Source organism: Myxine glutinosa, chromosome 2, assembly GCF_964187855.1.
Source record: "Myxine glutinosa chromosome 2, kmMyxGlut1.1, whole genome shotgun sequence".
In the NCBI taxonomy this organism is placed as follows: Eukaryota; Metazoa; Chordata; class Myxini; order Myxiniformes; family Myxinidae; genus Myxine; species Myxine glutinosa.
Genome location: NC_136262.1, coordinates 188,631,621 through 188,703,709, shown reverse-complemented (window position 1 = coordinate 188,703,709; position 72,089 = coordinate 188,631,621). Strand labels below are relative to the sequence as shown.

Below are 72,089 nucleotides of genomic sequence, written 5' to 3'. Positions count from 1 at the left end.
ATAGTGTTGAAAACCCACTTTTCGCACATGTGTTAGAGAAGGAAACCACTTTTTGCACTTGTGATAGTGTTGAAAACCCACTTTTTGCACATGTGTTAGTGAAGGAAACCACTTTTTGCACTTGGGTTAGTGTTGAAAAACCACTTTTCGCACTTGTGTTGGTGCAGGAAACCACTTTTGCACTTGTATTAGTGTGGGAAAACCACTTTTTGCACTTGTGCTAGTGTTGAAAAACCACTTTTCGGACTTGTGTTAGTGTTGAAAAACCACTTTTCGCACTTGTGTTGGTGCAGGAAACCACTTTTGCACTTGTATTAGTGTGGAAAAAACACTTTTTGCAGTTGTGATAGTGTTGAAAAACCACTTTTCGCACTTGTGTTAGTGTTGAAAAATCACTTTTCGCAGTTGTGTTAGTGTTGAAAAACCACTTTTCGCACTTGTGTTGGTGCAGGAAACCACTTTTGCACTTGTATTAGTGTGGAAAAAACCACTTTTCGCACTTGTGTTAGTGTTGAAAAACCACTTTTCGCACTTGTGTTAGTGTTTAAAAACCACTTTTCGCACTTGTGTTGGTGCAGGAAACCACTTTTCCACTTGTATTAGTGTGGAAAAACCACTTTTCGCACTTGTGTTAGTGTTGAAAAACCACTTTTCGCACTTGTGTTAGTGTTGAAAACCCACTTTTCGCACATGTTTTAGTGAAGGAAACCACTTTTCGCACTTGTGTTGGTGCAGGAAACAACTTTTGCACTTGTATTAGTGTGGAAAAAACACTTTTTGCACTTGTGATAGTGTTGAAAACCCACTTTTCACACTTGTGTTAGTGTTGAAAAACCACTTTTCGCACTTGTGTTGGTGCAGGAAACCACTTTTGCACTTGTATTAGTGTGGAAAAACCACTTTTCGCACTTGTGTTAGTGTTGAAAAACCACGTTTCGCACTTGTGTTAGTGTTGAAAAACCACTTTTCGCACTTGTGTTAGTGTTGAAAAACCACTTTTCGGACTTGTGTTGGTGCAGGAAACCACTTTTGCACTTGTATTAGTGTGGAAAAACCACTTTTCGCCCTTGTGTTAGTGTTGAAAAACCACTTTTCGCACTTGTGTTAGTGTTGAAAAACCACTTTTCGCACTTGTGTTAGTGTTGAAAAACCACTTTTGCACTTGTATTTGTGTGGAAAAAACACTTTTTGCACTTGTGATAGTGTTGAAAAACCACTTTTCGCAGTTGTGTTAGTGTTGAAAAACCACTTTTCGCGCTTGGGTTAGTGTTGAAAAACCACTTTTCGCACTTGTGTTAGTGTTGAAAAAACACTTTTGCACTTGTATTAGTGTGGAAAAACCACTTTTCGCACTTGTGATAGTGTTGAAGACCCACTTTTCGCACTTGTGTTAGTGTTGAAAAACCACTTTTCGCACTTGTGTTAGTGTTGAAAAACCACTTTTCGCACTTGTGTTCGTGCAGGAAACCACGTTTGCACTTGTATTAGTGTGGAAAAACCACTTTTCGCACTTGAGTTAGTGTTGAAAAAACACTTTTCGCACTTGTGTTAGTGTTGAAAAACCACTTTTCGCACTTGTGTTCGTGCAGGAAACCACGTTTGCACTTGTATTAGTGTGGAAAAACCACTTTTCGCACTTGAGTTAGTGTTGAAAAACCACTTTTCGCACTTATGTTAGTGTTGAAAAACCACTTTTCGCACTTGTGTTAGTGTTGAAAAACCACTTTTCGCACTTGTGTTGGTGCAGGAAACCACTTTTGCACTTGTATTAGTGTGGAAAACCACTTTTCGCACTTGTGTTAGTGTTGAAAAACCACTTTTCGCACGTGTGTTAGTGTGGAAAAACCACTTTTCGCACTTGTGTTGGTGCAGGAAACCACTTTTGCACTTTTATTAGTGTGGAAAAACCACTTTTCGCACTTGTGTTAGTGTTGAAAAGCCACTTTTCCCACTTGCATTGGTGCAGGAAACCACTTTTGCACTTGTATTAGTGTGGAAAAACCACTTTTCGCACTTGTGTTAGTGTTGAAAAACCACTTTTCGCACTTGTGTTAGTGTTGAAAAACCACTTTTCGCACTTGTGTTGGTGCAGGAAACCACTTTTGCACTTGTATTAGTGTGGAAAACACCACTTTTTGCACTTGTGTTGGTGCAGGAAACCACTTTTGCACTTGTATTAGTGTGGAAAAAACACTTTTCGCACTTGTGATAGTGCTGAAAACCCACTTTTCGCACATGTGTTAGTGAAGGAAACCACTTTTCGCACTTGTGTTGGTGCAGGAAACCATATTTGCACTTGTATTAGTGTGGAAAAAACACTTTTTGCACTTGTGATAGTGTTGAAAAACCACTTTTCGCACTTGTGTTAGTGTTGAAAAACCACTTTTCGCACTTGTGTTGGTGCAGGAAACCACTTTTGCACTTGTTTTAGTGTGGAAAAACCACTTTTCGCACTTGTGTTAGTGTTGAAAAACCACTTTTCGCACTTGTGTTAGTGTTGAAAAACCACTTTTCGCACTTGTGTTAGTGTTGAAAAACCACTTTTCGCACTTGTGTTGGTGCAGGAAACCACTTTTGCACTTGTATTGGTGTGGAAAAACCACTTTTTGCCCTTGTGTTAGTGTTGAAAACCCACTTTTCGCACTTGTGTTAGTGTTGAAAAACCACTTTTCGCACTTGTGTTGGTGCAGGAAACCACTTTTGCACTTGTATTAGTGTGGAAAAAATACTTTTTGCACTTGTGATAGTGTTGAAAAACCACTTTTCGGACTTGTGTTAGTGTTGAAAATCTAATTTTCGCACTTGTGTTGGTGCAGGAAACCACTTTTGCACTTGTATTAGTGTGGAAAAACCACTTTTCGCACTTGTGTTAGTGTTGAAAAACCACTGTTCGCACTTGTGTTGGTGCAGGAAACCAATTTTGCACTTGTATTAGTGTGGAAAAAACACTTTTTGCACTTGTGATAGTGTTGAAAAATCACTTTTCGCACTTGTGTTCGTGTTGAAAAACCACTTTTCGCACTTGTGTTAGTGTTGAAAAAACACTTTTGCACCTGTATTAGTGTGGAAAAACCACTTTTCGCACTTGTGATAGTGTTGAAAACCCACTTTTCGCACATGTGTTAGTGAAGGAAACCACTTTTCACACTTGTGATAGTGTTGAAAACCCACTTTTTGCACATGTGTTAGTGAAGGAAACCACTTTTTGCACTTGGGTTAGTGTTGAAAAACCACTTTTCGCACTTGTGTTGGTGCAGGAAACCACTTTTGCACTTGTATTAGTGTGGAAAAACCACTTTTTGCACTTGTGATAGTGTTGAAAAACCACTTTTCGCACTTGTGTTGGTGCAGGAAACCACTTTTGCACTTGTATTAGTGTGGAAAAAACACTTTTTGCACTTGTGATAGTGTTGAAAAAACACTTTTGCACTTGTATTAGTGTGGAAAAACCACTTTTCGCACTTGTGATAGTGTTGAAGACCCACTTTTCGCACTTGTGTTAGTGTTGAAAAACCACTTTTCGCACTTGTGTTAGTGTTGAAAAACCACTTTTCGCACTTGTGTTCGTGCAGGAAACCACGTTTGCACTTGTATTAGTGTGGAAAAACCACTTTTCGCACTTGAGTTAGTGTTGAAAAACCACTTTTCGCACTTGTGTTAGTGTTGAAAAACCACTTTTCGCACTTGTGTTCGTGCAGGAATCCACGTTTGCACTTGTATTGGTGTGGAAAAACCACTTTTCGCACTTGAGTTAGTGTTGAAAAACCACTTTTCGCACTTATGTTAGTGTTGAAAAACCACTTTTCGCACTTGTGTTAGTGTTTAAAAACCACTTTTCGCACTTGTGTTGGTGCAGGAAACCACTTTTGCACTTGTATTAGTGTGGAAAACCACTTTTCGCACTTGTGTTAGTGTTGAAAAACCACTTTTCGCACGTGTGTTAGTGTGGAAAAACCACTTTTCGCACTTGTGTTGGTGCAGGAAACCACTTTTGCACTTTTATTAGTGTGGAAAAAACACTTTTTGCACTTGTGATAGTGTTGAAAAACCACTTTTCGCACTTGTGTTAGTGTTGAAAAGCCACTTTTCCCACTTGCATTGGTGCAGGAAACCACTTTTGCACTTGTATTAGTGTGGAAAAACCACTTTTCGCACTTGTGTTAGTGTTGAAAAACCACTTTTCGCACTTGTGTTAGTGTTGAAAAACGACTTTTCGCACTTGTGTTGGTGCAGGAAACCACTTTTGCACTTGTATTAGTGTGGAAAACACCACTTTTTGCACTTGTGTTGGTGCAGGAAACCACTTTTGCACTTGTATTAGTGTGGAAAAAACACTTTTCGCACTTGTGATAGTGCTGAAAACCCACTTTTCGCACATGTGTTAGTGAAGGAAACCACTTTTCGCACTTGTGTTGGTGCAGGAAACCACATTTGCACTTGTATTAGTGTGGAAAAAACACTTTTTGCACTTGTGATAGTGTTGAAAAACCACTTTTCGCACTTGTGTTAGTGTTGAAAAACCACTTTTCGCACATGTTTTAGTGAAGGAAACCACTTTTCGCACTTGTGTTGGTGCAGGAAACAACTTTTGCACTTGTATTAGTGTGGAAAAACCACTTTTCGCACTTGTGTTAGTGTTGAAAAACCACTTTTCGCACTTGTGTTAGTGTTGAAAAACCACTTTTCGCACTTGTGTTAGTGTTGAAAAACCACTTTTCGCACTTGTGTTGGTGCAGGAAACCACTTTTGCACTTGTATTAGTGTGGAAAAACCACTTTTCGCCCTTGTGTTAGTGTTGAAAAACCACTTTTCGCACTTGTGTTAGTGTTGAAAAACCACTTTTCGCACTTGTGTTAGTGTTGAAAAACCACTTTTGCACTTGTATTTGTGTGGAAAAAACACTTTTTGCACTTGTGATAGTGTTGAAAAACCACTTTTCGCAGTTGTGTTAGTGTTGAAAAACCACTTTTTGCACTTGGGTTAGTGTTGAAAAACCACTTTTCGCACTTGTGTTAGTGTTGAAAAAACACTTTTGCACTTGTATTAGTGTGGAAAAACCACTTTTCGCACTTGTGATAGTGTTGAAGACCCACTTTTCGCACTTGTGTTAGTGTTGAAAAACCACTTTTGGCACTTGTGTTAGTGTTGAAAAACCACTTTTCGCACTTGTGTTCGTGCAGGAAACCACGTTTGCACTTGTATTAGTGTGGAAAAACCACTTTTCGCACTTGAGTTAGTGTTGAAAAAACACTTTTCGCACTTGTGTTAGTGTTGAAAAACCACTTTTCGCACTTGTGTTCGTGCAGGAAACCACGTTTGCACTTGTATTAGTGTGGAAAAACCACTTTTCGCACTTGAGTTAGTGTTGAAAAACCACTTTTCGCACTTATGTTAGTGTTGAAAAACCACTTTTCGCACTTGTGTTAGTGTTGAAAAACCACTTTTCGCACTTGTGTTGGTGCAGGAAACCATTTTTGCACTTGTATTAGTGTGGAAAACCACTTTTCGCACTTGTGTTAGTGTTGAAAAACCACTTTTCGCACGTGTGTTAGTGTGGAAAAACCACTTTTCGCACTTGTGTTGGTGCAGGAAACCACTTTTGCACTTTTATTAGTGTGGAAAAACCACTTTTCGCACTTGTGTTAGTGTTGAAAAGCCACTTTTCCCACTTGCATTGGTGCAGGAAACCACTTTTGCACTTGTATTAGTGTGGAAAAACCACTTTTCGCACTTGTGTTAGTGTTGAAAAACCACTTTTCGCACTTGTGTTAGTGTTGAAAAACCACTTTTCGCACTTGTGTTGGTGCAGGAAACCACTTTTGCACTTGTATGAGTGTGGAAAACACCACTTTTTACCTTCGCAAAAGCGGAAGGTTATGTTTTGATCGCTGTGTATTTATTTGTATGTCTGTGTGTGTGTGTGTGTGTGTGTATGTTATTCGCATAACTCAAAAAGTATTCAACCGAATTGCATGAAATTTGGTGGGATGATTGGGTATTATACGGGACACATTTGATTAGATTTTGGGAGCAATCGGGTCAAAGGTCAAGGTCAAGGTCACGAAAAGGTCAAAATCGTATTTTTGTTGTTCTGTTCCCTACACTCCCATGCCAAGTACAGAACAGTAGCTGCGGCGAAGGTATGCGCTCTACCGAGTGCCCGTTCTGGTTGCACTTGTGGTCAAGGTCACGAAAAGGTCAAAATCGTATTTTTGTTGTTCTGTTCCCTACACTCCCATGCCAAGTACAGAACAGTAGCTGCGGCGAAGGTATGCGCTCTACCGAGTGCCCGTTCTAGTTGCACTTGTGTTGGTGCAGGAAACCACTTTTGCACTTGTATTAGTGTGGAAAAAACACTTTTCGCACTTGTGATAGTGCTGAAAACCCACTTTTCGCACATGTGTTAGTGAAGGAAACCACTTTTCGCACTTGTGTTGGTGCAGGAAACCATATTTGCACTTGTATTAGTGTGGAAAAAACACTTTTTGCACTTGTGATAGTGTTGAAAAACCACTTTTCGCACTTGTGTTAGTGTTGAAAAACCACTTTTCGCACTTGTGTTGGTGCAGGAAACCACTTTTGCACTTGTTTTAGTGTGGAAAAACCACTTTTCGCACTTGTGTTAGTGTTGAAAAACCACTTTTCGCACTTGTGTTAGTGTTGAAAAACCACTTTTCGCACTTGTGTTAGTGTTGAAAAACCACTTTTCGCACTTGTGTTGGTGCAGGAAACCACTTTTGCACTTGTATTGGTGTGGAAAAACCACTTTTTGCCCTTGTGTTAGTGTTGAAAACCCACTTTTCGCACTTGTGTTAGTGTTGAAAAACCACTTTTCGTACTTGTGTTGGTGCAGGAAACCACTTTTGCACTTGTATTAGTGTGGAAAAAACACTTTTCGCACTTGTGTTAGTGTTGAAAAACCACTGTTCGCACTTGTGTTGGTGCAGGAAACCAATTTTGCACTTGTATTAGTGTGGAAAAAAACACTTTTTGCACTTGTGATAGTGTTGAAAAATCACTTTTCGCACTTGTGTTCGTGTTGAAAAACCACTTTTCGCACTTGTGTTAGTGTTGAAAAAACACTTTTGCACTTGTATTAGTGTGGAAAAACCACTTTTCGCACTTGTGATAGTGTTGAAAACCCACTTTTCGCACATGTGTTAGTGAAGGAAACCACTTTTCACACTTGTGATAGTGTTGAAACCCACTTTTTGCACATGTGTTAGTGAAGGAAACCACTTTTTGCACTTGGGTTAGTGTTGAAAAACCACTTTTTGCACTTGTGTTGGTGCAGGAAACCACTTTTGCACTTGTATTAGTGTGGAAAAACCACTTTTTGCACTTGTGATAGTGTTGAAAAACCACTTTTCGCACTTGTGTTAGTGTTGAAAAACCACTTTTCGCACTTGTGTTGGTGCAGGAAACCACTTTGCACTTGTATTAGTGTGGAAAAAACACTTTTTGCACTTGTGATAGTGTTGAAAAACCACTTTTCGCACTTGTGTTAGTGTTGAAAAATCACTTTTCGCAGTTGTGTTAGTGTTGAAAAACCACTTTTCGCACTTGTGTTGGTGCAGGAAACCACTTTTGCACTTGTATTAGTGTGGAAAAACCACTTTTCGCACTTGTGTTAGTGTTGAAAAACCACTTTTCGCACTTGTGTTAGTGTTGAAAAACCACTTTTCGCACTTGTGTTGGTGCAGGAAACCACTTTTGCACTTGTATTAGTGTGGAAAAACCACTTTTCGCACTTGTGTTAGTGTTGAAAAACCACTTTTCGCACTTGTGTTAGTGTTGAAAAACCCACTTTTCGCACATGTTTTAGTGAAGGAAACCACTTTCGCACTTGTGTTGGTGCAGGAAACCACTTTTGCACTTGTATTAGTGTGGAAAAAACACTTTTTGCACTTGTGATAATGTTGAAACCCACTTTTCGCACTTGTGTTAGTGTTGAAAAACCACTTTTCGCACTTGTGTTGGTGCAGGAAACCACTTTTGCACTTGTATTAGTGTGGAAAAACCACTTTTCGCACTTGTGTTAGTGTTGAAAAACCACTTTTCGCACTTGTGTTAGTGTTGAAAAACCACTTTTCGCACTTGTGTTAGTGTTGAAAAACCACTTTTCGCACTTGTGTTGGTGCAGGAAACCACTTTTGCACTTGTATTGGTGTGGAAGAACCACTTTTGCACTTGTATTAGTGTGGAAAAAACACTTTTTGCACTTGTGATAGTGTTGAAAAACCACTTTTCGCACTTGTGTTAGTGTTGAAAAGCCACTTTTCGCACATGTTTTAGTGAAGGAAACCACTTTTCGCACTTGTGTTGGTGCAGGAAATCACTTTTGCACTTGTATTAGTGTGGAAAAACCACTTTTCGACAAGTGGGGTCTCTTCAATCCGCCGCAAACAAGTTGACCTCCACTCCCCCAGCGACAACAACCACTCTATGGCCCGGCGAGTTTCTTGAAACCCTTTCAGACATCCGCAGCACCATGATGTGTCCGATTTCGCCACTGAGCCCAGTCCGAGATTCTTTTGTACACGAGACTCATGGCCAGTTCAGGTTTGGCCTCAACCCACCATCATGCACAGTGTATGTGGCTGCGCTTGCATGCCTAACAATACTACTGTTCCCATCACTATCAAGCCATATTCCCATTTAGGCATCGTGCATGCTACCCTGATCCCTGAGGTTCTTTTCTTTTTCTTTTTTTTTCTTTTGTATACAGAATCGAGGCTCTTGAAAGAGCTAACATTTATCACACAAACAAATCAAACAGACAAACAAAGAAACTTTATAAAACGGGGAGCGGCAGACAAGATGGGGAGAGAAGGGGAAGCACATAAACACAACATTTGTGAGGGACATCGGGAATGTGTGGGAGGGAGAGGGCTTGGGGGGAGGCGGCGTGGGAAGGGGAGGGGGAGAAGTATAAACACAAGGACACCAAGGACTTCCAGGAAAAAAGTTGGTATTATAAAAAAGTGGATCTGGGGTGAAATTAGCGGGGGTAGAAAAGATCAAGGTTTTGGATGGGGGAAGATAAGAGATGGTGGTGAACAGCTGTTTTAAAGACCTGGAGAAAAGTGGGATTGAAGAGAGTGGGGGAGTTTGTTCCAGAGGCGGGAGAAAAGAGGAATGAAGGACTGAAGGTGAGCAGAGAGTCTTGATTTTGGCAGTTTAACCATAAGAGGGTTGCAGGCAGATCTTGTGCGACCTTTAAGAATATTTGGGGGACAGAGCCCAGAGAGAGCTGGGGGTGCTAGGCCGGAGAGGAGTCGGTAGAGGACGGAAAGACCACCAACCTGCCTGCGGTGAGTGAGTGAAAAGCCCTCGGAGGTAGCTTCATCGCGGGAGATTCCAATGATTCTGGTTGCGAGCCCTCTGATCCCTGAGGTTGCGAGCCCTCTGATCCCTGAGGCTGCGAGCCCTCTGATCCCTGAGGTTGCGAGCCCTCTGATCCCTGAGGTTGCGAGCCCTCTGATCCCTGAGGTTGCGAGCCCTCTGATCCTTGAGGTTGCGAGCCCTCTGATCCCTGAGGTGGCGAGCCCTCTGATCCCTGAGGTTGTGAGCCCTCTGACCCCTGAGGTTGCGAGCCCTCTGATCCCTGAGGTTGCGAGCCCTCTGATCCCTGAGGTTGCGAGCCCTCTGATCCCTGAGGTTGTGAGCCCTCTGATCCCTGAGGTTGCGAGCCCTCTGATCCCTGAGGTTGCGAGCCCGCTGATCCCTGAGGTTGCGAGCCCTTTGATCCCTGAGGTTGTGAGTTGTCTGATCCCTGAGGTTGCGAGCCGTCTGATACCTGAGGTTGCGAGCCCTCTGATCTCTGAGGTTGCGAGCCCTCTGATCCCTGAGGTTGCGAGCCCTCTGATCCCTGAGGTTGGGAGCCCTCTGATCCCTGAGGTTGCGAGCCCTCTGATCCCTGAGGTTGTGAGCACTCTGATCCCTGAGGTTGCGAGCCCTCTGATCCCTGAGGTTGCGAGCCCTCTGATCCCTGAGGTTGCGAGCCCTCTGATCCCTGAGGTTGCGAGCCCTCTGATCCCTGAGGTGGCAAGCCCTCTGATCCCTGAGGTTGCGAGCCCTCTGACCCCTGAGGTTGCGAGCCCTCTGATCCCTGAGGTTGCGAGCCCTCTGATCCCTGAGGTTGTGAGCCCTCTGATCCCTGAGGTTGCGAGCCCTCTGATCCCTGAGGTTGCGAGCCCTCTGATCCCTGAGGTTGCGAGCCCGCTGATCCCTGAGGTTGCGAGCCCTCTAATCCCTGAGGTTGCGAGCCGTCTGATCCCTGAGGTTGCGAGTCGTCTGATACCTGAGGTTGCGAGCCCTCTGATCTCTGAGGTTGCGAGTCCTCTGATCTCTGAGGTTGCGAGCCCTCTGATCCCTGAGGTTGGGAGCCCTCTGATCCCTGAGGTTGGGAGCCCTCTGATCCCTGAGGTTGCGAGCCCTCTGATCCCTGAGGTTGCGAGCCCGCTGATCCCTGAGGTTGCGAGCCCTCTGATCCCTGAGGTTGCGAGCCCTCTGATCCCTGAGGTTGTGAGCCCTCTGATCCCTGAGGTTGCGAGCCCTCCTCCAGTGGTGCCTAACTTTGCACCACCACCGTCACCTCACGCCTGTGTTGACACTATATCCGCATTGACCCTGACAACATCCTAGCGACGGATATTAGGGCGAATCTTGCCTTCCTCCATCGTGAGTTCTCACCTGATTTTGATCCTAAAATCATCAGTTGTAATGGCGTTGTCGGGAACATTTGTGCCACTGGCAAAATTCATACTACTCAATCCCCACAGAACAAGGGTCGTCCACCCCCCCCCCCCCCCCCCCCATATCACCTATCACGCCTAGTGGCCTGCAGGCCAAGTGTGATGAGTTGGAAGCTCTCGACCTGCTCCTTAAACCTGAAAACGTTAAACTTCAAGATGCCGATGCCTGTGTGGACTATTTAAACCCCACGTTCCTCATCAAAAAGCCCTGTGGTAGATTCCGACTTGCCACTATGTTCCAGGATGTTGGCTATTACAGCAAACCGCAACCATCATTGATGCCTTTTTTGGTGTCCACTCTCCACTCCATTGCGCGTCGGTCCTGTATCAGCGTGTCTAACTTGTATCAGGCCTTTTTCGAATGCCAGGCTCGGAGGCTGCTTTGGAGGAGCTGATGTATCGCGTTGTTGGAGATTTCCTTGAGGCTGACTCTGTTGCAGATGGCTTAGCCTGTGGTGCAGATTCACCTGAGGAGATACTAATAGTTTGGTCGGCTGTGCTTCATCTCCTGGATGGATACGACCTTTGGCCCTCAGCTACAAAGGCTGCCCTCTGCCCAAGATCCACTGCTATCGTGGAATGTGTTTGATCTTCATGCTATTTGAGTGCTGGTCGGAATCGCCAAGTCACTACTCTGGGCTCCTACCATCCACTTGCCACTGAGAGGGGCCTTAAGTCCATTGTTGGTTCCTGCAGGGTCCTTGCGCGTGTTTTGCGGAATGTTGCTGCCTTGTTTTCCCTCTTGTGCTGGTCGGCCCTCACAGGACAGTGTGTCATGGACCGACAAATTAACCACAATAAATGCTCCGTGAAGCGCACCTCGGAATAGTGTGAATGAAGGTGTTTGCACGGAGCTATGTTTGGTGCCTGAATCTCGATTTAGAAATCAAGGGCAGAGTTCGCAACTGCACCTCTTGTCAGGCGAATGCAAGGTTGTCTGCATCATTACCAATGCATCTGTGGGAATGGCCTCAGAAACCTTGGGAGCATATGCACATTGACTTTGCTGGGCCATTTTTGGGCAAAATGCTCCTGCTCATTACTGATGCCGATTCTAAGTGGATGGACGTGCAGCCGTGCACCCCATGACAACAACCTCGTCCGAGGCAACCATCAGCAAACTACGGACCTCATTTTCTACCCAAGGATTACCCTCGACTCTGGCGTCAGATAATGGTCCATCATTCACTCGTATTGAATTTCAAGAGTTTGTGAATGCCAATGGAATCATCCATCTTACCTCAGCCCCGTACCATCCTGAGGTTGGCTGAACATCCTGAGGTCGGGTCCAATGGGTTGGCTGAACGTTCCGTGCAAACATTCAAGGGGGGTAGGTCAAAGCTCAATCAGGGTAGCATCAAGCCGAGAGTGGCCCGATGCCTCTTCAAATACCAAGTAACACCCCACTCAAAAATTGGGAGGGCATCATCGGAGCTTTTGATAGGAAGAAAGTTGAGAACCCACCTTGACCTGTTACAGCCAGATGAGTCTGCAAAGGCCCGTAGGGTCCAAGCGAAGCAGAAGTACTGGCATGACAGACACTCCAAGGAGAGACTTTTTAAGGCGGAAGATCGCGTGTATGTGTGGAATTTTGGTTGGGGTAATCGCCGGCTGGGAGGGACCATTTTGGAGAAATTTAGTTGGTCTCTTATTGTGAAACTCTTGGATGGCAGGAATGTCAGAAAACATGTGGATCATGTGAGACCGTTACCCTCCGATTTAACCAGTGACATGCCTGGTCCATGAGAACCATCTGTAGGGGCTACTACACCGGAAAGGTATTCACAGCTGGAAACTCAGATTCAAATCCCATATACGTTTGTCCATTGTCTACTAATGTCCTTCTAATTCATGTAAGAGTGCACGGATGTGTACGAATGCCTTTGTCCTACAAGCACTTGTGTACAATGTATGTAATGTATGTATGAATTTGTGTACAAGCTCCTCCATGACCCTTACATCATTGTATCTGATTCTGACGCATTATATTCTGTTACAGAGCATCGGTTCTGCTGAAGCAGTTTCTTGGCACCGGTTATACTGCGTGGTTTGCCATTGCCTTCCCAGCATTAGTCGAGGCAGGAACTTGGTCATTAATCTGAGGAATTGGATCAGAGGAATTCAAGGACGGATATCACATCATCTCACCGCGATTACAGATGTTGAAATAGCTTTTCATCACATGATAAAAAATTATCAGAGTCTCCTTTTATCAAATGCAGAGTATTACATCATTTATTGATTCATTGGAATGTTTGTAAAAAGAACAATGCATCTAGGGTGTTTACAGCTGATAGTGAAAAAACAAACAAACACATGCAGCAGGACCAGTAACAGCGGTTCATTAACAGCAGTGTTTACCTTTCTTGTTACTTACAAGTTCACGTGAATTTAAGCATTTTCCTTCCATTCATCAAAAAATATGCGATCTTGATGTGAAGGCTTTGGATGGTTATACAATACTGTAAAGGTGAAAGTGGACAATTAAACATTATGAAAAAACAAAGGGTATAATAATTAAACAAATCAAGATAGTGGTAGGAAGGGGGGTTCTTGTTCATTAGAACCAATCAGAGTCACCCTGGCTCATCACACAAAAAATTAAAAACATTTCATCGTATCTACTGAAAAACATCTCTCAAAGTTTTGAGAGGGTCTGTACACAGACAGGGAAGCAAACCCAGGCAGGTAAAGGTGATGTTGTCATTCTTACTGACGCCTATTCTTGATTATTCCATTGACATGTACTTCCCTGAAAAAAAACCGAGAAACCATAGAGGTTTGATGAAAACCAAACCATTCCTTATCCTCGACATCACATTTGATCTTAAAATCGTAGGAATATAAAAAAATAACACCAGTCAAAACAAGGCATGGTATTTTTATCACTAGGGCATGCCCGTACTATATATATATCTAAAAGTATATCCCCCCCCCCTCTATTTACATGAAATGGTTTGGTCCATTCGCAAAGCCAAAGCGAACGGCTTGCGAGTACGGTGACAATCCCCCCCCCCCCCCCCTCTATTTACATGAAATGGTTTGGTCCAAAGCGAACGGCTTGCGAGTACGGTGACAATCCCCCCCCCCCCCCCCCCCTCTATTTACATGAAATGGTTTGGTCCAAAGCGAACGGCTTGCGAGTACGGTGACAATCCCCCCCCTCTATTTACATGAAATGGTTTGGTCCAAAGCTAACGGCTTGCGGAGTTTGGTAAAGAAATCGCCATCGCGTGCACAATTGCGCAGGAAAGCGAAAGAATCGCAAATTAGTTTTAATTAGTTTTAAAACATAGTTTAACGCCCGAGCGAGTTTAACGCAATCGCAAATCGCATCGCAAAGCGAAAGAATCGCAAATTAGTTTTAATTAGTTTTAAAACATAGTTTAACGCCAACATAGCGCCAACATAGTTTGCCGACGGGAAATAAATGAATACGCTCTCAAATGTGCCATCCGAGGCAGAGTCTGTTCGCCACGTTCGGCACACGTGATAGCTCGCTGCTCTCTGATTGGTTGAATCGTTTTTTGGACATAGCTCAGTAACTACTTCTGCGATTAATTTAAAACCTTGAAAAGGCACATCCTCGGGTCCCCAGCAATATACCTGGCAAGTTTCAAGTATATCGGACCGGTAGTTGTCGAGAAACAGCGGTCACAGACAAACATACATACAAACATACATACATACAAACATACACACAGAGATTAGTGGAATTATAGATAGATGGTGTGCATAAAACCCATGTGGAGGAATTGTCTTACAGACATATTTTGCTGAAGAGATCATCATCACCTTGATCTTTTCTACCCCCACTAATTTCACCCCAAATCCACTTTTTTGAAATACCAACTTCTGTCCTGGAAGTCCTTGGTGTCCTTGTGTTTTATACTTCTCCCACCCCCCCCCCTGCCCCCCCTTCCCACGCCTCCTCCCCCCAAGCCCTCTCCCTCCCACACATCTCCCTGTTCTCAAATGTTATGTTTGTGTGCTTCCCCTTCTCTCCCCATCTTGTCTTCCGCTCCCTCCTTTTATATATTTTGTTTGTCTGGTTGATTTGTTTGTGAAATAAATGTTAGCTCTATCACGAGCCTCGATTCAGTATACAAAAAAAAAAATAATAATCATCACCTGGGCTGGCAGCATGACCTAGACCTAGAGGTATATCTCACTTACCTTGGAACTGTTTAACCTGGGTTTAAATGTTCACCCAGCTATGAACATTTCCTGGTGTTTCACAGGCAGGGCATTTAAGTGTAAACAGAGATGTGCTCGTTGCATTGTAGTGCATCAATTTCTGTGGCCTACAGAAATGGATAGGAGAGGGATATTGAATGCCTTGAGGAAGAATTTAATTGGCTCTGCTGTGCTCGAGGATCAGTTGTGGCCATATTACGCTGAAATCTACGCACGGAAGAAGGCACAAATGGAGGTGGTCTGTGAGGCCTCTCCACATATCCAGGTCAGATGAGGTGTCATACAAATGTTTGTATTTGCAAACCTCATCTGAGAGTCGCTCCTCAAACTGCTCCATTGCTATTCTCCGTTTGAATGCTTTGGTTCTTTGTTTTAGTTCTGTTTTGGGTCTGGGCCGAACCCCCAATGCTACCGGATATACTTCCCTGCTCAACCAATCAGATTTGTTGTTGTTGATTGTTGAGATTTTGGAGGTGTGTGCGTCGACCCCTCTGCGAGCCTCTGCGGGCTACCGTTAGTCCGTTACCCATAAACCCCTTCTCTGCGTAGCTGCGCAGAGACGTTTACGTGTACCTTCGCAGAAGCATAACTCCGGCTTTAGTCAGTGGACGTTACACATCCCATGGTCTCCTCTACGAAGAGCAGGCAAGTTTTCACCAGCATCCTGAACAAATTACAAATTCTGCCCTAACCAGCAGAGGGCATCAGCAACGCAGCCATCCCATGGTCTCTACGAAGAGCAGGCAAGTTTTCACCAGCATCCTGAACAAATTACAAACAAGTACACATACATTCAAAGTACACCGCCCCCATGCCAAATAATTAAATATCCTACAGCGCGGCATTGCCGGGGCGCCTCCGGCGCCCGGCAATACCTCAGTGCAGCTCATTGAGGCTGCATTGGGAGGCAGAGGTGTACACTAATTGATTGATTAATTGTATAATTAAAATCAATAAAAGATTATCACAAAATATTTTCATAATCAATTGGCTAATAGCATAACTAAACCACTAGTGCTTCATCCGAAGATGCATCTTTTAGAAATTTAATTAAATAAGTCATTTATAAAAAATTAAATAATTAATTGATTACTCAATAAATAATTAATCGATTAATCAATAAATAATTAATAGATGAAATGATTAATCAATAAATCAAAAATATCCTTGATAGCCACATCACTTGGTCACTCATCTCCAAATATTAGCTTCCCAGCTCAAAAGGTGCCTGAGATATTGGCCAAATGAGAAAGAAAATAAATAAATGATTAATAATGAAAATAAATAAATAATAATCATAAAAAATTAAATTATTAATCAATTTGGTCAGAGAACACATAAACTACCACTATTTCATCAGAATCTGTAACTTAAAAAAAAAAGCATTTTTTGTCATAATCGAATAATTAAATAATTAATCGATTAATTGATTAATTAATAAATCAAAAATATCCTTTGCAGCCAAATCACCTGGTCATTGGCATGTCCAAATATCAGCTTCCTAACTCAAAAGGTGCCTGAGTTAATGGTCAGAAGAGAAAGGAAATTTGATTAATTAAATAAGTACTTAATTAATCGCTAATAATTAAATAACTCCTCAATTTATTAATTAATCAAAAAAAAAATACCATTTTTGACAAAGGACTTGCTCACTACTGTGCCGAAATTTCAGCTTCCTAGCTCAAAGGATGGCTGAGATATCGCCCGGACAAACAAACAAGAAAACAAGAAAACAAACAAGAAAGAAAACAAGAAAACAAACAAACAAACAAAACAACCAGAGTGAAAACTGAGTACTCTCTTTCAGCGTGCGTCACTGCCGAGCCCCCTTCGGTGCCCGGCAATGACGATTTGCAATGCCTGGAGATGGCATAGGAAAGGAGCGGTGTACAATTCTGCCCAAACCAGCAGAGGGCATCAGCAACGCAGCCATTCCCTCAACCCAGCCGTCTGCCCTGCAGACTTGTGCCGCACACAAATGAAGAGGAAGATGAAAACCTGCCCAACGTCACAGATTGTCTGTAATTTTCTTTTACACCAATCACGGAAAAGTTACAGAGGAACGGACAAGCCAAAATGACCGGAATAGTATCTCACAGCAGGAACTCATAAGGATCTAGTTCTACCACTGACAATCAATGGTAACATTAAGATAAAAAACTAATTCCCAAGGGGAAAAAAACCCCTCAACCTTACGTTTCATTAGGAAGCACCTCACAAGGAAATCGCAATACAAGTCATCATTCTAGTGGCACCATGGTAAACAAAACCCCACCTGGGTAGAGTTCAATTCCTGAGGTTGGTTAAGTGAAGCCAAGCAGGTGATCAAATGTTCACATGGAAAAGCTTCTTGAACAATGAATGACATTAGTGAATTACTGAAAATGTCCTGAAATTCCTTACATTCACGATTACAAGCAGGTTGTCATTACCTGTGTGTGGTAGACAAATTTTGAGATGCATCTCAATGAATGACAGGTCAGCAATAATGTGGTCATCTTTATGTCTGTTAAAGTTAATATGTCTCAAAAAGAGGGTAATGATAAGTCGGCTGTCCAATCAGCTTTTACTGGCATGCACTAAATATCGCATGTTATCCTTTACACAGAGTTGGCATTACCCTGACTATCGATTCAAGATCCAGGATGGATCTCGCATTTTTGACCTCTTAGGTGAACCACATCTCAAAAAGTCGGGTGAACCAAATATCAAAGGTGAACCACATCTCAAAAACTCGGGTGAACCACATCTCTAAAACTCGGGTGAACCACATCTCAAAAACTGGGGTGAACCACATCTCAAAAACTCAGGTGAACCACATCTCAAAAACTCGGGTGAACCACATCTCAAAAACTCGGGTGAACCACATCTCAAAAACTCGGGTGAACCACATCTCAAAAACTCGGGTGAACCACATCTCTAAAACTCGGGTGAACCACATCTCAAAAACTCGGGTGAACCACATCTCAAAAACTCGGGTGAACCACATCTCTAAAACTCGGGTGAACCATATCTCTAAAACTCGGGTGAACCACATCTCAAAAACTCGGGTGAACCACATCTCTAAAACTCGGGTGAACCACATCTCAAAAACTCGGGTGAACCACATCTCTAAAACTCGGGTGAACCACATCTCAAAAACTCGGGTGAACCACATCTCTAAAACTCGGGTGAACCACATCTCTAAAACTCGGGTAAACCGCTCCTCTGACCTGGCCTCTAAAGTTGACTAACAACTCAGTATTCTCCACAGAGTTTTCGATTATCAAACACATGGAGCATGTTCCAGTGTATAGGAGCTTAATTGTAGTATCCTGGAGTGTGCTTCCCCCTGTAGGCTGGTGTAGCTGCTTCCCATCTTGAAGTGATCCAGACCAAGCCTCTGCTTATTAATGTCATTTCTCAATAAAAGGCAGAGTCTGCCCACCATAGACAGGTACGTGGACTCTCAGTTTTCTTTTTCAATCAATTATGACTTCATTCTTCCCACCCTCTGCCTCTGTACTCCCTCCCAACCTGGCCAGATTGCAACATGCATTGTACAACAATCCAACACAACCTCCCAAACTCTAAGCTAAATGCTCATCTTTATTCTTTCATTCTGCTAATCTCGTGAATGTGGAATGAATTCCCTGTGTCTGTTGTCTCGTGTCCCTTCCTTCATTCTTTTAAGAGTGCTTTCTAGTGAGAGAAAGCATGAGGTGATGGTTCCCAACATCACCTCATGCTTTCTCTCACAATGTATACATTTAATTTTCCTGCATTCTCTATTTTATTCCTGCATTCCTGCACCTGCGTTTTTGAGACAATAAAGAATGCAGGAAAATCAAATTCATAATTCCAGACAAAATTTATTCCAGACAAACAAATTTTCCTGCATGTTTAATTCCTGCATTCCCAAACGAGGTGCAGTTTAATCCATCATCCATTTCCATGCACCGCAAAGCTTTGAAAGTGGCCGCGACTTCCTAAATCCATGAACTAGTTATCCAATCGTACAGCATCTGGATAAAACTTGTTTTACGATGTCCTTGTTCCAAACTTGAGATTTCTTGGAAATTAATAAATTGAGCATTTTGATAATTCTCAAACTTATTTTGATATTTTTCAGTATTGAATGACAAAATTTTTGGTTCAATATTGATTGTGAATATTGAATCCTATCCGGAATATATGCATACAGATGACACACAACAGAAAAGATAATCGGAAGAACCATTTCAGACAGACAAAACACGTGGTTAGCAGACAGTCAAATCACAATGACAACTAGAGAGTTCAGAGAACACCTTACCCTGCGCTGTCTTGACAAACAAGGACGAAGGTGGAGTCTACATGCAGCAAATTTGATTGGTCGTGATGATGTAAAATGCAGCAATATTTTGTCCAAGTACTGCTAAACGGAAGCGTATTGAAAGTACCAAAAGGCGATTTGTGTTCTACAGTATTCAAGGTTATAAATAAATTTAAATAAAATAAAGATTTTAAAGGTCGTAGAATTGTTTATTCCGGAAGTTTACCTCCGTTGATGGGTCGTCTTTTACACCACCTCATTTAACACTTGACATTAGTTATCCGTGCCTGTTGTTTGTGTCCTTTGTGGCATCCTTAAAAACAGTAGGTTTCCTGTTTCGAAAGATTTTCAATTTTCTTTTACTGTCAGACAGGCAGACAGTAAAAAACAAGACCAAAAGTCTAACAGCGGCGTAGCTGGGCTTGTAAAATATTATAAACCACGAACACATATGATTAGCTTTTTAAACAGTCGCTAATGCTGTTAATAAAATGAAGGAAAGAAATTTGGAGGAATCCAGACATCTGTGAGGTAAGTTTTACTCACAGAACTGAGCGAAGATCTACTGTAATCTATATGCCCCACAAGGGTTGGAGGTGTGCTCATTTACCAAGCAGCTAGCTAGCGCTTGCCAAGCCAGCCGTTCCTTAACGGTTTTAAATGGAGTGCTTGCTGGAATGCTTAAACCACTTGGCGATCTCTCCACAAGAAACTTGGTAAATGAACACACCCAAAGTTCTTGAGACCCGACCATAGATCGACTGTGATCTATATACCCCAAAGAGGAATTACCTTTCCTGCCGCTTTCGAAGTGAGCGGGTGTTTACGCCGTTATGACATCATATACGTAATGACGTAGCATGACAGCCGGACACAAAACTTCCACTACTTTAATATGTATAAGATATATATTTAACCTCCAGTAACGTTGCAGTCACGACAAAGGGATTAGTGTTACGATTAGATTTACTATAATAATCCCAATGTCCCTGCTCTCAAATGTTGTACTTGTGTGCTTCCCTCTCTCTCCCCATCTTGTCTCCCGCTCCCTTTATCTTGTTTTATGCGTCAGTTTGTCTTTTTGTGATTAATGTTAGCTCTTACACAAGCCTAGAATGTCATATACAAAAAAAAAAAAAAAATTTTTTAAACTCTAAAAAAACTTTATTATTACGAAAATTTTATTCTTTTTTAAAAACCGAGGTGATTTCCTTACTTCCGTGGTTACACTGCTTCAATCCATCAACTTTCCATTCACGACAATCGGATGAATGTGTTATGGTTATATTTACTATAATATTATTATTGCTACGAAAACGATACTACTGAAACGATATACCTCTGTATTAAGAAACCTGGGTATAATTTGTCCGAAGCGGACGGTGAGTCATAACGCCTAAGGCCTACACGTACCGTGCCCATACCGTATTGTTGGAAGAGCCGTAATGCCAATGCTTTCGATATTTGATGGTCATTTTAACAATCGGTTTGTTTGTGTTTCACACTGAATGAAAAACATAAAGGTAGAGCTTGGCAATTGTGATATATGACAGATTCGACGATATGAACAGCATATATACATCAAAATGGCGGTGCGTGGAGTCAGCCGCAGCACCGCTGTAATGACATCAGACGTAATCACATCACCCTGTCATGTGACCAGATTCTCAGCTCTGATTGGTATATGTTTGAGGGGACATACATACATACATACATACATACATACATATTTACAGACGGACAAACGCTGTTCTACACAGCTCTGCCCGATGGGCTACGCTGTAAAAATCCAACTCCTCTCTGCGCATGCGTGATCGGGACGAATAGAGAGGCAAAGTACTGCTACACTACAGATTTGTTTTCCAATTAATGTTCAATTGATAACATTCAATTGAAAGGAAGTTGTTCCTCTATCATAAACTGATGTTTATAGACAGAAGGACAGACAGACAGAAGTGAACCGATTGTTTAACCCCACTTTTTGTTTGGCATGCGCGGGGTAACGAAGCACAAATACACATACACTCACCGACAGATTATACCTCCTGCTTCATTTCACAAACATATTTCATTGAAAAAATAGATACGAACAATACATGTGTTGCATATTTCACTCATTTAACATGAGCATGGCGAGACTGCACGTGTGAAAGTGAAAGCAAGCGGTAAACTCACCCTTTTCCAAAAGGGCTCAGACTTCTACTGTGCCAGCAGGTCTGGTCAGTTTCGACGTGCACGTCGTATTCACGCACATCATTCACCTCCTTAATCCGACCCAGTATCACCTTAGCCACAAACATCAGGATCATCTGCAAAACGAGATCGGATGCGTAAATGAGTTGAAAATTACCAATGGAAATGTAGTGATCTACTGAAGCAAGAGAATCAGGTGTGTTGAGGGTGCCACCATGTGTAGCTTCAGCTTTACTCACCATGAACCAATACAGGTTAATAAGTGTGATGGCAAAGAGCAATATATTGAAGAAAAAGTAGAAAGGGATGTCAGGAACAGTTTGCAGGCTGGTAATGCAAGTGGCATAAAGGACCTTCAGAGGGAACCAGTAGAGTCGGAACACAAACCTAAAGAAACAGGGGAAAAAAAAATTAAATTGGTTATGTATCGGACATTTGTTGATGTTGCATATTTGCCAAACTTGAACGAATGATTCTTCTGGTATGCACTTTACTTAATTTAGCACTTATGTGTCCATTACAACTTTTGACGCAAAAAGAGTGTGATTCAATGACATCAGCCATTGGATCATTAATTACACAGATTGACCATTATAAATACATTGAATGATCCATAAATTGCGAAAAAATGGAGTGGATTATTTTGTATACATGGTTGAAGCTAATGGAAGAGCTAGACAAGAAGCGAAGGGGACAAAATGGAAAAGCGAGAAACACCAACAGCAGAGTAGAAGTGAGCCTGAGATCAAGGTGAGGGGAAGGTACACACAACCCACAACACAGCAAGAAGAGGAAGTGGAAAGCTGGGATGAAACAGAAAAAGAACAAATCAACCACCAATGAACAAATTAAAAGAGGAGAGGGAGAGGCCAATAGAGCGCAGAGGGTGCAAGACCCTAAAAGGAGGTGGTAGAATAGAGAGACCACCGACCTATCTGCGATGTGAAAGTAATAGACCAAGAGATTCAGCTTCATTATGGGAGACAGCAATGACTTTGAAGGTCTTGCTTTCCACAGCGTCAAGCTGGGCAAGGTGTGAAGCAGGGGCGCCAAGTAATTGGGCTAAGGTAATCAATTAATGGGGAATGGCATTAATGGATATAAGAATTGAAGACTTCCTGGCTCTATTACTTAAGTGATTTTTGCATTGGAAAAAGAAACGTCTGGACCTTCTCCGCATTCCCCTTACCCAATCTGCGTATGGACCCCTCCCCCCCCCAAAGAAAAGCCGATCTACTGCAGATGCACAAATCAAATTAGGTAATTGAGCAAATTAAGCCACCTACCATTATTATGGCAAAGAGTTACATTTAAATTCATGTTCAGTTACTCCTCACAAAAAGGAAGCTCATGCAAGGTTCTGCTTATGGATCTGCAACATGAATTTCATTAGTCAATATTCCCTCATAAGCAAAAAAAGTGGGAATTTGGAGATACTCAATCAAGACTGGGAATAAGAAAACATTTAAAAATTCTGAAAGTGCCTTCTCAGCAAGTCATACACAAGAACATATCCAGCAAACAATATCATCAAAAACATCCGAATGCAAGATGTCAGCGAAAGAGATAATCTACTCTTAGGACTCAACCAATTCCATTCAAAACAAAAACAAGTAAAGAAGAGTACATTTCAATGAAGAACATAGCACAACATTGCACAGAGTTTGTTTGTTAGTGTTCCCATGCAGGGAACCCAGGTTCAAATCCCATACACCATATGCCTGTCTATTGTCGACTAAAGTCTTTGTAATCTTACTATAATTCACCAAATGTCCGTCCGTCTGTCTGTCTGTCCATCCGTTCGAAGGTACCGCAAAAACGGCTGAGCCGATCGCAACGATATTTTGGATGGGTAATCCTGGGATCTCCTGGAGTAAAATAGGGTATATTGTTTTTCCAATTTCAGCTTTGGCCTCCAGCATTTTCAGGTTTGGACTCCCGCATAACGTTATTTTCCCGGGTGCCGCACAAATGGCTGCACCGATCGCTGCACCGATCGGACTCGGTGACTTCGGACAAAGACCTTTTACAAGGACATGGGTTGAATCCCTGCTTGAGAAAATGCCAGCCCCCTCCCTGCCATCACGTCGTCTCTCCAACTCACAATCCCACGAGATATGCAGAAAGGACGACCCAAAACCAATTATCTTCTTTTTGATTCGTACATAAACACCATTAAAAGTAAATAATGACCTCGGCCAAAGTTCAAACGACGTGGGTTTAATCTCCACATGAGAGAATTCCACATAGCTATTTGGGCAGTGTATGCACTAACAGATCGCTGTCTCCATCGATCTTGCCAAGGCCGTAACACCTATCGGCTCAAAATCCTTTTAACTGTTGACTTGGTAGTTTTTACAATTAAGGAAACATTAACAATGTTATTAAAAGTTTATTTTGTGATTAATTTGTGATTGGAGTTATGTTGTTTGGAATGAAAAAAGAGATATCGAGTTCAAGTAAATGACAACCTGCCGTAATGGTTTCTACTTTCTGAACGTGAACTTCATGGATCGCCATATGCAGATTCGCCACAGACCCACGATCGATGTTTCTATTCGTGAACGTACCCGTTTGTTTGCGAACGGGTACGTTTTTCATGGAAGTCCTTCACGAACTTGCTGTCCATGTCTGACGTGCGACTGGGGGTGTTACAGGAATGTGGAATTTATTGGTTTGATGCTTTAGCATTCGCCGTATCTGCATTGCCTGTTTGCTTCTGGCCTCCCACCCGTGCGTAGCACAGGTATCTCACTAGTTTCATGTAATATTCCAGTAATGTATATTAATGTCTTCATTCTGCCTGCATGCCATATGTATGTAGAAGGTTCTCTATGATGAGCCTTGGATCAATGTTTAAAATTTTCCCACAACTCAATTGAAAACAAATCATGAAAGCTCATTTAGCAGTTGATCATTATTGTCTTTATGTCTGCTCCTGATCTCCCAATGAAATAAAACAAGACCGATAGTCTAACAATGGCGTAGCCGGGCTTGTTTGATACTTTAGTTGAAGAGGATAGGAGGACCTGGGTGGGGATACCAGTTAGCAGTTGTTGTTTTTTTTGTTGTTTTTTGTATACAGAATCGAGGCTCGTGAAAGAGCTAACATTTATTTCACAAACAAATCAAACAGACAAACAAAATATATAAAAAGAGGGAGCGGAAGACAAGATGGGGAGAGAAGGGGAAGCACACAAACACAACATTTGAGAGCAGGGAAGATGTGTGGGAGGGAGAGGGCTCTCCCATAGCGTGGGAAGGGGGGGGGTGGGAGAAGTATAAAACACAAGGACACCAAGGACTTCCAGGACAGAAGTTGGTATTTCAAAAAAGTGGATTTGGGGTGAAATTAGCGGGGTTAGAAAAGATCAAGGTTTTGGATGGGGGAAGACAGGAGATGGTGGTGAACAGCTGATTTAAAGACCTGGAGGGTGGAGTGGGATTGAAGAGAGTGGGGGAGTTTGTTCCAGAGGCGGGAGAAAAGAGGAATGAAGGAGTGAAGGTGAGCAGAGAGTCTTGATTTTGGCAGTTTAACCATAAGAGGGTTGCAGGCAGATCTTGTGCGACCTGTAGGAATATTTGGGGGACGGAGCCCAGAGAGAGCTGGGGGGGGGGGGCAAGGCCAGAGAGGAGTCAGTAGAAGACGGAAAGACCACCAACCTGCCTGCGGTGAGTGAGTGAAAGGCCCTTGGAGTTAGCTTCATCGCGGGAGATTACAATGATTCTGAACGCTTTGGTTTCAACCGCGTGAAGACGAGCTAGGTGTGAGGCAGGAGCACCAGCCCAGAGGGGAGAGCAGTATTCCATTGAGCTGCGGATGAAAGCCTTGTATGTGGTGAGGAGCTCAGGTGTGCCAAGGAAGGACTTCGCACGACGGAGGATGCCCAGTCAGCGACTGGCTTTGGAGGCCAAATTTGAGGCCAGTTAGCAAATAATGTAAGCATTTAATTTATTTTTTTTACTTCAGGCATGGACAGCCAGTTCGTGAATGACTTGGAAGGGGTGGGGGGGGAGGTAGGGGGAAACGGCGAATGGCAAAACCATGAACCAATAAATTCCACATTCCTGTGCCACCTTCAGTCCAACGTCAGGCAATGACAATCCGTTCTCTATATTTTCATTCCAAACAGCATCATTCATCATTCCAATCACAAATTAATACTATTGAATTAATACTGTATATCAAAATATAATGTTAAATCATGATTGTATTGAGATATCAAACCAGCAAACCGTCATCATCTATTCATTTCGGGATTCGGGAAAAATGTCCATGTCGATCGCATTTCAAAATCATAATTATATTGAATTTCTGAAACCTCCTACCTACCTAAAGACACCCACTGGGACCAAAAACGTTCCACAGAAGGTTATTATATTTCCTTTTAGTAAAATATGCAACTGTAATGGTTACTAAATGCTGTCCCCCCGTCATGTGACCAGATCCTCAGCTCTGATTGGTGTACATTTGTGAGGCACACGGACAGACAAATGCTGTTCTGGATGGCATTGCCCTACGGGATGGCATTGCCCTATTATGTAAAACACACATAATACTTCAAAACCAACCTGCTTGATTTCAATTCAAACCTCACCATTCAACTCCATCCCCAACGATAATGTTTTTTTCCTGAAAATATTACCAAAACTAGTTTTGAAAGGATTGAAGTTCATTGAAACAATTTAATCCCTGGAAACATTGCCAACTAGAACGTCACTCGTAGAGTGAGTGCATAGTCTCGCCCCGCACGTTCAATCTGAACAAAAATACCATCGTTAACTGAACACGCTACAATTATGTGCCACTGCTGTTATGGCGCATGGTCACCGCATATACCCATATAATCCATGCACCCAATTATGGCACATAGTTTCTTGGCATGGGTTATGAACGTCATAAATTTAATTCTTCACTCATATCAGGTCATATATCAGATACTATATGAAGTTTCAGATTTTTTGGATAAGGATTTAAATTCAACCAATTGTGGCTGGAATACCACTTCACCAATGACATCATCGTTATCACCTTTTCCAATGACATATGCTCCACTGGGAGTTGATGACATATGCCAAGTTTCAATTATTGTTGTTGAACGGTTTCGGAGAACATTATGCCCAAATATTTTGTTATAATCCGATATGGCTGCCATACCACATGACCTATGACATCAGAGTTAGCGATAAAATATTCTTCATGGGGAGTCCCTCCTATGTTGAAAGTTTTGCATCAATCGTACAAGCGGTTGCAGATAAAAACATTTTTAAATACCACGTCCCGAGCTTTGTGATTGGTCGGAGTGATGGATGACTGATGTAATGGGACGTCGGTGATAGGACAGAGTGTGACATCAGCGGTGGAACATTCGAAAGCCAGGAGAGCAAAAAGAAGCCGTCACGCCATCGTGGTCTCTTCTGGTGCTGGCATTCGTCAAAGGCGGTCGCATTTTCTTCTGGTCCTGGCGTTAGTTGGAGGCGATCGCATTCTCTCTCTTTTGTGCTGGCTTTAGAAGAGAACGGCTGTGTTTGCCTTTTGCTCTTGTCATTGTCCTGGCTTCGCATGAGGGACGGTTGCTTCGCTCGCTCTTTCTCTTTGTCGTGGTAGCACTAGAGAATGACTGTGCTTCGTGCCGTGTTCGCTGGTGGAGCGAGTTCGGAACTTTGGTGGAACATGGACAGATCGTGCAGACCGACGGAGGCGCTCTTGCCTGCTTGCCTTTCACCAGCGACTGGCTGTGGGTGTGACTTCGCGTGTTTTACTGCGCGGCGCCTTTGACAACCACCAGGCTTTCGAGGGCCGATTGGGGACGCCAGCCTGAGTACCGGCCAATGCACCACACAAAAACATTTTATTTTATTTGTCTACCCTTGTCGTGTCTCTGTGTCCGTATGGATGGTCCCTCAGTTAGAATTTAGCTTTACCTCACCATTTATTTCGTTTTTACTATCCTGGCATTCATTTTCATTAAATCCTTTATTTTTGGCATTTCATTCTTGTATTGTGAATTTTGCTGTCTCGTATTTGTTTTTGTGGGTCAAGTCATTAAACCCGTGGTAGCTGTCCGATCAGGTAAGACTTCGAACCTTCCCTCGTGCGCGAAAAGATAATCCCGCCAAGTTTGAAATACGCCTCGGAGTTAAAGCTCGTTTCGGTCATCCGTCACCCAGGGGTCTTAACCCTGAGGACGTGACAATATATAAGTTGGCTCTGTAATAATAATAATAATAATTCATTTATTTTGTATAGCGCTTTTCCAGAAGCCCAAAGGCGCTTTGACAGAGTGGCAAACATAATGCATAACAATTGTTCGCTGGTGGAGCGAGTTCGGAACTTTGGTGGAACATGGACAGATCGTGCAGACCGACGGAGGCGCTCTTGCCTGCTTGCCTGTAAGTGTGACTGTAAGACTGTAAGAGTGACACCGATTGGTTCATCAGTCATGACGTAATTGGTAATCTGAACACCCATTGGTTGACTCAGTCAGCACTATCTCTGGCTCCGATTGGCTGGAGTGGAGTTGAAAGTGTTGACTCACCAGCACCAATACCTTGGAGGGAGGGGGGTTGGGGTTCCCCCAAAGCCAGGGCATCACTATATGCATGGACACGGGTGGGGGCAATACATGTAATCTTTCCATGTTCAAAGAGAATGAGAGAATGTACAAATTCCTTTTGACGACACAATATAGGGTCTGTGGAATGGATGAAGAAGGAAGAAATCCATGGAACAACCAGAACAAGAAGGAAGAAATCTTTGCCGAGTTCAAACTCCTCTATGCTCAACTATCATTATCAACTAACAACTCCAAAATGCTCATACACCTACACTCAGCCGCCTAAAGTCAAGGAAGAGCTTCATGAACAGTGTTGTTTCATTACAATCAACCCCATCATCGCTTTGTGGAAAGACCGGCTTGCCAGTCTCGAACAACTCCCAGCGATGGAAATTCTACCTGATGAAAGCCTTCACCTGGGAGCTAATTGCAACTGGATAATATGGAACTGCCTTAATAGACTTAGGACTGGTGTAGGTCGTTCAAAGGTGTCACCAAACAAATGGGGATATACAACCAGCCCGACAACTTGCGAATGTGGAACTGAGCCACAGACCATGCGACATCTCCTGCAATGTCGATAGCTAGAGGAACCCTGCACTGTTGCAGATCTTGCCGAATTCAACAACAAGGCGTAAAAATGTGCCCAGTTTTGGCTGTGCCATGTATAGACTGTCCGTGGACACGATAAGAAGAACAACTATCAATGCTTCAACCTGTATCCAAGGAGGCAGACGAAGCGTTGAGGGCCAGACTTTCAGACCTCGCGCATGCGTACTGTGGAAACCCGAACTGAAATTAATTAAATTGATATATGTGGGAAAATTAAATTCCCAGACCAGGAATCGAACCCAGGTCTTCTGGAAAACCATACCAGTGCTCTGCTATCTGAGCTAACTGGGCGACCTTGACTGGTCTGGGAATGTAATTTTCCCACATATATCAATTTAATTATTTAATCCTGTTCATTAATCTAATTTAAATTAGGTAGTTCCTTGATCAGACAGACAGACGGAGCGTGAACCAATTGCTTATCCCCGCTCTGCGTTACATGCGTGTGATAATAGTATGCAATTCTCCAGAGTACAATCACGTGTTGATATCGGACACTGTGATTGGTTGATCGGCAAGCAATGAGAAAGTGCCATCTGTAGATGAAGGACGATAAAAACATACAGTGCATTCAGAAAGTATTCAGACCCCTTCACTTTTTTCACATTTTGTTATGTTGCAGCCTTAAGCTGAAATCGTTTATATTCATTTTTTCCCTCATCAATCTACACTCAATACCCCATAATGACAAAGAGAAAACAGGATTTTAGAAAGTTTTGCAAATTTATTAAAAAGAAAAAAGTGAAACATCACATTGACATAAGTATTCAGACCCTTTGCTATGACACTTGAAATTTAGCTCAGGTGCCTCCCATTTCTCTTGATCATCTTTGAGATGTTTCTGCACCTTGATTGGAGTCCACCTGTGGTAAATGTCAATTGATCGGACATGATTTGGAAAGGCACACACCGGTCTATATAAGGTCTCACAGCTGACAATGCATATCAGAGCAAAAACCAAGCCATGAGGTCGAAGGAACTGCCTGCAGAGCTCAGAGACAGGATTGTGTCGAGGCACAGATCTGGAGAAGCCTACAAAAAAATCTCTGCTGCATTGACGGTTCCCAAGAGCACAGTGGCCTCCATAATTCTTAAATGGAAGAAGTTTGGAACAACCAGGACTTTTCCTAGAGCTAGCCGCCCGTCCAAACTGAGCAATCGGGGGAGAAGGGCCTTGGTGACCAAGAGAGGTGACCAAGAACCCGATGGTCACTCTGGCTGAGCTCCAGAGATCCTGTGTGGAGATGGGAGAAACGTCCAGAAGGACAACCATCACTGCAACACTCCACCGATCTGGGCTTTATGGCAGATTTTCCAGAGGGAAGCCTCTCCTCAGTGAAAGACACATGAAAGCTCACAGAATCTTGTTTCTCACAGTCTGAGAGTCCTTTAGGTGCTTTTTTGAAACTCCAAACAGGCTTTCATGGTCCCCTTTTTGAAGCAATGTTTTATGGCCGGATGTCCTTCCTGCCACCAACCCTGTTGGTCGCCTCTTGCGACACACAGGGAATTACCAGTGAGCTGGTCCTCCAGTTGTTGACCTCAGAAGGATGACAGGCTGAGTCAACCCCCCTGGTGGTAATTTAGCAATCAACCGGGATTCAAACCCAGGATCCTCGGATCCCAAGCCGGCACCCTAACCGCTAAGCCAACACCAGGCCCTTAGGGCAATTGCAAGAATGGACAAAATAACATTCAGGCCATTCCTTCCATGGACAACTGCCGATGAACTGGGCAACTTATTTTCAACCAGGTGCTTATAAATAAGACGCAACTACATCATAAGCAGATGATGATCAGTTACTGTATGAGAAACATAGCAACTTGAAACAAAAATATCTTTGGAACCTCATCTAAACTATGTATTCTAAACGACACCTTTAACAAAAGTGTGACTTGAAAAGCTCACCATGAAATGCCGAAGGAGATGCATCCAATGTTGGACAAGAGGTTGTTTATCGAGTGGTAAGTCCCTCCTCGGTACTTCATGTACACATTAAGCTTCGTAAACTCCAGTTGTATATCAGTAGCATCATGCAGGAAAAACGCCAGCAATCCCACATTGTGATATCTGCAACAAAACCCGGAAGAAACGAGAATCGGTCTGTTCGACTTTTCTACTCGGGCACTGGCAATCGTTAACGCGTGGGAATGAAAATCCAGCTTATGACTAATGCCAAGAAATGGAGAGCATAGATCTTCCAACCCAAGAGCACTGCGAGGCAGCTTTTCCAGGGATATGAGATAGCCGCAAAGATCTAAATGGGTTTCATTACTCTACCTCCGCCCCCGATGGTGCATGGAGGTTATGTTTTCACCCCTGTGTGTCTGTTTGTTTGTGTACTGGAGATCTCAACAAGTTGTGGACGGATTTGGACAAAATTTGATGGAGACATTGGGTATGTGACAAGGACAAATTGATTCGATTTTGGTGAAGATTCGAATCGGATGCGATAATTTTTTTAAGTGATTCTTCACCAATGAGGGATCGATCGTGTGAAAAGCGATCTATAACATGATATTTATAAAAGTTATGGACGAGTTATGACTAGACTTGGTGGACGAGTTGGTTAGGTGACAAGAACAAGCCGATTCGATTTTGGTTCAGGTCCGAATCCAGATCTGGCCTATCATTGGGATACAAAACATAAACTGTTCAGCCTGGCGGAGGTGTGCGCTCTACCGAGTGCCGTTCTCGACTCTTCTTTTTTGTTTTTATCTTGAGAAATGACGAAATGCATCGGAGATAAAAGATAGGCTCCTGACACTAAGACATCAAATACAAGAAAATTATTTCAATGATTTTTAATTTTTTATTGGTATGAATTCCCTTTTCATTCACCCTTGGAATGTGGGATGACAGAATGACCTGGAGGTACGCACACTCACCTGTGAGTTGTCTAGCCTGTGTTTGAATGTCGAGCCACCTATAAACTGTCATCCTGGTGTTCCACAGGCAGGGTGATTCATCAACGTGTGTGCTGTCCCTCGGTTGGACATTAAGCTGGGCGTCTCATCTGCCGACATTAGTCGGTAAATGTTAAATATCCCACGGTGTCCTTCACGAAAATTAGGCAAATATATTCACCGGTACTGTAGGCAAGTTCCAAATTCCTGCCCTAACCAACAGAGGGCATTGCATCGGCGGTATAATGCTCCGAACAATAACGCAAACCAGCAGCTACAGGCAGAATATGAAATGAATAATTCTGGCAGTCACACCCACATACACGAGGCAGAATTGTAAGTTTCATATTTTGTTGTTCATGACAGAACAGACAATACATTGTTACCTCCACCAAGCAAGGTGGATGGAGGTTGTTTTCAATCCTGTTTCATGTCGAGTCTCCTCGGGCAATGATGGCGTGCCAGACTCCACGATCCTCCATACTCGACCTGATTAATGCAGTGGTTGCAAGTCCTGTGTTCCGCCTCAGCTGGTCGACGTATGTCAAGTGACGCCCCCCCTCTCGAGGCCTGTCCATGCTCCGGTTCCCAGAGCACCAGCTTACTAACTCCTAGGTCCTTATGCCGTACGCAGTGTCCTGCCATTCGTAGCCTCCGAGTCCTGATCTTTTGAGAGACACGTGGTAGTTCTCTATAACTATGTTATTTCTGACATGATCTCTCCATGTTACATTCACGACCATCTGTAGCATGCGTGTGCAGCATCCATCGAGCCTTGCCTCCTGAAATTGAGGGTCCATGCGTCAGAGCCGTACAGGAGGATCGGTTTGACAGTTGCAACGAATAGTTTTCTCTTAAGGTCGTCTGGCATGCCTGATTGCCGCATCTTCTTGAGGTCGTCTGGCATGCCTGATTGCCGCATCTTCTTGAGGTCGTCTGGCATGCCTGATTGCCGCATCTTCTTGAGGTCATCTGGCATGCCTGATTGCCGCATCTTCTTGAGGTCATCTGGCATGCCTGATTGCCGCATCTTCTTGAGGTCGTCTGGCATGCCTGATTGCCGCATCTTCTTGAGGTCTTGACCTTCTTCTTGGTCTTGGTCACACACACACGGCAGTGTCCATATGTTTATACCTCTCCCACCCCCCCCCCCCCCCCCCTTCACATGCCTCCCCCCCAAAGCCCTCTCCCTCCCACAGATCTCTCGATGTCTCCATGTCTCTCGGTCCCTGCTCTCAAATGTTGTGTTTGTGTCCTTCCCCCTCTCTCCCCATCTTGTCTACCGCTCCCGATGTTATTTGTTTTATGTGTCTGTTTGTCTTTCTGTGTGATTAATGTTCGCTCTTTCACGAGCCTCGATCTTGTATACAAAAAAAAAAAAAAAGGTCATCTGGCATGCCTGATTGCCGCATCTTCTTGAGGTCGTCTGGCATGCCTGATTGCCGCATCTTCTTGAGGTCGTCTGGCATGCCTGATTACAGCATCTTCTTGAGGTCGTCTGGCAGTCCTGATTGCCACATCTTCTTGAGGTCATCTGGCATGCCTGATTGCCACATCTTCTTGAGGTCGTCTGGCATGCCGGATTGCCGCATCTTCTTAAGGTCGTCTGGCATGCCTGATTGCCGCATCTTCTTGAGGTCGTCTGGCATGCCTGATTGCCACATCTTCTTAAGGTCGTCTGGTATGTCTGATTGTCGCATCTTCTTGAGGTCGTCTGGCATGCCTGATTGCCGCATCTACTTGAGGTCGTCTGGCATGCCTGATTGCCACATCTTCTTGAGGTCATCTGCCATGCCTGATTGCCGCATCTTCTTGAGGTCGTCTGGCATGCCTGATTGCCGCATCTCATTGAGGTCGTCTGGCATGCCTGATTGCCGCATCTTCTTAAGGTCGTCTGGCATGCCTGATTGCCACATCTTCTTAAGGTCGTCTGGCATGCCTGATTGCCTTGCCACATCTTCTTGAGGTCGTCTGGCATGCCTGATTGCCGCATCTTCTTGAGGTCGTCTGGCATGCCTGATTGCCTTGCCACATCTTCTTGAGGTCGTCTGGCATGCCTGATTGCCGCATCTTCTTGAGGTCGTCTGGCATGCCTGATTGCCGCATCTTCTTGAGGTCGTCTGGCATGCCTGATTGCCACATCTTCTTGAGGTCGTCTGGCATGCCTGATTGCCACATCTTCTTGAGGTCGTCTGGCATGCCTGATTGCCACATCTTCTTGAGGTCGTCTGGCATGCCTGATTGCCGCATCTTCTTGAGGTTGTGAAGGGCTCACCAGGCTTGTGGATCCTTTTTGGCTCTCTCATTGTTTGTGGATATCTCAAAAATCTCAAAAGGTTTTGAAAATATCTCAAAAGGATATTGCGGATATCTCAAAAGGTTGTGGACGGATTCGGACGAAATTTGGTGGAGACGTTGGTTATGTGACAAGGACGAAATGATTAGATTTTGGTGAAGATCAGAATTCGGATCCGGCTACTAGAATGTTTTAAACTATATATAGCAAAATATCACAAAAAGTTATTGATGGTTTCGGCCGAAATCTGGTGGACAGGTCATGTGTGTGAAAAGGCCTAATTGTTTCGATTTTGTGATTTTGGTGAAGATCAGGATCCGCATGTGGATCTGAGAATTTTTGTTAAAATGATTCTTCACCATTGAGAGATGAGGCCAAAAACGATATATAGCAGGATATTTCAAAAGTTGTGGACGACCTATCACTATAACAAAATTTGGTGGATGAGTTGGTTTGGCGACAAAAACAAGCCTAATATACAGACTTGGCATTTATTATGGAATTTTTTTTTTTGTGGGGGTGAACTTAATTTTCAAGATGTCTTAGAACCAAAAGTTCATTGGAATTATGTTAAAATTATTCTAGATTTTGTTAATGTGACCTTTATAAGAAACAAAAATCACATTTGACATTTCAAAACAAATAAATTGATCCTTGAAACTGATGTAAACTGATATCGAACTCAATTCATGGACAGTACTGTGTTAAACTTCTGTACGTTTTCCAGAAGTATCTCTTTATTTTGCACATCAGCCAAAAAATTTTTTAACAAAAACAAAAGTTAAATTACGACTGGGATTACGGACAGTAAAATTACAGTTCAGTACTTCGTGTAACCCCCACGAGCATTCAAGAGAGCATGTACACGTTGAGGCATGCTGTTCACGAGATTTGCCAAGGTTTGGACAGGAATCGCTTGCCATGCAGTGACAATAGCCTGCTGCAATTCACGCACAGAGGTCGGCTGCTGGTCCAAGTGGTCGATTTGACGCGTTAATTCTGCCCACAAGTTCTCTATCGGATTCATATCCGGGGACATGGCAGGCCACTCCATATGCTCTACACCATGGTCAGCAAGAAAGTGTTGGATCATGTGAGCACGATGAGGCCGTGCATTGTCATCTTGGAAGACAAAGTTTCCTCGAAAGGCTGCACGAGCATGGAAGCAATGTTTCTTCCAGAATGGCCCTGTACTTGAACTGGTTCAGGTTTCCATTCAGAACAACCAGGTCAGTTTTGCCCCCTGCATGAAAAGCAGCCCAAACGGTCACCCCACCACCTCCAGCTTGGACTCTTGGCACTTTACAATCTTTGTTGTAGGCTTCATGCACTTGTCTGCGCACTCGGACGCGGCCATCTTGACGATAGACCAGAAATCTAGACTCGTCACTGAAGATCACGTGATTCCAGTGTCCTGGCTGCCATTGACGGTGCTCTCTGGCCCACTGCAATCGGCGCTGGTGGTGTTGTCTGGTCAGGCGTGGCTTTCTCAGGGGACGCCTGGCACGATAGCCTGCTTGAACCAGTCGTTGGTTGACTAGCCTTCTGGATACAGGCACATTTGTCAGTTGCTGCCACTCAGCCCTAAGCCGATTAGCTGACTTGGTACGGCCATTGCGGACTAACTGGTGCAGCTGGCGATCATCCCTCCTTGTGGTTCTGTGGGGACGTCCTGGCCTCGGTATTGGAGTAGGGACACCCCTCTGAGCATTTCGTTTCAGGATCTTTGACACCTGACCTTGAGTGATGCCATACTGCCGAGCAATAGCACGCTGTTTCATGCCGTAATTTCGTAAAGCCACCACTCCATGACAAACAGCATTGTCGAGTTTACGGACCATCTCCAGAGGAAGCGGCAATACCTTTTGGAGACGTGCAGCAGTTGTTTTCCACTAATACAGAACGCAACAACCCTTATATACCCGATTGTGAAGCCAATCATCAAATGCACCTGTCCGTACATTTTGCCATGCCACCTGTGATATAATCCTGTTGTTGACTTCTTGCGGCGACAGACAATCAGTGACATGGTTCTTTTAACAAATATATCAACAAAGTGTAAAAGAAACTCACCAGATTGATATACTGAGTTAAGAAAGTAAACCCAAGTCAAGAAAAAAAAAAATTCCATATTAAATGCCAAGTCTGTATTTTGGTTCAGGTCCGAATCCAAATCCGGCCTATCAGTGTGATACAAAACGAAAACTGCTCAGCCTAGCGGAGGTAAGTGGGGGCCTTCGAGTTTACAACATTAAACTAGAACGGCACTCAGTAGAGAACATACCTCCGCCTGGTTAGCCATATCACTCAATGGTGAAGAATCACTTAAAAATTTAAATAATTCTCGTTTCCGAATCCATATTCAGATCTTCACCAAAATCGAATCTGTTTGTCCTTGTCAGACACCCAGCTGGTTCACAAAGTTTCGTCCATATCCGTCCATAACTTTCTGAGATATCCTGCTCTGTATCGTTTTTGGCCCTATCTCCCAATGGTGAAGAATCACTTTTAAAATTCTCGTAGCCGGATCCGAATCCTGATCTTCACCAAAATCTAATCATTTCGTCCTTGTCACATAACCAACGTCGAAGAACGAAGGGAAGTAATGAATGAGTCATGGGATGTTCAGAAAATAAAAATGAGTAGAGGTTTCAAATTCAACTAGTTCTCAATTTCAATATCTTTTGGGTTTTTTTTGTCTACATAGTCGAGGCTCGTGGAAGAGCTAGAACACTGAACGGATCAGGACACAAAAGAAAAAAAGGAGCAGTAAAGGGAGGGGGAAAACACCAACAGCGAGATTAAAGGACAAACTTGAGGGCGACTTGGACAAATAATGGATGTGGACAAGAGTGGACAGATGTGGACGCATGGAGTGGACAAGATTGGTACTGAAGAAAACTCTCGGGAAGGAAAAATTTTAAATTTGGAAGGAGGAGAGCTTGGGTGGAATTAACGAAGTTAGAAAAAATAAATCATGGTTTTTGATGGGGGGGGGGGAGGGTTGATCTGAGATGGTGGTGAACAACTGTCTTGAAGACTTGGAGCAAAGAATGAGATTGAAGAGAATGTGGAAGTTTGTTCCACAGGTGAGAAAAGAGGAACAAATGAATTGACAAGATTTGTTTCAATGGAGAACAATGTTGTGAGAACAATACATTGTTAGGTACTGAATTTCTGCAGGAAAGTGTACCCCATGTTTCACTCAAAGTTTTTTTGGGGGGGGGACTCGTTTTGACCACCTCTCCTAAGACGCGTCTTATTTGCTCCGACAATATAACGTTTTCATTACTATTGGCAAAATGCAATTGGAGCACTAAAAAGTGTAGGTAAAGTCACCTAAAGGCGTAGGAGCAAACAATGAGGGAGAGAGTGATGAAGTGGTGGACCAGCATGACAACAGAGTCCCTGCGCCATGCGTCCATGTAGAGTGTACCAAACACCGAGTGGGCATAGAAACTGCTCTGGAGCATGTACGCCGTGTAGATGTCCCATGGCACGAGTGAGCGTGACTGCCAGCCTGCCTCGGGGGGAAAAAGGTTCACACCAAGCACGTTATCAAGCAGCCTCGATGGAACAAAGATCTTTCAAATCACATCACTGAACCTTGATAACTACTACATGGGCAACAGGAAATTAAATGCAAGCAAGATACTAAAAACTCCAGTGAACCTTTACACATCAACATAGCACTTTAAATTGTTGAGAGGTTAACCTGAAACCATCATATTACCCCACATTGTTAACCCGTGCACGTAGCGCAAGGTGGGATTATAACCCTTAAAGGAACAAGGGATACATACAGTGCCCTCCATAAGTATTGGAACAGTGAAGTCAAATTTGTTATTATTGCTATATACACAAGAAATTTGGATTTGAGATCAAAATATGAATATGAGGCAAGAGTACAGAAGCTCAGCTTTTATTTATTTTACCATATACACATATATTTTACCATTGTAGAACAATAGCACTTTTTTATGTTCAGTCCCTCCATTTTAGGTAAACATAAGTGTTGGAAAAGATTAAGTTAAAGTAAAATACAGACTTGGCATTTAATATGGAATTTTTTTTTTTTCTTGACTTGGGTTTACTTTCTGAACTCAGTACATCAATTTGGTGAGTTTCTTTTACCCTTCGGTGATGTCTTTGTTGAAAGAACCATGTCACTGATTGTCTTTCGCAGCAAGAAGTCAATAACAGGATTATATCACAGGTGGCGTGACAAAATGTAAGGACAGGTACATTTGACGATTGGCTTCACAATCGGGTATATAAGGGTTGTTGCGTTCTGTATTAGTGGAAAACAACTGCTGCACGTCTACAAAAGTTATTGCCGCTTCCTCTGGAGATGGTCCGTCAACTTGACAATGCTGTTTGTCATGGAGTGGTGGCTTTAGGAAATTCTGGCATGAAACAGCGTGCTATTGCTCGGCAGTATGGCATCACTCAAGGTCAGGTGTCAAAGATCCTGAAACGAAATGCTCAGAGGGGTGTCCCTACTCCAATACCGAGGCCAGGACGTCCACGCAGAACCACAAGGAGAGATGATCGCCAGCTGCACCGGTTAGTCTGCAATGGCCGTACCAAGTCAGCTAATCGGCTTAGGGCTGAGTGGCAGCAACTGAAAAATGTGCCTGTATCAGAAGGCTAGTCAACCAACGACTGGTTCAAGCAGGCTATCGTGCCAGGCGTCCCCTGAGAAAGCCACGCTTGACCAGACAACACAGCCAGCGCCGATTGCAGTGGGCCTGAGAGCACCGTCAATGGCAGCCAGGACACTGGAATCACGTGACCTTCAGTGACGAGTCTAGATTTCTGGTCTATCGTCAAAATGGCCGCGTCCGAGTGCACAGACAAGTGCATGAAGCCCACAACGAAGATTGTATAGTGCCAAGAGTCCAAGCTGGAGGTGGTGGGGTGACCGTTTGGGCTGCTTTTCATGCAGGGGGCAAAACTGACCTGGTTGCTCTGAATGGAAACCTGAACCAGTTCAAGTACAGGGTCATTCTGGAAGAAACATTGCTTCCATTTGCTCGTGCAGCCTTTCGAGGAAACTTTGTCTTCCAAGATGACAATGCATGGCCTCATCATGCTCGCATGATCCAACACTTTCTTGCTGACCGTGGTGTAGAGCATATGGAGTGGCCTGCCATGTCCCCGGATATGAATCCGATAGAGAACTTGTGGGCAGAATTAACGCGTCAAATCGACAACTTGGACCAGCAGCCGACCTCTGTGCGTGAATTGCAGCAGACTATTGTCACTGCATGGCAAGCGATTCCTGTCCAAACCTTGGCAAATCTCGTGTCCAAACCTTGCCTCGACGTGTACGTGCTCTCCTGAATGCTCGTGGGGGTTACACGAAGTACTGAACTGTAATTTTACTGTCCGTAATCCCAGTCATAATTTACCTTTTGTTTTTGTTGAAATTTTTTTTCGCTAATGTGCAAAATAAAGAGATACTTCTGGAAAGCGTACAGAAGTTTAACACAATACTGTCCGTGAATTGAGTTCGATATCAGTTTACATCACTTTCAAGGATCAATTTATTTGCTTCGAAATGTCAAATGTGGTTTTTGTTTCTTTTAAAGGTCACATTAACAACATCTAGAATAATTTCAACATAATTCCAATGAACTTTTGGTTCTAAGTCATCTTGAAAAGTAAGTTCACCCCCACAAAAAAAATATTCCATATTAAATGCCAAGTCTGTAATAGTACGTGTTTGGTTGCATATCTCTTGCATGCAATAACTGTATCAAGCCTGTAACACAGTGACGTCACCAAACTCTTGATATCTTACTTTGAGATGCTTTGCCAAGCCTTTACTGCAGCTATTTTCAGTTGTTGTTTGTTTGTGGAGGTTTCTGACTTTAGTCTCCTCTTCAGCAAGTGAAATGCATGCTCCATACGTCCCTAAACTTTCAATTGGTGTATCTCCGATATTTACTCTGTACTTTTAGATTAAAATGTTTGTATATTGGCAAACATTGTCGCTAAAACTGGGGAAGACCTTTTGTCGTTACCATAATTTTTCTTTTTTGTTGATAGGAAAACTTATATTTTCATCATGCTACTCTTGAATTTCAATTCATATTCGTGATTATTATAGCCAAACTAATAATAAAATTGGACTGATATCTGAAAACTACTTTCAAGATGCTCCTCAGAGGGTTAAGCAATTTTTACAATTTGTCAATTTTTAATTTATTTTAATTTTTGTATACAGAGTCAAGGCTCGTGTAAGAGCTAACACATTACACACGAGAACAGGCACAGACCCATAAAACATACAATAAATAAAGGGAGCGGGAGACAATAGGAAATAGAAATATTATTAAATAAAGAGAGAAAAAAACATACAAGCACAACAACAGTAGAGAACATGGACGTCGGTAGATCTGTGTAAGAGAGAGGGCCGGTGGAGAGGGGGGAGGGAAGTAGTACACTGTACAAAACAAATTGACACAACTAGGAATTTCAGGAAAGAAGTTGGAGAATGAAAGAGGTAGATTTGGGGTGTTTTGATGGGGGTAAAAAAGATCAAGGTTTTGGATGGGGGAAGATAAGAGATGGTGGTGAACAGCTGTTTTGAAGACCTGGAGGAAGGAGTGGGATTGAAGAGAATGAGGAAGTTGGTTCTAGAGGTGGGAGAAAAGAGGAATGAAAGAGTGAAGGTGAGCAGAGGGTCTTGAGTTTGGTGGTTTCACCAAAAGAGGTTTTTTGAAGAAACATTTGAAAAATTTCACATCAATAGGGTAAGCGGTTTCAGAAATATAATGATTTCATATTTTCATTCAATCCAATATGCCTGCCACACCATGTGACCAATGATGTTTTCATGATCATCTTTTAATCGACATGCCTAGTCAATGACAAACATAAAATTTCGAGTCAATCGATTTGGTTGTTTTGGAGAAGATGTTTTTTCAAAGATTTTAGGTTAAATCCAATATGGCTGCCAAACCATGTGACCTATGATGTCATAAATTTAATATTTCAATTTAATGAAGGTCATAGATCATGTTTATGAAATTTCAGATTTTTAGGATAAGGAATTAGATTAAAACATTTTTGGCTGGTATACCACTTCACCTATGATGTCATCATGATCATGCTTTTGTTCCCCATTGGGAGTACTTGACAATGTGCCAAATTTCAAATTTTTCCATTCAGCGGTTTCCAATAAATATATATTTTAATTATTTCCGTTTAATCCAAGATAGTTGCCATACCACGTGACCTATGACATCACAATTATCAAAAAAAAACATTCTGCATGTGTGTCACTCCTACCCTGAAAGTTTATTCTCAATTGGACATATGCTTGCTGAGAAAAACGAGGTTTAGCCCGTATGGACGGACGGACGGACGGACAACACGAAAACATTCGGGGGCGGAGCCACCATTTGGCATTTGGCACCACAACCGCCAACCACCATTCCAGCCACCTTCGGGGGCGGAGGCATAAAAAGCACAGGGCCCAGAACACTGCCTTGGGGAACTCCAGCCAGAACAGGAAGGGGAGATGAGAGAAAACCATTCAGGGCCACACGTTGACTACGACCAGAGAGGAAGTCCGCAAGCCATGCGTGGAGATTTCCATGGATACCAAAGGAGGAGAGTTTGGTGAGCAGAGCGGCGTGCCAGACCGTATCGAAGGCACGTGATATGTCAAAGGAGACAGCTCTGATTTCCTGTTTTGCATTGAGGACCCCCATCCATTGTTGAGACAGCAGAAGTAGCATGTCCAGAGTAGAATTACCTGGTCTGAATCCAAATTGATGATCAGAGATCAAGCCATTGGAGAAGAAGAAGGAGGATTTGATGTCAGAAGCAATGATCGATTCCATGACCTTGCTGATAAGTGGGAGCCGGCTGATTGGTCTGTAGTTGCAAGGATCTGTTTTAGCATCTTTTTTGTGTAAAACGGTGATGTTGGCTGATTTCCAGGATGCTGGCAGAGGACCTTGAGCAAAAGAGAGGGTGAAGAGAATAAGAGAGAGGGTGAGATAGAGCGGCAGAGCAGGATTTTAGGACCCGTGGGCTGATGCCGTCTGGTCCAGTTGCAGAATCAGCGTCGAGGTTTTGACAAAAACTTCTCCACCTTGTCAGGAGAGAAGGACACAGAATCCAGGAGCAGCTGGGTTCGACTGGGTGCGGTGGGTACAGAGAGAGATGGGTTGGGACACATTTGCATTGAGGCATTCACCTTTTCACGTGCAGTCTATCTGTCAAATATGTTAGTTTGTGATCGAGGACATACTTGATTTTAATTGAATGTCATATTTTGAACACAACACAACACAACACCAATCGGAATATGAATCACGAACATGCAGTTTGGCAGTACTTTGGCAAATTGTATGGAGTCTCATCCTGAGCGCGCATGCACGCAGTGAGATATTTTTTATTTTTTATTTTTTAGTTTGTCTTCGTCTGGCAGTCAAACAAAATCGAAAATCATTCCAAAAAGTGAATTTATTGTTTTTTAGGGATGTCGAAAAGGACACAAACAAGTCACAGAGAACTAATATATCATGTTAAATAAGGTGGTGTAAAAGACGGTGCATCAACGGTGGTAAACATCTGAAATATTTTTTCTACAACCTTTAAAATCTTTATTTTATTTCAATTGAATTATATACTTGAACAATGTGGAACACAAATCGCCTTGTTGGCATTTCCAAAATCCACCAGTCAATTACCAGTACTTGGACAAAACATTACGCCATTTTGTGCCATCTTGACCAATCAAATTTGCAGCTTGCGCTCTCAGCGTTGGGGAATATCGAGACTCTGCCAAAACTGCGGTTCATAGGAAATATAGATCCGGAAACACAAAGCAAGAGATTTTTTTCTCAAGACTGCGTGGGGTACGGTAAGTTGTTTTATGAACTTTTAGTTGTTGTTTCTCCTACATCCCTCTGAGAGCACCAGCATACCCATTAATCCACGATTTGTCATGACCATCTACATAGCCAATAATTATACCATGAACAGGTTGATACTCCATCATAGGGTACTCAATCAGAGCAGTAACTTAGAATTTGATGAAAGCACTGGCTCACCAACGGCTTTGTCTTTTTGAAAGGTATGAGGTAATTTTAAAACACCCATAAATGAATGCCAGCAGATAGAGCAGCTAGCAAGTTGTTCCCTGCAAAAGACTCCGCACACTTATTGATGCAACAACCTGACTACCAAGCACCAGCTGTCTTTCCATAAAATAAATTAAATGCAATGAACGAATAAAAACTACCATAGAAGACTGAGGGTGGGTTGTGGAAGAAGGAGTGTCCCCGCCAGAACAGCAGGTAGCTGCTGTAGAGCCAAGCAGGCGTGTAGTAAAGTAGCTTCCAAGCACTCTCAGGAAACTTCCTTGCATCGCTCGGCCGAAGCTGCAGCCATCGGGCCAGCGGCTAAATTAGACGTGGATGGGGCATTCAGTAAGTAATATTACTTGATGATCATAAGGAACCATGTATTTCATTATTACATGGCAATGTGAAAACTTGACGACTCAAAATTCCATTTATGGGGAAGTGCTTTGAAACAAAACCCCCCATCAAAAAACAACAACTTCATACATACACCTTCATACATACACCACTCGCTCATGCTACCTGATCCAGTAAACCTTCTTTCCTTTCTCTCCCCACTCCTCACACAAAATCGAACTTCCTGTCTTTCTTATGTTATCCCTCTTCCACTAAGTATTCTCAGTTCTATTTTTTTTTTAATTTGCCCCCCACACATATGCATATAATATACAGGGTGAGTCAAAAGTAGCGCCAGATTTCTGTTTATATATATATAATTATATATATATTTCTGTCAGTTGATTGACACCCCGGTGAGTAGTTTGCCATTTGTATTACAGTGTACAAGAAGGTAGAAATAAATGAATGACATGTTTATCGGACTTTGTTCCAGTCTCCTGATGGCTTCTTCAGCCTTAGCTACATTCGTTGCCGTTTTCGGACGACCGGACTTCTTTGCAGTGGCTACCGACCCTGTTACTTCAAATTTCTCGACAATCAATCGTATGTTTCTTCCCTGGGGTGGGTTAATATCGAATTCCTGTGCCAAACGGTGTGCCGCCATCGTTGGTTGTTCATTACATTTGTAGTTAATGTTTCACGGCCGCAATGCGTTGATTCATTGAAAGGTAATTCATGGTTCAATTTGGTGCAAATTCAGTAACTTTCCAAACTCTCAGCAATAACCTGCAAAACAAAAACAAAAATAAATAAATTAAGAAAATTAATAATCTGCAAGACAATTATTAACAACATGACATCCCAGAAAGAATCTGACAGCCGAAAAAACAGAAATCGTGCGCGGACGCTACTCTTGATTCACCCTGTATAACTCCTTAATCTTAAAAATGACAACCAGCTTTTTTGGAATACAAAATCAAGGCTCTTGTAAGAGCTAGAATACAGAACGGATGAGAGAGGGGAGAAACGCTGGGGAACAAAATAGACTGAGACAGACAACAAGGGATGTGGTTAAGAATGGGGCTAGGGGAATATGCAAGGGGTGGTCGAGATGGATACAAACCCATACTCTCAGTTTTTGGGGAGAGTTAGGGGATGGGGAGGTGGTAGAAAATTGGAAATTTGAGGGGTGAGTAGTTAACGGTGTTAGACAAGATAATGGTTTAGGATTGGGGATGATGTGTGATGGTGGTGAACAGCTGACTTGAAGATCTGGAGGGAAGAATGGGATTAAAGAGGATGTGGAAGTTGATTCCACAGGAAGGAAAAAGAGGAACAAATGAGTTGAGGTAAGCAGTGATCCTGGATTTAGGTAGTTTAACCAGAAAGGGGTTGTTGGTGGACCGTGTGCTCTGCAGAAACATGGGGGTGCAAAACACGGAAAGAGCAGAGGGTACAAGACCAGAAAGGAGGCGGCAGAAGACAGAAACCACCGACTTGTCTGCGATGGTGAAGGGATAGGCCCATAGACTCAGCTTCATCGCATGACATTCCAATGATCTTGAAGGCCTTGGTTTCCACGGCATCAAGTTGAGCAAGATATGAGGCAGGGGAGCCAGCCTAGAGGGGAGAGCAATACTTCATCAAGCTGTGGATGAAAGCTTTGTCAGTGGATAAGTGTTCAGGTTTGCCAAGGAAGGACTTTTTACAACGGAGGATGCCCAGTCAGCAGATTGCTTTGGAGGTCAACTTTGAAATGTGGCTTGTCCAAGAAAGAACATGGCTGAAAATGAGACACAGGTGTTTGTGTGACTGAACTCCCTCAACAGGAATGTTAGTTAATAAAGTAGATAGGAGGGTTTGCCATACTGTCCTTTTGGAGAGAGATAGTGAGAGTGTGAGATTATTCAGGATTGAAAGACATATTCCAAGTGTTTGACCAGCTTATGATTTACTCAAGGTCTGAAGAGAGGGAAGAGGCTGCAAGGATGAGTGATGTCACGGCAGAGTATGGAGTCATCAGCAAATAGATAAAGAGGATTTTCCAGAGAGTCAGAGATATTGTATATGACGGATGTGTAAATCTCTTTGTGCCTCTCCAGACTTTAACAATGTGCGTTCTGTACTCATCACTCTATAAAACCAGTTTCCACCATGTCAGACAATCTGTATGGTAAGATGGGGGGCAAAGCACTTTTGCCTTATAAAAAAACAACGAATTATATGTGTAAATCCCATAATTGATCCTACCATTTGGTTTATGGTTGATAGCTGGCACACTTGAACTACATTATTCTGGTAGCACTCAGTCAATACACAGTGAAACCCAACAAGCTAGATTAAATATTCTTCAACAACATTATCAGCCCTTCTTGCCTTCATTTGGGGATCAATGGAAGAAAATTACAATGAATATTTTATTATGTCCTCTCTGACGAGGTGTATACAGATAATAATGGAAGCACGACGAGATGGGCCTACCCTATTTATTGGCGCTGCGTACTCCTGCTGCATGAAGCACAGTCTGTATGACACAGGTTCACCAATGGCTTAGACCTCTCTCCATCCCCCAGGTTCCATCTCCTCGTCTTGACAGTGAAAATAACTTGTCCACTTTTCTTCTCCTTCCATGGTTGCGAGTAGCATTATTGGCTGAGGGGGGCATGGCAGTGCCACTGAATGAAGGCCCCCTGTAGGTTCGGGCAGGAATTTTGTAATTTGTTCAGGGTGAGGGCAATAACTGGCTGCGAGACACCAGGGTGACGGTTTGTAGTTAGGCCGAGATTCAAACCCAAACTTGTTGGCTCAGAGGCGCATGTGCATACGTCTAGACCATCCTTCCCTCCTAACTTGTCCCCTTGACCCTCCCCCCCTCCCCGAGATCTCGGGCTCTGGATTCTAAACACCCACACTGGGTTTGAATTTACAATGAGGTATCATCATCACACATTGACCATGTGGATGAAAGGTTTGTGCACACAACTCCACTTCCATGGTAGGCAATTAAATACAGTCGGACCCCGCTATTTGAGGTTCTGCTATTCACGGGGTTTCACGTATTTGTGGTTGATAAAATGCGACCTGTTTTTTTTATTCGCGGAAAAGTGTCCCGCAAATTTGCGGGGTTTTTTTTTTCTATTCGCGGCCATGTCCCGCAAATTCGCGGTTTTTTTCTATTCACGGCCATGTCCCACGAATTCGCGGTTTTTTGTGGGCTCAAAATTTTTTTCATGAGCCTCGAGCGTGACACATTAAAAAAAAAACATCTTTTACCAGCCATGCATAAAGCAGCTGGACATACGCAAAAAACATCTGCAAGCCGGGAACATGACCTGCTCCTGCATTCGCTGTCGGGTGTTTCGCGTTTTCTTGTCTTTCATGGATTATCCCATCATTCACACTGCGAATAGCTAGCTTCACGTTATATCCGGTGAACAGGTAAACACAGGTAAACCGTTCACAGGTAAACAATGTTTCGTGAGATATCCTACCAGCTGCATAACACGTCATCTCTGCGAGTTACTGTACAGAATGAAAACACTCCACAATATCTATTCGAGTAATTAGCCGTCTCCCTTTTCCCCATTGAAACAATGGCACGGCATTCATTCGCGGATTTTCATCGACATTCGCAGGTTTTGTCTCGACATTTCCGGGACTTTCATCGACCTTCGTGGATTATCGTCGATATCGTCGGGATTTGCCTCAACATTTGGGGATTTTTCCTCGCCATTTGTGGTTTGTTCCTCGCTATTCGTGGATTTTCACGATTCGGGAACCAATCCACTCCTTTTCCATTATTGAAACAATGCCCCCCTCCCCTCCCCCCAATTTCCAGTTTCGCAATTCACGGCATTTCCCTGGAACGTATCCCCCGCGAACAGTAATGATGCGTGTCCGATATCCAAATGACTCCCTGGCCTCAAATTCTTACACCTGAATTTCAGCGTCATTATGAGTATTGTACCACATCAAATAGCTTATTGTATGGAAATCAAGGGAGGCGCAAAGCACCCCTTCCTTTTTTGGGGATGGTTTCTCTGTTTGCAACTTTAACATGGGGACTGAAAATTCGTTTCTCGGCTTCCACTGATATATTGTATATAATGTAAATATATACACACTTTATACCCTTTAATATATATGTTTATACTGTTCGGACCCAAGAGCTCTTAAATCATTCAGCATTATACGTGCTCTGGTTATAACTTTTACCGCGTTCAGACACAATCGCGCAACTTGCATTTATATAGGTATATAGGTTCATTTTAGTCTGATCTTCTGACTCTCTGGGCGAGCAAGACAAGCTATGCACACTTGCCTTTGAGCTGTCGCACCTGGTTTTGAATCTCGACCCAGTTCCAAAGTCACCGAGGTATTCCATGTGCAGAGTGAGACGTCAATGTGTGTGCCATGGATGCTAAGTTGGGTGTTTGGGTGTACAGTCTGCCAGCACTGGTTGTTGGAGGACAGTAAATATCCCAAGGTGTTTTCACAATGAGTGGGTGTGTTTTCGCTGGCAACCTGAATAAATTATAAATTCCTACCATCTTCACTTGAACATCAGGCCTGACCGATCGGTTCGTGAAAGGCTCGGGCCAAAAACGTTTTCCAGCCAATCCCACAAAAATTGGGCATAATTGTGGCCATTATACAAGTACAGTACGGTGGTAGTAGTAGTAGTAGTAGTAGTAGTAGTAGTAGTAGTAGTAGTAGCAGTAGTAGTAGTAGCAGCAGTATCATCAGTAGTAGCAGTAGTAGTAGTAGTAGTAGTAGCAGCAGTAGCAGCAGTAGGAGTAGTAGTAGTAGCAGCAGTAGTAGTAGTAGTAGTAGTAGTAGTAGTAGTAGTAGCAGCAGTAGTAGTAGTAGTAGTAGTAGTAGTAGTAGTAGTAGTAGTAGTAGTAGTAGCAGCAGCAGTAGTAGTAGTAGTAGTAGTAGTAGTAGTAGTAGTAGTAGTAGTAGTAGTAGTAGTAGTAGTCTGACTCTCCATATTCAGCTTTTGAGTTTGTTGGTGTGTGTATGTGTTTGTGTTTTGTTTGACTTCTATGTACTCCTAACCCACTGGACGAGGTGTGTACGAGAAGGATTTAGGCGGTAAAAATAATTAATCAACCCGGGGGTTCAGAGTGGGGATAGGACCCCAATTCTCTCCATGTAAATGAGAATCACGTCGCATCACTCCCAGTGGGAACCGGTATAACAAGGTATAATACGCCAATTCTGTGGGAATGGGGAAACTATCCCAACCGTAAGGACTGGTTCTTCGCCAACAACAAAAACTCTGAATATACACTCACGAGCTCATAAAGTTGAGGTTGAGTCAATCAAAATAAAATTTACACAAATTATTTGTGTTCACGATTCATTATTCATATCATGAGCTATGATCAGTCCAGAGAGTTTTGCCAAAAAAGATTCTTGGCTAGTGATTCTTGGCATCGGGTTGCCAATCCGATGCAGGATGTTCCATCGAGAGTGCAGGAATTTGTAATTTGTTCATGGTGCTGGCGATAGCTCACCAACTCTCAGCGAAGGACACCGTGGGATCTTTATGGTAGGCAGAGAAATAGGGATGTGACTCCTTCTTCAGGAGCTTGTGAATTTCAGAATATGTCTTGCCTGCTTGACGAAGACAAGCAATTCGAGTTTTAAATATCCTCATCAGCATGGAACTTCTCTTTCTTTGAAGGCATTTCCAAATTGAAACACAAAAAACATGACCTACACTAACTGTACAAGTCATAAATGACAGAAATTTAGGCACTACATCTGTACTAAACAGTCAAAAAAACATAACAACACCCTAAAAATGCATTGCAGATCTTTAAAAGTATACTTATAACAGTAATTTATTTTTGTGACACAGAACAACTCAAAAGTCTTAACTTCCTTTTTTATGTGTAAAATTTTTATCTGCTGGTGGTGCGGGGCTCCACGTACTTGAATATATACTGCGCATCTCTGGCTCCAAATTTGAAAAATAAACATCTTGGCTCATTTTTTTGCCCTGGATCACTAATCCTCAAAATAATCAAATTATTTCGAACAAACTGATCAGGCATTCACAAAACAACGAAGATCCGAGACCAAAGGCCTACGCACATATATAGTGCCTATATAGAAAGTCTACACCCCCTTTCAAATTTTTCACCTTTTGTTGCCTTACAACAGTGGTTCTTAACCTTTTTAAAGGTGCCAAACCCTAACGAAACCCACCGAACACTCGCGGAAGCCCTCAAATTTGACCAAAAAAATAAGAAGAATTGCATCTTAATGCGTTTTCTGTTCTTCTTTTCGGGAGGCGATCTGGGAAATGCGTGGTTTTGTTTTGGCAAGGGCCACCCTCAAATCATTTTCGCATGCAAGCCTGCTCCTTTTCTTTGTTTTAATGTCCACCAGTTTCGAAAACGCATGCTCGCAGAGATACGTTGTAACGTTTTGGCGGCACCAAAACGTTGAGAGCGTTGTTTGCCGAAGAGTTGTTGTTGAGTCTGGCTCTGCTGAAGTTCGATGAGGTCGTCGAGGTATTGGTCGTTGACATCTGCCGTTGCAACGTCGAAAGTAAACGGCTGCCGCACCCATGCTGGGTATTGCTCTTGGTAGGGGAAGTAGCCGTCGAATGAATTTCCCAGCTCATCCAATTGCGTGGCAATCGCTTGCTTCAGCTCCCCCGGTACAGCAGTGCTTCCAACTTCAGACTCATCTTCGATCCCACTCACGCACTCGTCCAGTAGCGAAAAGTTCGCGAAGTTGTCGTTCTCTGTTCGCCGCCTCCACAACGGTAACTTCTTTCGGAAAGCGCTCAGCTTTTCTTCAGATTCGATGACATTCACTCCACCGCCCTGCATCTGGCAATTGAGATGATTGAGTGCGTCGAAGATGTCAGCCAAGTACGCCAAGGCGAGGATGAACTCTGAGTCTTGGAAGTGTGTTGCATGGCAATGCTGGTGTTCTCGCAAAAACAGGGCTAATTCTACACGCAAGGCAAAAACACGGCTCACTACCTTCCCTCGTGATAACCATCGAACGTTAGAGTGGTAGAGAAGGACTTCGAATTCAGAGCCGATTTCATTGCACAGCTCTTTGAAGATGCGATGATTCAGAGCAAGGCTTCGCACGTAATTCACAGTTTCAATGACGATTTTCAGAACATTGGCCAGTTTTGGAGGCAGGGTTCTTGATGCCAGCGCGTGTCTGTGCAGGACGCAGTGTGTGACGATGATGTGTGGTGTATCGGCCTTCACCAGCGCTCCAAAACCGGAGTTGCATCCCAGCATGGCTGGAGCTCCATCCGAGCAAACTGCAGACACCATGTTCCACGAGAGGCCGTTGCTTCTGAAGAAGTCGTCCACAAGCTTCTTCACGTCAGCTGCCTTCGTCGTTGTTGTGAGAGGCTTGCAGAACAGAAAGTCTTTTTTGATCTCGTCTCCTTTGACATAACGCACAAATAATATGAGCTGGCTCAAATTCGAAACGTCGGTGGTCTCGTCGAGTTGAAGGCTGAATTTCGTCGGGCTCGCGACTAAATCTGCAACTACCTGGGTGAGGATGACGTCGCTCATGTCGTAGATTCTGCATCTGATGGTGTCTTTTGAGAGTGGAACGACAGACAACTTGTTTTCAGCAGCTTTTCTCAGCATGACGTTGGCCATCTTCAACGCGGCCGGTTTGAAGAGTGTCTCGCCAATGGTGTGCGGTTTGCCCTGCTTTGCGATCAGGTACGCAACTTCTTACGACGCGGTGAGCATCGGTTTGTCAATTGGAACGAAGCCGAGAGTGGGAAAGGTAGCACTTGTGTCGAATCGGACTCTCTTTTTACAAAATAACAAATAACATTTCCATTCGTTCGTAACATACAAAATACAAATAACATTTGCATTCGTTCGTAACATACATAGCAAAATAATAATAATATTAATAATAAGCATAATTACACATAGATTCAAAATTGATACAAAACTTTAAAAAAAACAAAAAACAAATTGCAATGTGTTTCGGAGGACCTCCGCCGAACCCCTGAGACTGGCTCACTGAACCCCTGGGGTTTGGTCAAACCCAAGTTAAGAACCACGGCCTTACAGCATAGAATTAAAATGCATTAAATCAGACTTTTCCACCTTTATTTACGCATCGTAACCCACAACTTCCAAGTGAAAAACAAATTCTACAAATGTCAGAAAATTAATTAAAAATACAAAACTAGCATATGTTGGTTGCATAAGTGTCCACGCCCCTAATAATAGCAATTGTAAATTAGCTCAGGTGTAACCAATCACTTTCAAAATCACACACCAAGTTAGTTGGCCTCCACCTGTGTAAAATCGTCATGATTCTGATTATTTCAGAACAAAATCAGCTGTTCCTGTAGGTTTCCTCTGCTGGGTAGTGCATTTCACAGCAAAGACTCAACCATGAGCAACAATGAGCTTTCAAAAGACATCTGGGATAAAGTTGTGGAAAGGCACAGATCTTGCCACTCTACGATGGATGGGTCGGATGGATGGGATGGATGGATGGGTGGATGGGTGGATGGGTGGATGGATGGGTCGGATGGATCGGATGGGTATGAAAATATTTCAAAGGCTTTGAATATCCCTTGGAACACAGTCAAGACAATCAGTAAGAAGTGGGAGGCGTATGGTAGGTACCACCAAGACCCTGCCTAGATCAGGCCGTCCCTCCAAACTGGATGACAAAGTGAAGAGACTGATCAGAGAGGCCAACAGGAGGCCAATGGCAACTTTGAAAGAGCTACAGGCCTTTATGGCAAAGACTGGCCACTGTGTACACGTGACAACAATATTCCAAGCACTCCACAAGTCTGGCCTATACGGTAGAGTGGCAAGAAGGAAGCCATTACTCAAAAAGCTCACCTTGAGAGTCCCATTTGAGGTATGCAAAAACCATTCTGGAGATACTGAAGCCATGCGGAAAAAGGTTGTATGGGCTGACGAAACCGAGATGGAACTTTTTGGCCTAAATGCAAACCATTATGTTTGGCACAAACACAACACAGCACATCACCCAAAGAACACCATCCCTACTGTGAAGCATGGTGGTGGCAGCATCATGTTATGGGGATGTTTCTGATCAGCAGGGACTGGGGCACTTGTCAGGATAGAAGGTGAAATGGATGGAGCAAAATACAGAAAAATCCTAAAGGAAAACCTGCTACTCTCCGCAAGAAAGCTGAATTGGGACGGAATTTCACCTTTCAGCATGACAACGACCCGAAGCACACAGCCAAAGCTACACTGGAGTGGCTAAGGAACAAAAAGATAAATGTCCTTGAGTGGTCCTGTCAGAGCCCCGACCTCAATCCAATCGAAAATCTGTGGCATGATTTGAATATTACTGTCCATCAACGCTCCCCACGCAACTTGACTAAGCTTGAACAGTTTTGTGCAGAAGAATGGGTAAATATTGCCCAAACAAGGTGTGCAAAGTTGGTAGAGACCTATCCCAACTGACTCACAGCTGTAATTTCTGTCAAAGGTGCTTCCACCAAGTATTAACTCAGGGGGGTGGACACTTATCCAACCAAGATATTCTAGTTTTGTATTTTTAATTAATTTTCTGAAATTTGTAGAATTTGTTTTTCACTTGGAAGTTGTGGGTTATGATGTGTAAATAAAGGTGGAAAAGTCTATTCAATGCAATTATTTATTTCCAGGCTTTGAGGCAACAAAAGGTGAAAATTTTGAAAAAGGGTGAAGAATTTCTAGAGGCACAGTTTATGTGCAGTCATGGCCAAAAATATTGGCACCCTTGCACTTTTTTCAAATAACTCACAATTTTCTCGAAAAATGAGTTGAAATTGACAAATGTATTTGGTCTCCACAATTCTTTATTTCACTGTTAATATTACAGAACCTTTGTTTTTGATTCAGAACTTAATATATCCTTTTAAATCAGAAAATAAAAAGAAATGGCATAGACAAAATTATTGACACCCTACACTGAATATTTAGTTGCACAAAATAGCCTTTGGAGAAAAGGAAGTTGTGGGTAGTAGCCTTTAAGATAAATAGTAGCCTTTGGACAAAATAACTGCATTCAAGCGTTTCCCATAGCCAAGAATGAGCTTCCTACACCTCTCAAGAATGAGCCCACCCTTCTTGAGCAAACTGCTCCAGTTCTCCCAGATTTGAAGGGTGCCTTCTACCAACTGCTGTTTTCAGATCTCCCAACAGGTGTTCAATGGGATTTAGATCAGGACTCATTGCTTGCCACTTCAGAACAGTCCAGCATTTGTCTTGAACAATTCCTGGGTGCATTTTCAAGTGTGTTTGGGGTCATTGTCCTGCTACAAGACCCATGACCTTCGATGGAGACCCAGCTTTCTGAACATTGCGCTCCAAAGTGCCTTGGTAATCTCCCGATTTCATGATGCCATGCACACATTCATGGCACCCAGGGCCAAAGGCAGCACAGCAACCCCAAAACATCACTGAACCTCCTCCATGTTTGACTGTAGGGAAGGTGTTCTTTTATGTGAAGGCTTCATTTTGATTTCTGTAAACATAGAGATGATGTGCTTTACCAAAAAGCTCTAATTTGGTCTTTAGCTGTCCACATCAATTCTCCCAGAAGGATTTTGGCTTGTTCAGGTGTGTCAGTCAGGCTTTCTTATGTCTCTCTCTCAGCAGTGGGGTCCTCCTGGGTCTCCTACCATGGAACCCCGTTGCATTGAGTTGGCGACGGATGGTGCGAGTTGAAACTGTCGTATGTTGTGTCTGAATGTCAGCTTGAATCTGTTTGGCAGTTGCTCGAGGTGCTTCCTCCACCATTCGAACAATCCTTCACTGCAATCTTTAATCAGGTTTTCTCTTATGGTCACATCCAGGGAGGTTGGCTACAGTGCCATGGGCCTTAAACGTCCTGATAACATTGCATACATTGGACACAGGAACATCAAGGTCTCTGGAGATGGACTTGTAGCCTTGAGATTGTCCATACTTAGCTACAATCTTGTGTCTGACCTCCTGAGACAATTCTCTGGTTTTCTTTCTTATCTCCATGCTCATTGCGGTACATACAGTGACACAAAACAGCAGAATGACTCCTTTTCTCTGTTCAAACTAGTTGAATGAGTGATTTTTATATTGCACCATAGGTGAGTTCAATTCCAAAGTAAAAGCGAATCACCTGCTTGAAATCTAATTATTTCAACAACTTCTAAAAGGTGCCAATAATATTGTCTGGGCCATTTTAGAATTTCTGTGTGGAATAAGCTAAGATTTAAGTCCAGAAACCCTGGGCACATTTTGAAGAACAATCCCTGCAACAAACAACTAAGTTTATTATTGTTCGTTGGTGCAAAACAAAACATGATTTCTCATAAATGGATGTGACCGCTTCAACACACACATGCATCAAGTCATACGCAACAGGGTGAGGTGTGTCACGTGATATGGATCAGGGTGAGATTCGCTCACTGTGCTGCACGTGTTTGTCTTTGCATTAGTTCAGTTCATTGTGAATTAGACGCCCTTAGGATACCCTTAGCATATCGTGAGACAGAAAATTTGCGCTGTACGCTTGTATTCTGTATCTGGAAATTCGGCTGAAGTTCACAGACAACTCGTCAAAGAATGTGGCGCCGATGCAATTGATAGAAGAACCATCGGCAGAATAAACAAGCAGTTTGATGAAACTGGCAGCATGCTTCCAAAACAGTCACCAGGTAGGCCTCGTACTGTTCGAACTGAGGAAAGCAGAGTGGTCATTCAACAACAACTCTACAGTAACACACCATTATCAACTCGTCGTTTATCAGATGTCACCAACATAAGCTGATCATCGATTTGAAGAATACTAAAAGACCTTAATGCGAAACCATACATACCCAGATTAATTCACCAACTATCTGAAGATTTTGACAGGCACGTTGAGGCATGTGAAACGTTGCTTGGTTTAATGGATATGGACAATGATTTGCAGAATGGGATTTGTGGACAGATGAATCCAAGTTTACTTTATCTGGTTCTGTGAATCGTCATAACAGCGTGATACGGGCAGTAGACAACCCACGATTTACTGTTGAGCACAACGTCCAGTACCCAGCTAGTGTGTCCGTCTGGGCAGGCATTTCTTCTGGAGGCATTGTTGGACCAATATTTTTTGAAGAAAATGTGAATAGTGCAAATTACCATCTAATGTTGGAGCAGCATGTATTTCCACTCAATGATGGCCAAATGTGGTTCATGCATGATGGTGCGCCTGCTCATTATGCTGCCAGTGTACGCCAGGCCCTTGATTTTAACTTTACAGACAAATGGATTGGCCGTCGTGGTCCGGTTGAATGGCCGCCGCGGTCTTGTGATTTAACACACCCTGTGATTTCTTCCTTTGTGGTTTCTTCAAACACAAAGTGTATGCGAGGAATCCTACAACCCTTAGAGACTTGAAGCAATTCATCCGTAATGAGACTGCTGCCTTAACGACTGAAACATGCAGAACTGTGTGTCAGAGTGTTTCGTCACGGCTACAGCTGTGCATAGACAATGAAGGAAAGCAGTTTGAACATTTGAACTGATCTGTTTCATGTATATTAGACTGATTGGACTGTTTAACGAGTAATCATGTTTTGTTTTGCACCAAAGAACAATAATAAACTTAGTTGTTTGTTGCAGGTATCGTTCTTAAAAATGTGCCCAGGGTTTCTGAACCACCATATATATATATATATATATATATATATATATATATATATATATATATATATATATATATATATATATATATATATATATGTATATATATATATAGATAGATATATAGATATATATATATATATATATATAGATATATATATATATATATATATATATATATATATAGATATATATATATATATATATATAGATATATATATATATATATATAGATATATATATATATATATATATATATATATATATATATATATATATATATATATATATATATATATATATATATATATATAGATAGATAGATATATAGATATAGATATATAAATATATAATCAATTTTGAGATGTGATGCAAAGTACCAAGTTCTTTTGCATTACACGTCAGATTTACTTTTCTACGTCAAATTTACATGCTCCAAATAAATACATCTTTGAGTCCACCAAGAATACTCAAGCACGAACTCACTCACACAGGTGAGTTGTCCTCGTTTATACACTGCAAAGCTAGAGGCTTCCAGATCACTGATCATAAGTTTGATAAACAACCTTGGCTATTTAACCAGGTACCATAATGGGTTTAGTTTTATCCCAAAAAAATCTCCTTTTTATGAGTCATAAAAGGACTAAATGTGAAAATCTGTGATTGGGTGGGGTTGTTGATGGCTATAGAGATGGGGATTGGGGAAGATTAAAGGCATGGGGGACTTGGAGCCTGTTGCATAAAGTGAAAGTTGGTCTTATTAGTTTACTACCTGACACAGGTACGAACCAGAACAGCACTCGGTAGAGAGCAAACCTCCACCAGGCTGAACAGTTTACGTTTTGTATCCCACTAATAGGCCGGATCTGGATTCGGACCTGAACCAAAATATAATAGGCTTGTTTTTGTCGTCAAACCAACTCAACCACCAGGTTTTGTCATAACTCGTCCACAATTTTTTGAACCATCGTGCTATATATAGGTTTTGACTCCATCTCTCAATGGTGAAGAATCACTTATTAAATAAAAAAAATTCTCGGATCCGGATTCAGATCTTCATAAAAATCTAATCAATTCTTCGTTGTCACACACATGACCTGTTCACCACGTTCCATCAGAATCCGTCCATAACTTTTTGAGAAATTGTGTTATGTGTCGGTTTTGGCCCTATATCCTAATGGTGAAGAATCACTCAAAAATTCCAGTATCCAGATCCGGATCTTGACTAAAATCGAATCAATTCTTCCTTGTCACACACACGACCTGTCCACCACGTTTTATTCAAATCCGTCCATAACGTTTTGAGATATTGTGTTATATGTCGGTTTTACCCCGATATCCTAATGGTGAAGAATCACTCAAAAATTCCAGTATCCAGATCCGGATCTTCACTAAAATCGAATCAATTCTTCATTGTCACACACATGACCTGTCCACCACGTTTCATCTGAATCCGTCCATAACTTTTTGAGATATTGTGTTATATGTCGGTTTTGTCCCTATATCCTAATGGTGAAGAATCACTCAAAAATTCCAGTGTCCAGATCTGGATCTTCACTAAAATCGAATCAATTCTTCCTTGTTATACACACGACCTGTCCACCACGTTTCATCCGAATCCGTCCTAACTTTTTGAGATATTGTGTTATATGTCGGTTTTGTCCCTATATCCTAATGGTGAAGAATCACTCAAAAATTCCAGTATCCAGATCTGGATCTTCACCAAAATCTAATCAATTCTTCCTTGTCACACACAAGACCTGTCCACCACGTTTCATCCGAATCCGTCCTAACCTTTTTGAGATATTGTGTTATATGTCGGTTTTGTCCCTAAATCCTTATGGTGAAGAATCACACAAAAATTCCAGTATCCAGATCCGGATCTTCACTAAAATCGAATCAACTCTTCCTTGTCACACACGAGACCTGTCCACCACGTTTCATCCGAATCCGTCCTAACCTTTTTGAGATATTGTGTTATATGTCGGTTTTGTCCCTATATCCAAATGGTGAAGAATCACTCAAAAATTCCAGTATCCAGATCTGCATCTTCACCAAAATCGAAACCATTCTTCCTTGTCATACAGAAGACCTGTCCACCACGTTTCATCCGAATCCATCCATAACGTTTTGAGATATTGTGTTATATGTCGATTTTGTCCCTAAATCCTAATTGTGAAGAATCACTCAAAAATTCCAGTATCCAGATCTGGATCTTCACTAAAATCGAATCAATTCTTCCTTGTCACACACACGACCTGTCCACCACGTTTTATTCAAATCCGTCCATAACTCTTTGAGATATTGTGTTATATGTCGGTTTTGGCCCTTTTTCCTAATGGTGAAGAATCACTCAAAAATTCCAGTTTCCAGATCCGGATCTTCACTAAAACCGAATCAACTCTTCCTTGTCACATACACGACCTGTCCATCACGTTTCATCCGAATCCGTCCATAACCTTTTGAGATATTGTGTTATATGTCGGTTTTGTCCCTAAATCCTAATGGTGAAGAATCACTCAAAAATTCCAGTATCCAGATCTGGATCTTCACTAAAATCGAATCAATTCTTCCTTGTCACACACACGACCTGTCCACCACGTTTTATTCAAATCCGTCCATAACTATTTGAGATATTGTGTTGTATGTCGGTTTTGGCCCTATATCCTAATGGTGAAGAATCACTCAAAAATTCCAGTATCCAGATCCGGATCTTCACCAAAATCTAATCCATTCTTCCTTGTCATACAAAAAACCTGTCCAACACGTTTCATCCGAATCCGTCCATAACTTTTTGAGATATTGTGTTTCATGTCGGTTTTGTCCCTAAATCCTTATGGTGAAGAATCACTCAAAAATTCCAGTATCCAGATCCGGATCTTCACTAAAATCGAATGAATTCTTCCTTGTCACACACGAGACCTGTCCACCACGTTTCATCCGAATCCGTCCATAACTTTTTGAGATATTGTGTTATATGTCGATTTTGTCCCTAAATCCTAATGGTGAAGAATCACTCAAAAATTCCAGTATCCAGATCTGGATCTTCACTAAAATCGAATCAATTCTTCCTTGTCACACACACGACCTGTCCACCACGTTTTTTCAAATCCGTCCATAACTCTTCGAGATATTGTGTTATATGTCGGTTTTGGCCCTTTTTCCTAATGGTGAAGAATCACTCAAAAATTCCAGTATCCAGATCTGGATCTTCACTAAAATCGAATCAATTCTTCCTTGTCACACACACGACCTGTCCACCACGTTTTTTCAAATCCGTCCATAACTCTTCGAGATATTGTGTTATATGTCGGTTTTGTCCCTAAATCCTAATGGTGAAGAATCACTCAAAAATTCCAGTATCCAGATCTGGATCTTCACTAAAATCGAATCAATTCTTCCTTGTCACACACACGACCTGTCCACCACGTTTTTTCAAATCCGTCCATAACTTTTTGAGATATTGTGTTATATGTCGGTTTTGGCCCTATATCCTAATGGTGAAGAATCACTCAAAAATTCCAGTATCCAGATCCGGATCTTCACTAAAACCGAATCAACTCTTCCTTGTCACATACACGACCTGTCCATCACATTTCATCCGAATCCGTCCATAACTTTTTGAGATATTGTGTTATATGTCGGTTTTGTCCCTATATCCTAATGGTGAAGAATCACTCAAAAATTCCAGTATCCAGATCCGGATCTTCACTAAAACCGAATCAACTCTTCCTTGTCATACACAAGACCTGTCCATCACGTTTCATCCGAATCCGTCCATAACTTTTTGAGATATCCTCTTCACTGACAAACAGAAATACATGGGAGAAAAGGTAGTTGTCGCCATGGCTGCGGCGCAGAGTCCATTCACCCTTGGTGCTTTAGGTAAACATCGGAGTCAATATCTACAAAATGTGCCGTTATTTAAACTTCCTGCTCGGATTTTGAAACTTTCATTCCGTTAATAGGCTAATTGGGTTCAACTCAGATGAATAGCCCAACTGGTTCAATCATCTCTCGGGCCCTGGATTATAAACAGCCCAGACTGCGTATTCATTTGCAATAGGTAAAGGTAAAACGCAAGCTCGCTCTTCCTTTGTGAGCACAGTTTTTTTTTCTTTATAACAGATAGATACTCCATTTGCATCCCTTCCATGAAGGCTAAACGGGTCAACAACTCGAATGCAATCCATTGGTGTTCTGTGGCATCATTCAAGACGGCCAGGGTGTCGTCAAGTTAACAATAATTGTACTCGGACCCTCTGGATTAGATATTTTGCAGGTTTGGTGACATTCGATCATGTTTGCCTAGGGGTCTCACTAGTCCACTTGGTTTGTTTGTATTAGGTGCCATACGGTGAGCATGTATGTAAAATTGGGATTTCACGAATTGCTATGAAGGTATAAAAATATAGCATCGTGGATCATCCAATTGAATTGCAATGGCGTCACCACGTGGTCCGTTACTGAGGCGACCTTTGGAAGAGGCAGCGGCTATGGCGACCGACCGTGTACCTGGAAGAGACGAGCGGTTGTCACGCGGCGCAGCAAAGTCCAGGTAACGGCCAAAGCCAGAAGGGGCACCAACGCGGCACCGTCGAGCTCGGCCTCCCGCAGCGCCCGCCACGCCCGGGCCACACCGCAGTCCGTGCAGTCTCGCCATGCCCGGGTCCAGGCCGCGGAGCCCCGCACCACCAGCTCGACGTAGCCCTGCACCGCGGCCGCGGGCGGTCCGGCATTCGGTGTCGCCATGGCTGCGGCGCAGAGTCACAAGATCTGACGGACGGGGAAAGGGGAAAAGGAGGAAGGGAGGTGCGGGGTGGGAACTAGGGAGGATGTGAACGATGCATGTATGGAATCATGGAAAGATGATATGGGGGATGGGATCGGATACACGAGGCCCATGAGGAAGGACGGGCTGGAATTGGGAAACGAAGCTCGAAGTCGCTGTGACCTGGCAATATGGCAAGCATCCTGAATAAGACAAACATCAAATCATGGGAATGCCAAATTGCAGGAATGCCAAGCAGCACTACCTCCATATTCCAAAAAATTAAACATCAAATCATGGGAATGCCAAATTGCAGGAATGCTAAGCAGCCCGACCTCCATATTCCAAAAAATTAAACATCAAATCATGGGAATGCCAAATTGCAGGAATTCCAAAATGCAGGAATGCTAAGCAGTCCGACCTCCATATTCCAAAAAATTAAACATCAACTCATGGGAATGCCAAATTGCAGGAATTCCAAAATGCAGGAATGCTAAGCAGCCCGACCTCCATATTCCAAAAAATTAAACATCAAATCATGGGAATGCCAAATTGCAGGAATTCCAAAATGCAGGAATGCTAAGCATCCCGACCTCCATATTCCAAAAAATTAAACATCAAATCATGGGAATGCCAAATTGCAGGAATTCCAAAATGCAGGAATGCTAAGCAGCCCGACCTCCATATTCCAAAAAATTAAACATCAAATCATGGGAATGCCAAATTGCAGGAATTCCAAAATGCAGGAATGCTAAGCAGCCCGACCTCCATATTCCAAAAAATTAAACATCAAATCATGGGAATGCCAAATTGCAGGAATTCCAAAATGCAGGAAATCTAAGCAGCCCGACCTCCATATTCCAAAAAATTAAACATCAAATCATGGGAATGCCAAATTGTAGGAATTCCAAAATGCAGGAATGCTAAGCAGCCCGACCTCCATATTCCAAAAAATTAAACATCAAATCATGGGAATGCCAAATTGCAGGAATTCCAAAATGTAGAAATGCTAAGCAGCCCGACCTCCATATTCCAAAAAATTAAACATCAAATCATGGGAATGCCAAATTGCAGGAATTCCAAAATGCAGGAATGCTAAGCAGCCCGACCTCCATATTCAAAAAAATTGAACATCAAATCATGGGAATGCCAAATTGCAGGAATTCCAAAATGCAGGAATGCCAAGCAGCCCGATCTCCATATTCCAAAAAATTAAATCTTGTAAATAGCAAAACAGAGGGAATTCTGAAGTGCACAGTCATGAATTGCATGAGAAATTCCGAATCAGGCAATATGTTAAATGGTGGCAATTGTGGGAATGAGAAATTGTACAATTAGACACGTGATGCAGACATTTCCAATAGGTTGTGGGAATCACAAATTGCGCAAATGCACACAAGGGAATTGTGGGTTTAATTAAAAGCTCAATGACAAATTGCGGAATTCCAAATTAATGCACAAATTTATGACTGGAATTGAAGAATTCCAGTCAGAATCCCTCCCCCATATGAACTTTGTCTGCGCCCTATATAGTCTACAGGATTATCTGTACTGCACTGATATCTGATAGTCTACACTGTAAGAGAGATTGTCTGTCTGTCTTTGTGTCGCCATGTTTCTCAGAGATGGCCAAACAGATCTTTGTCAAATTCTCAGAGGGTCATCAGTGAGTGCCAGGGAGTGGTTTAGGCCAAAAAAGGCATTTTTTATTTATATTTTGAAAATTATTATTTATTTATTTTTATTTTTTAAATCACTATAAAACCTGGTGTTGGCTTAATGGTCAGGGTGGCTGAGGATCCTAGAATCCTGAGTTCAAAACCCAGTTGGCCGTTGAATTAACACCAGGTAGGGTTGACTCATCCTGTCATCCTTCCAAGGTTGGCAAATTGAGTACCAGTGTACTGGTAATAGGGGCACTGCATCAGTGGCACAACCACGCCCTCAGACAATGACGCTACTTGCAGTCCTGTGCTGCATACGGAGGAAGAAGAATCACTCCATATTCCCTAAACCGTTGTATCTATGTGAAAGCTAATATTAAATGAGCCTCGACCCCATTCCTTAGTGGCTATAGGGAAGTGTTTTGGCCCCAACAAAAAATAGAAAAAAAAACAAAATTTGATTTCTTCAAAATGCCAACAGGAATTTGGCCCCCACAGAACCGGGCAATGCTGGATACTCCTGCTAGTATTCTACACAACACTGCCAGAGTGTTGCTCAGAGTGTTGCAACACTGCTAGAGTGTTGCTCAGAGTGTTGCAACACTGCTAGAGTATTGCTCAGAGTGTTGCAACACTCCCAGGGTGTTGCTCAGTGTGTTGCAACACTGCCAGAGTGTTGCTCAGAGTGTTGTAACACTGCCAGGGTGTTGCTCAGTGTGTTGCAACACTGCCAGAGTGTTGCTCAGAGTGTTGCAACACTGCCAGAGTGTTGCTCAGAGTGTTGCAACACTGCTAGAGTGTTGCTCAGTGTTGTTCAGAGTGTTGCTCAGAGTGTTGCAACACTGCTGGAGTGTTGCTCAGAGTGTTGCAACACTGCTAGAGTGTTGCTCAGTGTTGCAACACTGCTAGAGTGTTGCTCAGAGCATTCCAACACTGCCAGAGTGTTGACAATTCATGTGTTTCATGGGCAATAAAAGCCCACCGAATCTTGTTTCTCACAGTCTGAGAGTCCTTTCGGTGTTTTTTGCAAACTCCAAGCAGGCTTTCATGTGTCTTTCACTGAGGAGAGGCTTCCATCTGGCCACTCTGCCATAAAGCCCCGATCGGTGGAGTGTTGCAGTGATGGTTGTCCTTCTGGAAGTTTCTCCCATCTCCACACAGGATCTCTGGACCTCAGCCAGAGTGACCATTGGGTTCTTGGTCATCTCTCTTACCAAGGCCCTTCTCCCCCGATTGCTCAGTTTGGCCGGGCGACCAGCTCTAGGAAGAGTCCTGGTTGTTCCAAACTTCTTCCATTTAAGAATTATGGAGGCCACTGTGCTCTTGGGAACCTTCAATGCAGCAGAGATTTTTTGAAGGCTTCCCCAGATCTGTGCCTCGACACAATCCTGTCTCTGAGCTCTGCAGGCAGTTCCTTCGACCTCATGGCTTGGTTTTTGCTCTGATATGCATTGTCAGCTGTGAGACCTTATATAGACAGGTGTGTAGCTTTCCAAATCATGTCAAATCAAATGAATTTACCACAGGTGGACTCCAATCAAGGTGTAGAAACATCTCAAAGATGATAAAGAGAAATGGGAGGCACCTGAGCTAAATTTCAAGTGTCATAGCAAAGGGTATGAATACTTATGTCAATGTGATATTTCACTTTTTTCTTTTTAATAAATTTGCAAAACTTTCTAAAATCCTGTTTTCTCTTTGTCACTATGGGGTATTGAGTGTAGATTGATGAGGGAAAAAATGAGATTAAACTATTTCAGCATAAGGCTGCAACACAACAAAATGTGAAAAAAGTGAAGGGGTCTGAATACTTTCTGAATGCACTGTACGTCCGCCAAGCTGAATACTTTAAGTTTTGTATCCCATTGGTCGGCCGGCAACAGATCCGAATCTTCACCAATATCCAATCATTTCGTCCTTGTCATACCCCCAACCTATCCACCAAGTTTCATCCGAATCAGTCCCCAACATTTTGAGATATCATGCTATATATCCTTTTTGGCCCGATCTTTAAAAGGGGAAGAATCATTTAAAAATGATCGTATCCGGATTAGGCTCTTCACCGAAATTGAATCAATTTGTCCTTGTCACACGCCCAACTTGTCCAACAAGCTTCGGCTGAATCCGTCTATAACTTTTTGAGATATCGTGCTATATATCGTGTTTGGCCCTATCCTAAAATAGTGAAGAATCTTTTTAAACATCGACTATCTAGATCCAGATCTTCACCAAAATCGAATCGTTTAATCCTTGTCACACAACCAAGCTACCACAACTTTTTGAGATATCCTGTTCACAGACAGACAAACTAACAGCCAGGGGTGAAAACATAACCTCCGTCCACCTTTGGTGGACTATACTAGAGGTAACTATACTCGATTTTTGCATCTATTGCTAAAAGGAGAAGCACCCGTATGTGTATTTTTAAAAATACATCCACTGCGGCCACTCACTTGTATTAACAGTAAATTATAGGAACTCAACACCTCTCCGTCTCATCCACATATTTCTTGTATTGTACACCTCTCCTTTCCTATGCAATCTCCAGGCGCTGCATGACGTCATTGCCGGGCACCGAAAGGGGGCCCGGGAATGATGCGCATTGAAAGGGAGTACTCGGTTTTCACTCCAGTTTCTTTCTTTCTTGTTTGTTTGTTTGTCCGGGTGATATCTCAGCCATCCTTTGAGCTAGGAAGCTGAAATGTCTGCATAATAGTGAGCAAGTGCTTTGGTAAAAACTATATTTTTTGTTTTTTGATTAATCAATTAATTGACTAGTTACTTAATTGTTATTGATGCATTAAGTATTTATTTATTTCCTTTGTCATCTGGGCAATATCTCAGGTACCTTTTGAGCTAGGAAGCTGATATTTGGACACGACAATGACCAAGTGATGTGGCAGCAATAAAGGATATCATATATTTCTTGATTAATCAATTAATCGATTAATTATTTATTGATTAATCAATTAATTCTTTAATTTTTTCGATTAATGACTTGTTTAATTAATTTTTTTAAAGTTACAGCTTTGGATGAAGCATTGGTGGTTTAGGTATGCTATGAGCCAATTGATTAAGAAAATATTTTATGATCACTATTTATTCATATGGCACCCTGGCCATGCCGCGCTGTAGGATATTTATTTATTTGGCATGGGAGAGGTGTACTTTGAATGTATCTGTACTTGTTGTACACCACTCCTTTCCTATGGCATCTCCAGGCGTTGCATAACGTCATTGCCGGGCACGGAAGGGGGCTCAGCAATGACGCATGCTGAAAGGGAGTACTCAGTTTTCAGTCTGGTTGTTTGTTTGTTATCTTGCCAAAACGAAGTTTTTGCAAGATGTATTAGTCTGCTTGTATGTTTGTTTGTTTTTATCTTGCCAAAACGAAGTTTTTGCAAGATGTATTAGTCTGCTTGTATGTTTGTTTGTTTGTTTTTTTGTTTTTTTGTTTGTGGTTAATCATTTTTTTTTCACGTTTAGATCACTCTGTAGACCACAGTTATTATTGGAAACTCCTGTAACTTCGCATATCAGAGTCCTATAGAGATACCCTTCAGCACACAAAATTTTGAAGGTCAAGGTCAAAGGTCAAGGTCACTTTGCGGTCAATCATGGAGGTCAACGAAACCCTTATTTTTTGAGTAACTTTGATCTTATGATCTCCAAACTTGGTGGGTATATAGGGTGTGGTATGGCGCTCAGCTGATTAGTTTTTGGTGTCGATCGGCCTTGACCTTCAAGGTCATTTTGAAGGTCATTCAATTTTGACCAAAAGGTAAAATTTTCAAGTTTCAGTTACCATATCGAGTAGTACCTCAAATTGAAGCCCTTGTTGAGTGCTTTCCAAACATATAACTAGTTTGACAATGTGACGTCATTTGACGGCGTTATGACGAAAAAACTGCACTTTTCATGTATATTGTATTGCTTTAGTTCGCATTGTTTAGGTCACTCTGTAGAGCACAGTTCCCTTTGGAAACTCTTGTAAGTTCGCATATCAGAGTCTTTTAGAGATACCCTTTAGCACACAAAATTATGAAGATGAAGGTCAAAGGTCAAGGTCACTTTGCGGCCAATCATGGAGGTCAACTAAACCCTTATGTTTGGAGTATTGTTAGTCGAATCAGCTCGAAACTTTACAATATTGTAGTATATGGTCTAGTGCACAGCTGATCAGTTTTTGGTGGCGAACGGCCTTGACGTTCATGGTTAGCGCTGAGGTCGAAAATATATCGAAAATTTTCAAATATACCGACCTGATATCAAACGACATTCACAAGATTCGCGGCCAAATCTCGGACGTTGGTGAGCTCAGTCTTTTGATTTGTGATATTCAGAGTGCAGGATAGGGTGACATGTACATGTATACGAATGATTCTGTTATTCGTATTTACAGAACAGTAAACAATTCTGTTTTATATACATGAATTTCGAGGCATACTTCCTATCGAAGTAATATTATGACAACGAGCGCCAGACGTATTTACAAAGAATTACAAACCACGAGTTGACTAGGACATATATCCATGAGCAGATTATTTTCATCATATTAACTTGGCATATCATTGAGCGAAGACATAATTGTTCCAATGCGAGCACGTTAACACTTTATTTTACAACAGATCAATAAATAGTTAACATTAAGAGAAGGTAAACAATATTATGATGGAACAGAGATCTCGTTCATGAGTTTGTTACTCGCGCCAAGAAACATACAGAGATAATATTGTGCACGAATCTAACAGTTTTAACACACAACAGAAATATTATATTGCCAAGACAAAGGGTCTAATAACTGCTTCCCTAAGGAGCTTTCGCACAGACTTCATACGTTGAAGACAACACATTACAACACAGATCAGCATTACTCCTCTGGCTAGAGTTAATAATATTTCCCCTAAAACAAAACTCAAGACATATTTTCAACATTGAAATAAGCGATATCGGCTGGGGCTGAGAAATGCACTAAGACAACGTGGGCCAACATCACAGCCTTATCCCGACACACATAATTTGACAAGAAATTCATCAATACAATCGCGAAATATTATTGGCAGCAAAACACATTTCTTGATACCAATTGGGACCAACCACCTCAATAAACTCTGTTTTGGTGACGGCTCGCTTCGGGATCGTCTGGTGTCCCGACAGAGAGGGATAACTCATCAGCTCCATCCGCCCCTAACCGCCCCACCCACCCCTAACCATCCACTGACTTCTCCGCCCCACACGACAGTGAGGTGGGGGACGGGGGAGTGCATTGACGCTGATAATAGTGGAGCAGCACCAATAAATCTCTCAGAAACTCCTTGAAGGCTTTGGTAACCATTCATATCCGATTGATATATCACTACTGTATTCATATCCGATTGATATATCACTACTGTATTCATATCCGATTGATATATCACTACTGTATTCATATCCGATTGATATATCACTACTGTATTCATATCCGATTGATATATCACTACTGTATTTATATCCGATTGATATATCACTACTGTATTCATATCCGATTGATATATCACCACTGTATTTATATCCGATTGATATATCACTACTGTATTCATATCCGATTGATATATCACTACTGTATTCATATCCGATTGATATATCACTACTGTATTCATATCCGATTGATATATATCACTGTCAGGTCTCAGATTTGTTACTGCTTAATGCTCAATTATAAATGCCGGTTGACTGACGTATTACCACGTAAGCTATGTTATAAAATGCTGTTCTATAATGTTATTTCATGAGTTAATAAAATGTATTCGAACCTTAGGTAGGCTGCTTGAATCGTAGACATAAATCCTTTGATAAATTGCCAAAAACATTAACTGTTTTGTTTAATGACAGTGACGCCTGAGTTACAATAAGGTTTTTGCTTCGCTTTCATTTAAAATGAGGTCATGCTGGACAATGGTATACGTGTGCTTTTTTCGAGGCTGGTCATAAAACCACGCCCACATGCGCTTGTTTTTGCGTAATGCTAGTAGAAAGACATGAACCTATCGTTAACTATATATATTTTGTTTTAATCTCAGCAACGCATGACTCTGTATAAACATGCTTTGGATTACTCATGTACACAAACCCATAAAATATATGGGTTTGTTTGGCTAAGCATACACTCTCCTCATTGTGAGTTACATTTCTGTTTTCTCGGAGCCCAGAGAAACATTTGGTCCAAATGATAAGGACGGGCTGACTCCCCCGAATGATAACGGTGGGAGGAACCTCTCCCAGTGTTGTTTGTTCCCTCGGAGATTTCCTGATAAAACGTGTCCCTATATAAATGGACTGGGAATCAATGTGTTTTCAGGAAGGCTTGACGTGGCATGAGACTGGCTCTTGCTATAGATGTCTTGGCCTCCTCCGGATCTGTATAAGTTGGTTATTAATAAAGCTGCGCCATTCCAGGCTATTGTGGACTTCTTTTGCAAACGAAGAGCTGATTCTTCACAGATGGTACCAGGAGTGGGGTGTCAACAGACGCGGAGGACGGGAAACGGAGCCCGATGGACAGGAGGAAGGCTGACCTGAGGCCGGCGCCGGCACGTTGATTTGATTAAAGGTGGGAGTTGTTTTATATCAGAGGGCTATTATTCCAAATTCGTACCTTCCTCCTTCGAGCGGGTTCAGTCTCCTTGTCTTCCGCGCTGTCTGCACTCGAACAGAAATTGTAAGTAGAGGCTCATTTAGGCCTCAGAAATGGCGTAGCTTTGTTAAAGCCAGGATAAAACAAGTAAGGATACAAGTAAGGACTTAACAGTAAGCTTAAAGTTACAGTTAGCACCAGGAGGGGAAAATGAGGTCGGACAGCCATATAGGTTGAAACCAGGTGGCCAAGATTTTTCCAGGAAGGAACAGCCCAGAGACAAGATGGGGTATGCCATTGCATGCCAGGGAACGAAGGGCTGTGGCTAAACTTAGATAGAAAGCCATAGGAACATAGACGGCCATAGGAACATGGCCAGTAAAAGGATTTGCGCAGGATATCGGTGAAGATAACGTTCGGTAAAAGGGAAGGGGGGAAAGTGAGGTCGAGCCAGGCCGAGAACTTTCCAGGAAGGAACAGCCCAGAGACAAGATGGGGTATGCCATTGCATGCCAGGGAAAGATGGGCTGTGGTGAACTTAGAAGGTCCAGATAGAAGCAGGCCAGGACCTGGTGGACAAGAGAAAATAAATAAGCTCACAGGAAATGGGCCAGGTGAAACAATTAAGGAGGTAGTTAAACAAGTAAAACAGCGAGTGATGCCGCTGGACCAGATACCAGACCAAGACCCCCCACCCCCCCCCCAAGACCTGAGCTCAGTCCCGGGGCTCTAGGCAACACCCCCCACCCCCCCAAGACCTGAGCTCAGTCCCGGGGCTCTAGGCAACACCCCAACACCCCGCCCTGCCTTCCCTTTTTTTTCACCTCAACCAACCCCCGTCCAACCAGTCCCAAAAAATCCTTTTCCTTGAATGAGAGACGTAACATGAATGAGGAATGAATGTATATTGGGATGTTAATTGACGTGTGTGTCTGGCCAATGTGTTTGTCTGTGTGTCATGTGCAAAGCAGAGGGTTTCGGTGTGAAACTTTGTAAGCGATCTGCTCGACTTGGGGGAAATTCAGGCCGGGAATGTCCATTTTAACGTCTATCCGAGAGAACAGGCGAGGTCCTGAACTGAGTCCGGATTTTCATCTGTTTGGGAGTTGTTTGGGAAGCGAATTGATATAAATCGGGTCAGGAAAGCACCCGGAGTGCCCTTGTCGATCTACTGTTGATATGAAGCGGTTTCTTGGAGATGGTTGCAGAATTCGAATCAATATGTGTGTTTTACTTGAATTGAAGAGTTCATTCAATGGCAGATATTGTGGATTGTATGTGTGGGATGTATCGCTGAGGCAGCTCACCTTTGAAATTGGTGTCATATAGTGCATTTTGGGGTCGGGTGCGATGAGGTTGCTCAGAGTGCCGGCGATAACTCGCCCACTCTCAGAGGAAGTGTGTGCCCAAATGCATTGTGGGTCATGTCGACTTTGCTGGATGTCGGACGTTCACATGTCAGTATCTTGTCAGAATCTTCTTCTTCATATCATGTCCTTCATCCTTCATCTTCTTGTCAGAATTAGACATGAGTCATGAGCCATGTCGGAATAGTGGCCGGCTGTGACATATATGCCAGGCAATGTCACAGGACGAATACGTTATTTAAGATGGATTTATAAGATGGATAGATGGATGGATTTATTTAGGATGGTTAAATTAAACGATTTCTAGACAGAGTAATTAATTTCCGGAGCCAAAAAGTCTTGTTCATACAGTAAGTGAGATACAGTGCGAATAAATGAGATTCAGAGAGATCTCTGATTGAGGTAGGCAGAAATGTCACGTTTTCAACAGAACGCTGATCCGAGGAAGGAGGACGGTCGAGGTTTCAACTGTCGGTATGTGGTGTGGCTTGTGCCAAGGTGTGGGCGCGAGGAGGTGTGTTGATGAAGCGTTGTGCGAACGAGGAAGGATGTGCGATGGGCATTGTGAAGCACGCCTCGTACGGAAGGTCCTTGGACGAAGTGTGACGGTTGTTGGATTCGTAGAAGTTAGCATTATGCTATGTAGAGCCACATTAATGGTCATTTGTCCATTGTCGCCGGACTTGCATTACTTGTGGGATAATAAAGCGCTGGTTACCCCAATTCGAAGTTTGACCTTTTAAAGTTTAGTTGACCTTTGTTCGAGATATGCAAGGGAAAGGTCAGAGGTAATTCACTAACCTTGGAAGAACGACAGGCGGAGTCAGTCTACAGGGTGTTGCTTTAACGACAGGATATATAGGACTTAAATCTGGAGAATATCGGGACATTATATTGTGGGTAAAACCAAAATCATGTACATAATTAGTGGACAGAGAATATCGAGTTTTTTGTTGTTGTGGAAGCGTCAGTCAGGTACAGTACGCTTGGAATTTAATTTAACCGGGTCGAGTACAGTAACGTGTTCGATCGAGCTGTGGGGATTTGAGATGGATTTGAGTCACGTTAAATGGAGGACATTTGTGAGGATGAAGAGATGCAAGTAACGTGGATTAAATTGTGGTATCACGAGTTGGGTGCCAGAGATATTGTGGTTATTATAACTCACTGATTATAGGGGGCGCCGGGCGCACCGAGTACAGATCGGGTTGCATGATGGAGCACGCATGCATGGATTTTGTCTTTGCGAGGCCCCGGATAGAAATTGGCATTTCGATGCTGTGGATTATATTGTACCTGCCCGGAAAGGGGATGTCCTGTGCTGGGGCTGACGACATGCCTCCGTTATTTGTCTGTCTGTCGGTCTGATTGTAAGTCTTTGGTACTGGGAGGGCTAATTGAGTGCTTAGGCGTCATTGTTCCATGGAGGCAGGTCCGGGGGTTTTGGTCCAGCCTGCAAGGAGTCCAGGGGCTTGTTTTAGGGCTGGGTCGCCAAAAATGGGATGCTGTGCCCATCTGGATGTAAAATTATCCATCAAGGACGGGGAATAATGTGCAGTGTGATTGGGTAAGAGGTAAAGGCCATAAAACACCAACCCCATGAGGAACGAAATAAATGGAGAGATGTTGGGATCACATGATGGTTGGGATTGAAGAACAACCTACTGGGATTTCAAACCTGTGTTTGGGTCTGGGGCAACTGGGTGATGGGCAATAGTGTATGAGTGAGTAATTATGATCTGTTTAAGTGTAAGAGGCG

At 42.7% G+C, this 72,089-nt stretch overlaps 1 protein-coding gene across 1 annotated transcript; it reads right to left on the bottom strand.

Annotated features, from left to right (window-relative positions):
• Positions 1 to 12,968: 12,968 nt before the first annotated feature.
• LOC137422512 (ceramide synthase 1-like) lies at positions 12,969 to 60,710 on the bottom strand. Its single transcript, XM_068109247.2, has 7 exons — positions 60,431 to 60,710; positions 43,079 to 43,238; positions 37,153 to 37,333; positions 30,520 to 30,681; positions 21,681 to 21,828; positions 21,424 to 21,557; positions 12,969 to 13,509 (listed from the first exon to the last, which is right to left on the bottom strand). Exons 1-7 carry the CDS (start codon positions 60,665 to 60,667, stop codon positions 13,467 to 13,469), a joined length of 1,065 nt encoding a protein of 354 aa, XP_067965348.1. The 5' UTR covers positions 60,668 to 60,710; the 3' UTR covers positions 12,969 to 13,466.
• Between the last annotated feature and the right edge of the window lie 11,379 nt (positions 60,711 to 72,089).

Bases quoted from the DNA above. Each gene is read 5' to 3' on its own strand.
- LOC137422512 (XM_068109247.2), bottom strand. From the start codon at position 60,667: ATGGCGACACCGAATGCCGGACCGCCCGCGGCCGCGGTGCAGGGCTAC. The intron at 37,334-43,078 runs GTAGTTTTTATT...CCCCCGAGGCAG, and splicing joins CCCACCCTCAGTCTTCTATG to GCTGGCAGTCACGCTCACTC. The intron at 30,682-37,152 runs GTGACTTTACCT...GTTTTGTTGCAG, and splicing joins GTTTGCTCCTACGCCTTTAG to ATATCACAATGTGGGATTGC.